The 72,089-nt window shown below is 44.1% G+C and overlaps 1 protein-coding gene, 1 long non-coding RNA gene, 4 other non-coding genes and 1 pseudogene across 6 annotated transcripts; 2 read left to right on the top strand and 5 right to left on the bottom strand.

The window, feature by feature from the left end:
• Window positions 1–8,770: 8,770 nt before the first annotated feature.
• Window positions 8,771–14,150, bottom strand: LOC148667311 (uncharacterized). The gene is made up of 2 exons (XR_015936979.1): window positions 13,687–14,150; window positions 8,771–11,166 (listed from the first exon to the last, which is right to left on the bottom strand). It is a non-coding gene; the product is annotated as an uncharacterized LOC148667311 (long non-coding RNA).
• A 26,911-nt stretch (window positions 14,151–41,061) lies between these two features.
• Window positions 41,062–41,132, bottom strand: trnaa-ugc (transfer RNA alanine (anticodon UGC)). Its single transcript has one exon. It is a non-coding gene; the product is annotated as a tRNA-Ala (tRNA).
• A 6,313-nt stretch (window positions 41,133–47,445) lies between these two features.
• LOC148667309 (histone H4-like) lies at window positions 47,446–47,751 on the top strand. Its single transcript, XM_088632664.1, has one exon. The coding sequence runs from the start codon at window positions 47,446–47,448 to the stop codon at window positions 47,749–47,751; it is 306 nt and encodes a 101-aa protein (XP_088488790.1).
• Window positions 47,752–48,051: 300 nt separating this feature from the next.
• LOC148667308 (U7 small nuclear RNA) lies at window positions 48,052–48,107 on the bottom strand. The gene has a single exon (XR_015938960.1). It is a non-coding gene; the product is annotated as a U7 small nuclear RNA (small nuclear RNA).
• Window positions 48,108–56,411: 8,304 nt separating this feature from the next.
• On the top strand, window positions 56,412–56,576 carry LOC148667307 (U1 spliceosomal RNA). Its single transcript, XR_015938784.1, has one exon. It is a non-coding gene; the product is annotated as a U1 spliceosomal RNA (small nuclear RNA).
• A 622-nt stretch (window positions 56,577–57,198) lies between these two features.
• On the bottom strand, window positions 57,199–57,328 carry LOC148667306 (5S ribosomal RNA; annotated as a pseudogene).
• Window positions 57,329–72,002: 14,674 nt separating this feature from the next.
• trnal-uag (transfer RNA leucine (anticodon UAG)) lies at window positions 72,003–72,084 on the bottom strand. Its single transcript has one exon. It is a non-coding gene; the product is annotated as a tRNA-Leu (tRNA).
• Window positions 72,085–72,089: the final 5 nt, after the last annotated feature.

Genomic DNA, 72,089 nt, shown 5'->3' with positions numbered 1-72,089 from the left:
TGCAAGCGAGAACAACTCGCAGTCCTCGGCTCCCGACCACCGCTGCCTTCCCGTGTCCAGAGACGCGCACTCGCCCTACTTCAACAAGGAGAAGATGAACCCCGAAGCCGGCAGCCGGCCCTTACCCGCCTACGTCAAGAGCGTCCTGTTCCCTCCCCAGCGAGGGCGGCAGGCGGCTCACCCGGCCATCGGGGGCACCCGAGGAGTGGCCGTGTGGTGCGACTCCAGCAGGATGTACGTGAGGGTCAGTGGGAGTGACAATGAGCTCAATCCAGCTCCCAACAGAATCCATTCTGGTTTGTTTACTGTCAGACTATGTGTCTAAGGCTCTTTGGATTCCAACGTGAACAAAAGAACAAAAACAACTGCTCACATCGTGTGATTTCTACTAGAGGAAGGGAAGATATCACCTTAGAAAAAATCAGAACTTAATATTTGGATCTGGAGCCCCAAACTTATCAAATTATTAAAATATCAGATTGTGTTTCTGTAACATTTCGTGCACAATACGCCATATTTAACAAGAAAGCAACAGTCACAACGAGGCCTTTACACGCAGCCTGGGGTATTTTCCCCTTTTATATTTTTGCCACTTTATATCGAACCTGTTATACTACCAGAAGTGCGCAGTAGCTTCTACTTAATACAAATATACAATTCACAGCTGTTGTAAACAGATGTGTGCTGTGTTTGCCTTTGTAAGCATTTGTTTCAAAAATAAGTTCACAATACGTTAAAAACACAAAAAGCACAAACTTAATAATACAACGATACAAAATCAAAACCAAATCATAAAGCCAATTAAGTACCTATCCTTTGAAAACAGAGAACACCTTTATATACAATATATACAATATATACATATATGTCAAGTTCTCCAACAAATCTGTGTTCTTATTTTAAAATATTTTTGATAAGGATACAATGGGTGTATAAATGAATTCTCCGGAGTGCCAATTGAAGATACAATTCCACATGTGAAAATGGTTTTCTTGGACATTGACTTAAGTACTTAATCGTTTACTTGTTGTAGTTCCACACGAGTAAACCACGCACATTTCCAACAAAGTTCAAGAGGGTTAAGGTTTTGCGTAGAAATCCCATCAATTTTTTTGCGGAGATAATCTGAAGCGCGTTCCTGAGTGTGCTTGAACCACCAGCCCTTTGTTTAACAGCTGCACAGAGACACACTCCCATTGCTTTTCACCATTCATGTGTTTGTAGTTAAAAGAAAATACTGGCATTTTCCTTCCAGCAGGGAGTATTTCTTCTGCACTGACCAGTGTAACCAAGAACTTCATTTAAACTTGCGCAGGCTGTAATCTACAGAAAAGGAAGTGAATACTTGTATTAAGCTAAATCAAGCCGACAGAGATGCACTGCCGTTGTTTTTCTCCACTTTTCGTTAAAAGGATAAAAAAATCACTGGCATTTACTTGCAGTATTTCTTCTGTCCTGCTAAGGAAGATTTGTATTTTATCTTGTAGAAATTTTATGAATTTCCTGAAGTTCGGAAACAGCTTGTTCCAGAAAGGAAATGAACACTTGTTTCAAAGTAAATCAAGACGTATATCTCTCTCGTTGCGTGTGCTCTTATCTGTCCATCTCTCTCCTCTTCTCTCTGGCAATCTGTGCAGAGTATCTGAAGGGGATGTAACACCACTTGGCAATGAAGAAAAATTCTCAGAGGCAGAATAAAAAATATTATTCTCTTCTCAGTCAGATTCACAGCTCAGACTCACACTTGGACAGAAGTTCATCTCCATACTGTTCTCTATCCTGACAACCCAGAACCAGAGTATATTCAGGCAATCAGTGCTGCTACATGAATAATATCAGACAGAACAGCCTAGACTCAGGTCTAATCTCTGGGCTCAGGGGGTCACTGATCTGGTAGCAGTGGGCTCTGTTCCAGGTCAGAAGCAAGAATATTCTATTAACCCTTTCCAGGACCTCAAGGCATTCGGTATTACTGTACTTTCTTTACTGTATATCAGCCTCCAAACACGTTTTACAAATGTTTTATAACACACGTGAGTGTGGAATTACCTTAGTTTTTATGTAATAAACACCAGTAGTGACACTCTGGTCAGTATATTGATTATTAGTAGTTGATGATCCGATGGTCATGTCTACAATAGTGACTAGTTGACCAGTCTGTAGCTCTGAGCAGTGGAACTCAGATCACACAGACGATTCCACACCAGCCCTGGGATTCAGCTGCTCTCACAAGTGTCTAACAGTCTTCTAAATTTACAATTAGATTAATTATTGTAACAGTTACACAGTTAATGTAAACCATCAGACTACCTGTGTAACTGAGAGCAGGCTGGAAATAAAACCAGGATACACATTTTAACCTCCAGGAACAGGAGTCTGTTCCTCCTGGCTCCTATACTCTAATGATTCGTTTAAAACATTAAAAAATTATTACAGGGACTTGTGCTCGTTCTCTACTGCTCCACACGGGTACGCTTTGTAACACATTAATCTGCGAAGTAAACTATTTTTTTTCCTGTTTAATGAATTTCATTCCTTGGTTTGTCGCTCTCCTTTTGCAACTTCTCTTCACAATCCGGTGCGTTCTTTTTTTTTTTGGGGGGGGGGGGGTGTTATATGTGTAAGAAAAGCCCCCCGGGCTCCGGACAGGAGTCTCCTCCGGCGGAGGCGCTCTGCTCCATCAGATGTCACAGAGCTCCGGGATCAGAGAGCGACCGCGGGAGGCGGGTGGGGTGCAGGGAGGAGAGTTATTGATCACTTATCTATCGACAACCAATTAATTCACCTGAAGAACCGTAGAATTAACGATTAACTTCACCGATTGGTGAGTACTGATTCTTTTTCCGTTCTTGACCATGTTTTAAATATCTAGAAAACAGTCAAAAAAGACTGTATCGATCAATTACCATAGTGCGTTTAGTATTAAAAATGTTCAAACTGAAATTAAACAATGATTATTCATATTATTATTTACGTAACTGTATCCTAAGTTGATAAATGTATGTAAGTAACAGTTTACATGCATTTTTTCCAGTGTTTATAAATCATAAATATGGTAACCACGCCGACAGGCGCCATGTCATTGTATGCATCTAGGTGTCTCGCTTTTGTCACAAAGAGTGATGTGACGTCATGGGTAGCAGCTAGTACTAATCCAAGTGTATTCATGTTAATATTAATGAGAGTACAACTGGTCGTTTTAATGCTAGTGTTCATGTGAGTATTAATGATGATAGCGCTACTGATAGTTTTAGTTTTAATGTTCATATTCATGTTAATATTAATTATAATTATATTGTTTGTGTTAAGAGTATTAACAGTAGTAGTACTGTTAGTTTTAATGATAGCATTACTGTTATTATAAGTAGTTTGTGTCAGTGGTAGTGATAATGATAGTGTATGTATTAGTGATAGTGTTACTGTTGTAATATGAGTAGTATTTGTGTTAATGTTAGTTATTGTGTATCTGTAGATACTGGACAGATAGCCCTCCTGCACATCAAACAGTCCGAGTGACTGTTAGTGTCAGTTAGTGTTTACTGACCATTGACAATATACAACTATTTCTTAGGGCCAAGTTAAGTAAGCGAAAGTGTTCAAAAATCCTTTTGCCCTGTTCTGAGGGCCTGTCCACATCCTATTCCATAATGTAATTATATATAATATAATACCTTACAACAGTGACCATTTCCTTACTAACTGCATGCGTTGTACATCAGCACATAGCAGCACATTGCCACAATGTATTATCAATTTTAAATTACAACCATAATATCGACAACATTAATAAACGCATATATTATTGAAATTGAAAACAAATCTAACACAGCATCTTTTCCAGTTATATACCAAAATGCATTGCTGATATTCATTGGTCGCCATTTTGGTTAAATACTGTCACGTTTTTCAACAAAGGAGAAATCTGCAAAAATCTCAGCAATCCTCTTTTCACGAGTAAGTATAAATAATAATCATACTATTTTAATGCATCAGGTCTTACTTAATATTACTTTGATGAAAAATAGTATGTTAATAAGCAATAAATGACACATAAAAATAGTGTGAAGGTGAAGATCACACAAAATCAACTACAAATGTGGGAATTTTAAATTTTTAAGATTATAAATTACATGTAGCACATCAGCAACACTACAGTAATGCTAATATAACAATAGCGTAAGAAAATCCTGACCTTATTCCTTTCAAATGCTGATACAAGATGTGAATGATTTCAGAGTTTCAGAAGCAGGTATTGAGTCTCCTGACAGAGATCAGAGATGAATTGAGGCGTGTGGGAAAGTGTACAGAATTGGTGAACTCCCAATTCCACATCAAAAGGCTGAGCATAATGGAAGAGTTCTGTACACGAGAGCGAGTCCTTGCTGCTGGTATGATACTATATTCTCTCTATGAGAAGATAAGTCCTTGAATCTGGCACCTTAGACCACTCGGCCATCCTGACAAGCGCCGCAAGTTGGTGTGTTGAAAGCACCAGTAGTTCACAAAACTGAGAAATGCTTTGCTGGAGAAGCGCCACGTTGCCTAATGTTGCCTAAACGGATCGCGGAAATCAAATATTCGGATCGATTTAGAGTGTGCTTTACAGCCTTTGTTTAATATTTTAAATTGTTTAAAGTGTGTACTGTGTACTACGTTAAGGACTAGCTATTGCGGTAGAATATGGAGGTCATCTCCAGCTCTGAGCTCAACTGCAACAACAAGTCCTGCTGAACAAAGTCAGAGTTCAGCTGAACGTGTGCTCAGTGTGGTGCTCAGGACTCAGGAGCATTGTTGTGGTTCTAATTAGCACGAACTGCAGGGGCTCTGAATCAGAACATTTTAATTTATCTGTTCAGTAAATTAAAATGCAGGACACTTTAAAATCGGATTATTACTGTGTCTCTGTCCCGTTTGTATATAACCGAATGTTTAAAAGATACCAGTAAGGACACACAACTACTAATGCGATACTCATTGGAAATAGTCCCAAAACAAGCACATCTGGCAGCTGGTAGACCCCTGTAATAATTTTGCAGTGACAGAACACTTTGAAGATTTGCAATCTATTTAAATATGAATTTACTAAATTTCAGTTCTCTTTACTCCCCGGCATAACTGAACTCTCACTGTCGCATACTAAAGGCTTTACTAGCTGTGATACTGTTTCTAATAAAGACAGAATGAAACTGTTTTTTATGTGTCTCATGGTGATCCTCTTCTCGATCCAAATGAAATGTTTAATATGATCCCCCAAGAAAAAAAAGGAGTCAATTTCCGCCTGGAATGATTGATGCTCCATCAAACATTTTGTAATATTCCCAGAAGTTTATACAGTAGAATCCTGGTTTGTGGCTTAAATTCAAGGTAAACAAGACTAAGGAAACGAGTTGGAAACTTGATGTCGAACTGGGATTTAAATCATCCGGAACATTTCACTACATTGGGAAATATGTGCCAGAGAGCAGCTCTTGACATCTGACAAGTTCAGTTGGTAGAGTGGAGGACTGTAGTAGAAACAAGAGGGAATCCTTAGGTCGCTGGTTCGACTCCAGCTTGAAGAAATGTGCTTTTTGTGTATTTCAATCAAACAGCTAAAATAGCCAATCTTTTTCACTCAGACTTTGATCAAAAGCTCAATAAACGACGAAGCAGAGGCTCTTGTTCCGAATTCAGCTCACGTCAGATTGTCTTGTTTTGGCCAAGATCTGATCTTTGAATTTAGGGACTTCTCTGTCTGATTTGTACAGTAATTCAAAAGTAGATACAAATGTCATGTTTGTATTGTAGACATAAAGGTGTTCTCTGTTTTCAAAGGATAGGTACTTAATTGGCTTTATGATTTGGTTTTGATTTTGATATCACTTTAAAAAATCAGAACTGAATATTTGGATCCGGGGCCTCATACTTATAATTAATAATTATTTAACTATTGACCTACATTAGTTTTAGTTTTACGATGTAGGTCAAACGTTGACATATGCACGAGTATAGGAAATGTCTCCCTCCTGATTCAGCTCATGCTCCATAGGAGAGAAGTGATTCCTCCTGCTTCTCGTACAACTATATCAGAACAGAAGCCCGTGTCACCCAGCTCTGATTCAAGAGCGACTCACATCTTTAGCCCCTTTTTTTATTCCTGATCCTAATTTTCTTTAGTTATGATCAATATTGAACTTTTTCTAAATAAAACGACAAAAATCAAACATGCAGGCAGACTTTTTAAAAAGTATTAGGAGTTGACAGGGTGCCCCTTTGGAATAGTTGTCAGAAAATGTGAGAAAAGGAAAGTTACATTACAAGCTCTCACACACAGCATTAGAGATTGGAATCTGATTGTAAAAAAAAAACTACCCGTCTCCCCAGCATTTAACGTTGCTGTTGTTTTTATTTTACATATTGTTAGCATTTTAATGAATTGTTAAAAGATTGATACACAAATCGCTAAATACGAAACATAAAAAACCCAACTGTAAGCAATTGACCATTCATATTCCTGAATTTTAAATCCCTGTGTTTATCTGTGTCCAAGTGCCTGGTGCAGCTATTTTGAAAGAAGAGTCTATGATTTATTGTGGAAGCGTATTGTTGCCACCAAGGAGTTTATAATTAAGAGTTCTCTTAATTAAGAAATACCAAATTATCTCCTAATTGCGAGATAGAAATGATATCATATGTGTGTATGAACAACCTGTTACATTTGCAATGGCAGTACCTACAGGCTATCGATAGGTTTGCTGTCACTGTGGGTTTAGTGTTCCTGACACTGCGCACGCTGAGAAATACGCACAGACTGACTTTCTTCTCGGAATGAAAAGGTTACCGTTTGTACCTCATGTAAACACAGTTTTAACCATTAGCACACTCATATATATCCTGAATAAAGAACTAATGTGTCCTGGAATCCATTGTACCACTTCAAACTGAATGTCCGATATTTAGAGTCTCAAAACTACATAACTCAGGATTTTTTTCCTTGATGGCAGCATTGGCTTCAGTAATTTAGATACTCAAACACGGAAAGACATTTGCTTTTAGGTTATGTTCAGATGGACCTTGATTATCGATTTGTGGTAGGTACCAATAAAATGTAAATTGGTCAAGGATGAAGGGGAGCTTTCTTTCACTCAGAAAATACACCTTGCCCAAGGTCAAGCTCCAACCCACGACCCTGAGATTTTTTATCTGGACTAGATACCATCTCCAGATTTATCAGTGCTGCCAGCGGAGCTGCCAGCACACTTACAAGTACCCTTGTGAAGCAGTCAGTGAATATGAGTCTGGTGTTAGCGTGCAGGGCCAACTCCTCATTTAACACTCAGTTCAGCAGTCACTGGTGATTAAACTGCTAGCACAACTGGTCTATACTTATATTGTTAATAATATAATCTTAATAATATTATTAACCTTAGCTTCCTTAGGGGTGCCTGTCTGGACTCAGAGGGAATCTTGCTGGCACAATATCGTCTCTTAGCTCACCTTGTTCCGTTTAGGGACTTTGCTTCACCCCAGGGGGAAAGCTCCCTGGTTTAGAGACCCGCCCAGAGCTCAGAGGAACCATGTCTTGTCTTGGTTTCAAAACCAAGCTCAGAGGAATTGTGTCTTGTCTCGGTTAAGGGATTTTTACCCTGAATCTCAGAGGCGTGTCCTTACTCTTTTCCCAATAAATGATTCTTTATATTCTCTGTATGTTTCAGGTCCTTCCTTTTCGGTAACCTAATTGTGTGGTAACATAAAAAATATACTCACCCTGTGTGCTGTCTGGGAATTACCGAAGACTTGGAGAATCCTGTCGACTACGCCAACTGTTGTGGGAAATTCTTCATCAGAGGAGCAGGACACGGTCTTGTGCAGATTCAGTTTTATTGAGCTCAATAAGTCTGACAATGCGTGCTGGGTCTGCCCCACAGAACAGACAAACCGCAAGGGTTTCTCAGTTCTTATATACAGTCAGAAGAAAGTTTGTTTCACCACCTGAGTGCTTCTCCTGTTCTTTGATACGTAATTACTTCTTGTCCTACTCTGTCTTGCTCTAGGTTCTGTCCTTTGATATGCAGCAGACATTGGTCTGGTTTATCCTGTTTGTGGGTGTTGTTCCTGTTTTTAATTATGTAGCATTAAGCCACTGGGGCTGCTAAAGCAGGTCAGCTTTATGGCATCTTAGTTTAACTTTTGTTTGAGGCTAGATTAACAGACCCCATCAACACCTCTCACAGTGTGCTTAAGTGGTGATACTGTGATGCTGGATAAGTGAGATATATACACATGTCCCACTTCAGTTACAATGGACTTCACGGGGCTCCTAGGAAGATTCAAAGCTTTGCCAATCTTTTTATAACCTTCTCCAGCTTTTCTCCTCCTAACAACTTTATCTCAAAGCTCCACAGGCAGCTCCTTGGTCCTCATGACAGCAGGACTGATCTGATCTGCTGTTTTAGTTGTGAGACCTCACAGTCAGTGATATTTATTGTGCAATTTATCAAGCAAGTGAACACCGGTGAACTTGAAAGGAACACAGGTGTACCTTGTTAACATAATTTAGTGTGACCTCTCAAGATAATTGACCCAAATTAGGTTGTTAAAACAAAAGGAATGAATACTTATAAATTAAGTAATTTTCCATTTTTATTTAATAGATGACTTAAGAACTATAAATATTTAATTTCATTTTAACATTATAAACAATGGGGCATGAATACTTTCTGAAGGCACTGTATATATTGCTTGTCTTGTTAAAAAAATAGTTGCATTGAAAAAAATGTCTATTATAGAATTATTGCTAATTCATACGATATCTTGTTCTTTATTATTTACCCTTTATTGTATAAATATTTCTTGTATTTGATATATATCCTCTCTGGGGAAAATACACTTTAGATTGTGCAACAAAGACTTTGAGCTTTTGTTTGTAGAATTTAATCAGCTGTGTGACTTTTTTTCCTTAAGAGTGACGGTTAAGGATCTTAATCTGTTTTATACACATTCTGTGTATAACATGGTAAGTTAAAAGCTGTAACACAATTACAAGCTTATCCAATGAGAACAGTCTTAATTGGAAAATTAAACAGGACTAAAATTAACATTCCAAGACTATAAGGAATTCAATTCAATTGACAATGAAATTTATTCAATTTAGACCTCATTCATTTTAAAATTGAATAAAACTAAAAACATTTTATTATACACATAAATTAAACTCTGTGACAAGAGCTATTTCTATTTTAGTCAATCATAAATAAGAGTATAGTCATAATTTAATTGACCAGATGAACTCAAAAGTGGGTGAGTACAAAGTGACTGTGACTAATAGATATTTTAGTAAAGTAAAGGTTTGTTCCATGCTGAAAAGAGAAGAAAATAAATGTTTCGGCTGTGGAGCCTTCTTCGGATGTCACATGCCTACTTGCACTGAAAGACATTTTAGTTTACTTGACTGATAACTGACCTGGTGACTAGATTGGTGTTTTTAAGTCACCCGACTGGAAAAAAAACCCACTCTTTACTGCAGCGGAATGGTTTCTCTCCTGTGTGAATGCGCTGGTGCATTTTTAAGTCATGTGATTGAATAAAACTCTTCCCACACTGACTGCACCTGAATGGTTACTCTCCTATGTGAATGTGCTGGTGAGATTGCAAGTGGCTTATCTGACTAAAACTCTTCCCTCGCTGACTTCAGCTGAATGGTCTCTCTCCTGTGTGAATGCGCTGGTGGGTTTTTAAGTGACCTGACCGAATAAAACTCTTCCCACACTGACTGCAGCTGAATGGTCTCTCTCCTGTGTGAATGCGCTGGTGGGCTATTAAGCTACTTGACCGACTAAAACTCTTCCCACACTGACTGCAGCTGAATGGTCTCTCTCCTGTGTGAATGCGCTGGTGGGTTTTTAAGTCACCTGACCGAATAAAACTCTTCCCACACTGACTGCAGCTGAATGGTCTCTCTCCTGTGTGAATGCGCTGGTGGGCTATTAAGCTACTTGACCGACTAAAACTCTTCCCACACTGACTGCAGCTGAAAGGTCTCTCTCCTGTGTGAATGCGCTGATGTCGTTTTAAGTGGTGCGAGTGACTAAAACTCTTCACACACTGACTGCAGCTGAACGGTCTCTCTCCCGTGTGAATGCGCTGGTGGTTTATTAAGTTACGTGACCGACTAAAACTCTTCCCACACTGACTGCAGCTGAAAGGTCTCTCTCCTGTGTGAAGGTGCTGGTAGGGTTTTGAAATGCTAGACTGACAGAAACGCTGCTCCTCCCTGTGCCATAATGGCAGTTTGTCCACTCCATCTGAGCAAGGCCTTGAGTGATTCTTCCTCATCCTTTGATCGTGCTGTGGTCTCTTATTCTGAAAATGCTCCATGGAATGATCTTGCTCTGTGTGGTGAAACTGAGATTTGTTTTCTCCACCTTGTCCCTCAGTGTGCTGCTCAGCAGTGTGAATCATCTGGGGCTCCTTCTCCAGCTCTCTGAGACTAAAACCATCCAGTTCATTCAGTTGTTCCTCTCTTTGCCGAAGAACAGACATACTCTCCAGTTCATTAAAACTTTCAACAATTTTCTCAGTAACCAGATCATTAAACCTGTGTGTAAAGTCATCAGATACTAAGGGATCATATGGTTGTTTGAGACTCTGCAATGACAGTCTCTCCACTTGAACAGAACAAGGCCTAATTATTATCAAGCCCTGTAGGAGCTGCTGTTGCTCCTCCCTGTACTGACTCTTCTCAGTGTGCTGTGACTCAGTATTGTTCTCTTCACCAGGTACATCAGTCTGCTGCTCTGCAGGGTCAATCAACTGGGGATTCATGTCCTGCTCTGTAAGATTAAACTCACCCAGTTCTTCTTTGTGCTCTTCTACAGAGAAACAGCCTAGTTCATTACAAACTTGCAAAAATATTTTTTGAGTACAGATTATTCATCTTCTCTGTAAAATCATCACATACTAAGAGTCCAGGTGTCTCACTCTCAGACTCCATTTTCATCATGGGCACAGAGTCCAGAACCTCAACAATCTGTCTGCTCTCTGTGTGCTGCTCACTGAGAGTCTTTTTCCCTTCTGGAGCAACGAGCTCTGTCTCCTGCATCAGACTGGAGCCCCACTCCTCCGCACTATGCTTCTGTTCAAGAGGAGCCCTTTCCCCAGCCTCAGAGAGAGCACTGGCCTCTGAGCCTGTAAACACAGAACAAGATAAAATCTTTATAATAATAATAAAAAACGTTATTTTATATAGCACCTTTAAAGGTGGCTTCTCAAAGCATTTTACAGAATGCCAACAACAAAAAATACACAAATAAGCACGATGAGAACACACAGTTAGAGGAGACAGTAGATGGTGGTACTAAATACAGTAGGAGCAGAGGGGTAAAGAACAGTTCAATGAAGGGTCTTCTAAAGAAGAAGGTTTTGAATCTGGATTTGAAGGAGTTTAGAGAAGGTGACTCTCTGATATCCTTAGGGAGAGAGTTCCAGAGCTAACAGGAGAAGGCCATGTCACCCATTGATTATAGACGGACTGGGGGACAGATAGGAGACCACAATTAGAAGAGTTGTGACGTGGGGAGTAGGGTGATAAACCAGACAGGTACTGAGGTGCCAAGCCATGGAGAGCCTTATAGGTGAGCAGGAGGATTGTTAAGTCGACATGCAACTTGACAGGAAGCCAGTGCAAGGACTCCAGGATAGGAATAATGTGAACACTTCTTCTAGACCTGGTCAGGATTCTGGCTGCCGAATTATGGACATACTGGAGTTTGTTCAATGTGGATTTAGAATCTCCAGAGAGTACAGCATTACAGTAGTTGATTCAAGATTAGACAACACTTTTCAGCCACAGTTAGTGATAACATAGGGCGTAGTGGAGCAATATTTTTGCTGCACATATGGGTCAAACGTCAAATAGCATCCCTAAGTTTTTCAATATAGACTGAAGCTCAAGTATAAGATTATCTACAGATAGAGTTACAGCATTGGTTTTATAAAGTTGATGGGTGGTGCCAATAAGCATGACTTCAGTTTTGTCACAGTTAAGATGAAGGACATTTTGAGTCATCCAAGATTTTATATGGGAGATGCAACTAAATAGAATAGAGACAGACACATCAGCGTCAGGTTTGGTATGAATGTATATTTGAGTATCATCAGCAAAGTAGTGATAGCTGAGGCCATGTGATCTAAAAAGCTTTAAACCACACACATGCGTACTAGTACACTGACAATCAATTTGGGTTGTTTAAACATAACGGAATAAGGGGGTGTTCTGATTTAGCTTTGTCAAAACCCTAACTACCATGTAAAAAGTAAGTCTACTGTAATAATATCACAATCACGTTACATTTACTTTAACAGTGCACTGAGAGAGAGGGGTTAATACAGACACATTGACTGGACACTACAGTACATTAACACTGCACTGAGAGAGAAAGGGGTTAATACAGACACACTGAATAACTGGACACTACAGTGCATTAACATTATACTGAGAGAGAGGGGTTAATACAGACACTGACTGGACACTACAGCACATTAACAATGCACTGAGAGAGAGAGGTAAATACAGACAATGATTGGACATAACAGTACATTAACACTGCACTGACAGAGAGGTGTTAATAGATACATACTGACTGGACACTGCAGCATATTAGCACTGCACTGCACTGAAAGGGGTTTATACAGACATGCTGACTTGACACTACAGTACATTAACACTACACTGAGACAGAGGCATTTATACAGACCGTACATTAACAGTGCTCAGAGAGAGGGGGATAAATACAAACACACTGACTGGACACTACAGTACATTAACACTGCACTGAGAAAGAGAGGAATTAATACAGACACACTGACCACACATTACAGTAGTTTAAAACTGCACAGAGAGAGGCAGGTTAATACATACATACAGACTTAACACTACAATGCATTAACACTGCACTGAGAGAGGGGTGAACACGGACACATTGACTGGACACTACAGCATATAAACACTGCAATGAGAGAGAGGTTAATACAGACACTTTCTGGACACTACAGTACATTAACACTGCACTGAGAGAGAGAGGGGTTGATTCACACACACTTACTGCACAGTACATAAACAATGCACTTAGAGAGAGAGAGAGAGGTTAATACAGACACACCGGATTAATATTCCAGAGGAGTTAATACAGACACAGACCCTGGAGGACGGTAATATCTAAACCAATCAAAATAATTTTTATTTACACAATCATTAGTTTAAATAAAAAAAATCTAGTCCGATACAACGTGAATACAATATTTATAAATGTTGTTTCCTAATGACGTTGGATTACAAATTGATTCAGTGGAACAATTGCTGAATGTGAACGAGGTGTTTTCAGCACCGTAACCGGACAAAACAGTTCAGTTTCCAATAAAGAATCCCGTTGCTACATCACACAAGTCTTTCCCACGTCACTCTGCATCTCTCCACTATACTCTCACCTCTTTCGGAAAGTTTATTTGATGACAGTTTGATACTTTGTTACTTTGTTAGATACTTTGTTAGAATGCGTACTGATAATGAGAATGAGAATGTTCACTATTGTGAGATGTTTTCTTTAAAATAAAGTTTGTTATTTAAAAAATCTCACCAGTGAGTCAGTTATATACACTGGTTTTTAACACACACACACACTCTGACTTCATACAAGTCACCACACTGACCTGACAACATTTCTTCTTTTATTTCTGCAGTGACTTCACAGAGAAGCGTGTGTCCAACACGATCTGTCTGTCCCTGATCTCCTCTTGCTCCCGAATCCTTCTCCCACAGCTGAAATCTCCACTTCAGGCTCTCGTTTTCCTTCTTCAGCTGCGCCATTTCACTCCCGACACTGTCCTCCACACACTGTGTGATTTTAAATACGGCCCGTCTCACCAGAATCTGGGAGACGCTGCGGAGTTTGTCTTGAAACTCGTCCTCAGAGTCAGAAATCCTGTTTCGGAAAACTTCTGAAACTTCATACACGATCGATTTGAGCAAAACCTGCATGAAAGAGTCAAGCTGGGTTTGCAGATTTAACAAGCACTCCGCCATCCTTCTTCAGAGTCGGTCAGAAACAAAGGCTCACTTCCGAAGTTTAAACAGAATAGCTTCTTTATTTTTATTCTTCACAGATCCTGTTCTGTTCAAGCACGAGACGTTACATATTCAGAACCTGAAGTCTTTAAAAAATAATAATGAATAATGATAAGAAAAAGATTCAGTCACCCACACGTGTGTGAAATACATGCTGTGTCGCGCAGTATGATGACGTCATTCTTTAGCGCGGATGCGGCTTCAAGACAACCGAGAAGCGGAGTTGAGAAAGAGGAGTTTCTGCAGCCGGATATAAACTTAACTGCACCTCCTAGCGCCACCTAGTCAAGAGGAGTGAATCACCTGCGACCTTCGCCGTTCGTAACGGAACAGATACATTTTTTTGCCCTTTCACAACCCTCCTCCCCAATGAAAACGTCTCAATCGGATTTTTGTTCTACATCTCCCTATGCAGGTTTTTGGTTAAAGAAAAAAAATGCTGTCGTTTTCTTGCCAACTGGCAGTATTTCTCCTGCACCGATAAGCAAGATTTCTATTTCATATTTCACAAATTGTTTGAATTTCTTGAAAAACAAGTGGTTCCAAGATAGGAAATAAATACTGTACTTGCATTTAACAAAATCAAGCCCTATGTGATTGTCCTTAATGATACATTCTGTATGACAAGACAGGAAGAAAGTCACCTCAGGATTTTGGACACAGGATGTCACTTTACTTTTTAACAGTTTCAATAAGACCGATGAAAATTGTTGCCCTGCTTTTTGTCGTAAATACACAAGCTCTTTACGTCATGGGTCGGAAATAAACTGCATGAAATTAGCTAAAGCAACAAAAAGCAAGCGCCAAAAGAGGACAAACATTTGAGTTTATGGTGCAATATTATCTCGTCTTTAAAATAACTTTAAACGCAGTTTTTTTTCCTCTGTGGCTCTAAGGCTTTCTTATTTAGCTGTACTGTTTTATTTTACATATTGTAAAAAAGTCGCTAAATCATACGAACCATAAAAATTCCAATTGTAAACAAATTACAAATTTGAAATTATTCATATTCCTGAATTTTAAACCCATGGAGTATTCATACCTTGTCTTAGTATTTGTGAATTTTACAGAGCTCCTTTTCAAAAACTGTCTGCAGTCTTGTTAACGTGTTTTTTTAAACATTTTGTTACATATTATTAGCATTTTAATGTATTTTTAAATTATTTGTAATCTCTAAACCGCCGGCACCCAGGCGAACTGGGTTCGACTTCGGGTATAGGAGCGCGTCTGTTGCCTTTTGGATTTCAAAGGAGCAGCTCAGCGCAGAAGAGAGCCCTGTAAAACAGCATGCGGAGTGCAAAAACGTGTAATAATAGTCATCGCTTTGGTGTGTTAAGAGAGGAGGGGAGGAGTGACTGGCAGAGAGTGCTGACCTTCAAAAAAAGGACTCGGTAAATATATTTCCACATCCTGAAGAGGAGGTTATCCCCATTTCTCTAGTCGGAACTCTATTGCTAGAGAGCTGTAGAATGTGGAGTCTCCAATCCTGCTCTGGGAGTAGGATGTACTGTCGTTTTCGTAGCGTGGTGGTTATCGCGTTCACCTTGTTTCTTTGGCCTTCTGACAGGCATGTTTTTTTTAAAGAAACTACTGTATAAAAAATAGAGAGGAACTAAGCTACCAATAATGGTTGCGATAATGAACAATGTTTTGCTCAAGCAATTTCATACTATAATGTGGCACGTATTAACTGCGTTCATCTGCCCAAGTGCCTGGTGAAAATACATTGAGAGCAGAGTCCTTGATTCATCTACTAAAGCAAGGAAAGAGATTTGCTTCTTGATAATCTTTAGCTGGACCAAATACATGCATTGCTATTTAGTGCTAGGTAACTTAAGGTGATTAAAGATGAGGGGAACCTTGTGTAAGAAAATGACATACACTGTGCCCAACAGGGGCTGGAAACCACGACGCTGGGATTAAGAGTCTCAGGCTCTACCGATTGAGTTAGTCAGACACCGACGCCTGATTGGTTCTGCTGTCGTCACTTTGAAGAGGTAGCTGGCTTATAATTATGTGGTGATCAGGATTCTAGTGTCTCTCACGGTGTGGTGTGTTGACTATTCAAAACAGAGCAAATGTCAGTAGTCATTGAAATTAATGGTTGTTATCAAAAGCGCTTAATTCTTTCACACAGTAACAGATACGCATATAACGTCGGAAGGTCCTCATTGTGTTTTCTGTGTCCGATACTGGCAAAATGCCAAGAGGCAGCAGGCAATACAAGAAATAAATTTCTTAAAGTATTACCCGGGTCACCCTGCTGAAATTGAAGAACACTAACCGCTAGACCATACGGGAGCATGCAGCCTCGTCATTTCGTGCATAACGCAGGCAAAGTGTAATTTCTGTCGCTACAGCGCGCTTGTTAGAGAGCTAGCTGGCACCCGGATCACTTACTGAGAGTCAGTTGAAGTACAATGTCAGGATTTTCCGGTTTTCTGAGATCACAGCCGTTTCTACGCAGGAATGAGATAGCATGTGTACAGTATGTTGGAAATCTTAGTAATGTGCAAAAATAATAAAACGGTTAATATTTTTGTACAACATACCTTTAAATAGGTGTAACTGAATATCAATGGTGTAGCGAAAGATTTAAAGCACACTTGATAAAAAGTGATATACTAACAGTATGTTAAAAAATCTTAGCATAATTTAATACGGTAAAAAAGTTTAAAATGAATGATCAATTATTAATTTCTTATCATGGGTGTTGTTTGTGTTTTATGCAATTTATATTAAAAACAATCATTTAGAAATACATTCAAAAGACAACAATATTTTTATAAAAATATATATTTTCAAAAGTCAGCAGAATGCACAAAACAATAAAGTGATGTAACAGAAAATGCTCACACAATTTGTTAAAACATTTTTTAAAAGCTCTAATATTCACAAATACTTATACAAAGTATAAATATTCCGTGGGTTTAAAATTCAGGATTATGAATGCTCAATTGCTTATAATGGGTGTTTGTGTTCTATACCTGAACCGATAGAAACACCTATTTCTCTACAAGACATAGAAATAATGACTTAGTAAAACAGAGCACTTTTGCTGGAACATCATTTAATCATAGGATTTGATTGCTTGAAGATGGGCACACTTTTCCAAGGCTTGTCACACTGTCATTCCATGAACCCATTCCAGCTTCTCATAGCAAAACGTCTACTTTTTACTACTATAAGAACAGTGATGCACAAGAAATATTTAGTTATCTAAAATATTGTAATAACAACAGGGAGCTATTGGCCACTCTGACACAGTATATCCAGGTGGATGCTGCACATTGGTGGTGGTGGAGGGGATCCCCATTACTTGTAAAGCGCTTTGAGTGGAGTGTCCAGAAAAAGCGCTATATAAGTGTAAGCAATTATTATTATTATTATTATTATTATTATTATTATTATTATTATAAACAGCACAAACCTTCTGCCATACAGTATGCACTTCTCCAGGACCAATTTCAGCACACGATGATCCTCGGTCAAATGAAAACTTTAATTTATATCACATTGGCTTCTGGAAAAGCAGTTGATCTGACATCACATTTACCGCAACACACTTCATCCTCACTTTGAGTGTAATCTTGGGATTTGAGCACAGAAGTGAGACACATCCCACCCCATAAAGGACTTGAGACCCAAATTCCTGTCTTAAAAGACTAATAAACTTCCACTCAGACACACTTTTTATATCTAAGTTCTCTGATTGACTATCTTCACCTGGGTATTGAGCCAATCATCTGGTCCTGAGACTTAATAGGCTGGATTTGAGTGTCTTTCCAAAAGATTATTTAAAAGCCTCACTTATGCAAATAGTGACACTCTATCTTTTCTTCACATATGAGATTTTAAATATTTTAGCACTTTCCTCTTCACCTGCAACACAATCATCTATCTATAGTAAGTGGTATCTTTGCATCATATTTCACCATGGAAAGAAAGATCAAAGGGTTTTGGCAGAAGAGAAGGAGCTCTCCTCGCCCGTATAGGAACAAGCAATCTTGGTGTTATTAGCACCACACTCTAACCAACTGAGCTAACTGGCCATACAGAAGAAAGTGCTCTCTGTGCAGCATAAAAATTTAATTTAGAGATTTTTTTTCCTACTCTGAATTGAAACCCTCCCAATTAAGTGTGTGGGCTCTCTGGAAGTGGACAAAATGGTTTTAGTAATTGATTTTCTATCTATTTTTCTATCCTCTTAGGAAGAGGGCATGATTGCTCACTGTGCGGCATAGAAGGTGTTTTAGAGCTTTTACTAAGAATTGAAACTCTTGCAAATACGTGTCCTTACTTCCTGGAAGCGGATACAAGTGGTCTGAGTTGCTTTATTGTGAAGTGACTGGAACAATAAAAGAAGAAATGGACACAAAACTGGAGATGTCAGGTCAGTGGGGTGACTTGTATGAAGCCAGTCTTTAACTTCCTCACTGGTGAGAATATAGTGGAGAGATGCAGATTGAAGTGGGAAAGACTGAACTGTTATTTTCTGGTTTTGGTGCTAAAAACATCTGTAAATAACAGTAACAGGACTGAAAACACCATTTCAAACACAATTACTGTATCAGTATTATAGAACTCAAATCATTCAATAATATTTTGCATATTTTATTATAGTGTTGATATGTAGAAATACATTCTGTTAATAATTGCTAATTTCATTTAATTTGGAAAATTCCCCAAAACCAGGCAACCTAACATAAAAGGTTTAATACATTGTTAAAGATCCAGAGTGAAAGTATATAGAATATTGTTTTACACAATCTCTTAGTGTTTCACAAATTATATTTATTTTACAGGTGGCACCATGGTTAACATTGCTACCATGCAGTGCTGGAGCTCTGTGTTTCATTCCTGACCTGTGCGCTATCTGTGTGGAGTTTGTAAGTTGTCCCCCATGTTTCCATAAGTTTCCTCCAGGTGCTCCAGTTTCCTCCTAAACTCCTAAAACATTCTGATATTATTTTAGGAAGTGAGCTTAAAAGGCTCGTTCTTTCATGATCATGAGTTTTGTAATGTCAGTTTGTCACACCTATCAAAGTGTGTATTGTTTGAGCAAACTTTTAACTCTCCTGTGTTCCTGTCATTTGAATCCAGATGCTTTAGTAGATGTCTGTAGTTATAACATTTCTGAAGTTTTAGATTTTGGGATTCTGTGCCTTCTTGTAGGGAAATTTTAATACCAGGTTGTCTCATGTTGTGTCTGGTTTTGTCTACAGTGTCCTTTGTGTAGATCAATTTATATGACTAAGTTGATAAACATTTACATTTCCTCTTTCCTGTGAGGTGGATATTATCATTGTGAGTGGCCAAGGGCTCCTTAATTTTTTATTGATACTTTTAATATCATACATTAAAAATAACACGCAGATAAAAATGGTTTTAAAAAGTTTATTGCAAAACATCTTTTTAATAACATTTATAAAAAAATGTTACCATCAAAAGTGGTACATTCAGAATTGAACATCAATGAATGGTTTTATTTCTAATTTCTAAAACATCAAAATATAAAAAAAGAAAGACTGAGCAGAAATGGGATGTTCAAGCCTCCCTTTTCTAAAACACAAGCTGCAGGTGCTGTAGACACAGACACCGAGTACAGTGTGGAAACAGTGGAGTGAAGTGAACTCAGGTCACAGACAGTGTCAGTGTGGAAACAGTGGAATGAAGTGGACTCAGGTCACAGACAGTGTCAGTGTGGAAACAGTGGAGTGAAGTGGACTCAGGTCACAGACAGTGTCAGACAGTCTCAGTGCTCAGAGCTGCTGTAAGACTGCGTGACTCTGTTGGTGGAGCTCTTCTGTGTCTAGACGTGCAGGAGGAGCTTCTCCCAGACAGCCCTGTCAGTCTCACAGCACCCATCCTCTCCCTGAGACTCGTCCCCAACATCATCGTAGTCAGCCCTGTCAGGGGCAGAGACTCAGAGGGCAGTGTGGGCAGGACCCTGTCCACTCCAGGGCCAGTGTGGGGGACACCTGAAACAGAGACACAGAGTCAGAGACAGGCAGTGGACAACTGATGGACAGGGACGACACTCTAAGCTGATATTTTTGGTTTAGCAAGTCATTAAAATTGGACCCATCAATTTTTAATCACGGGTACAGTATGCATTTTTTTAATTGTATATGTGCGATTTTAAAATCTATAGGAATTAATTGCCTATAAACAATGCTAGAAATAGAAAGTATCACAAAATTAATACTTGAAATACGGTTTGTCAAATGAATCAGGTATTGAAATAATATTACAAATTACAAATAGGGGTTATGAAAATGGTGAATATCAGAAATGACAGAGTAGATAAATTAATAATTAAAAAAATCATAGCCCCCACCTTGTAAAAATTGTTAAAATTTTGCTAAGAATATACCCAAGCTTTTGGTATAGTTAAAGGCAGATTAGTTCTTTGTTCTTTGGTACAGCTTTGGGAAAACAAGTAATATTTCAGACACAATGAGTTAAATATTTGTTAACAATGACAATACTCACACTAAACAACACACAGAAGAAATGTACAGCACACATGAATTGTACAAATTTAGGCAACTACTTCCTAACCACCCAGAGAAACTACAAAGTGTCACCAAGTATTTAACTTTTACAGAACACCTACACAGGCCAAAAGAAGAGATATACAGTAGCCGCTTTTTTAAAAATCAAAGAGAATACGACCTACAGTTAAATTTCTCTCTTTATGAACCTGGATGCTACAAAATCAATATACAGAACAGTTGTTACAATCATTTAGTCAAAAGCCTTGAATAGGACATTTTTTAAATCAAATTGTATTTTTTAGGAAGAGTTGATGGTTCAGTGCAGATTTCACTTATGCTTATGAAGTTCCAGTGCTCTAAAACCACAGTGAAGAAATACTTTGACAGTATTTTCTGGACTCATTCTTTTTGCAGTCAGAGAACAGAATTCCTGGTCTTGGGGAATCCAGAGCTTTGCTCTGCCCAGACCTCACTCTCTCATAATAGATCAGCAGCTGATCAACCTCAAACATCTGATTGGCTGGGTATGTCAGTATTTGGGTTTCAATGAGACTCTGATCTATGAAGTCTAACCTTGTACCAGTACAGTCTCTCAGCCTGTACTGGCGAATATTGATCCCAAAATGCCTGATGCCCCCTTATCTTGAATGAGAGTGGCACTGACATGGATTACTGGGAGTCACCTTCCCCATTACTGAACCACCTTGCCCACACTGAGCCCCCTGGCTGAAGCCCCCTTTACCTGAAGCGGGGTCTCCCTCACTGTCCCCCACATGACTGTACCCAGATTGTGTATCATCAAAGAGGAGTCTCCCTGTGAACAGAAGAGCAGGTCAGTAATGTCTCTGTCATTCTGACACAGACTGGCCTGTCAGAGATCTCTTCTCTTCCAGTTAGTATTTATTTGCAGATGTGAAATTAGGTCAAGACTAATTTCTAACGACAAAGGTTAAAGCAGGCTGGTACAGGGTGTACTCAATCTTATTAATAATAATTCACCTGACACAGTGTCTGGACTCTGGAGCACAGTGATGGCATCATCATAGTACTCTGGAGCCTCTTCTTTCACAGAAGACATTAGCTCTCCTAAAGCACACAGAGCACAATGTCACTATCAGTCATCAAAACACTGTTTCATCTAAAGCGCAGGACTGCTGGAGCTCATCATAACACACTGATTAACTAAACATCATGTTATGACTAAAACACCAGACTCTTAAGTACAGGTGATCAGGGAACCTGATTTCCTCTCCTATTCATTTCTGTCATAAATTTAAAATTAATCCTAGATTTTGTCGTATGAATATATTTGGACAGAGAGCAGTAATGTGAGCCCCAAAATCCAGACTCAGTGTGATGTACTGTGCAGTGCACAGTGAGAGGAGAGAGTCAGACTCACTGGGATTGGTACAGGGTTTCTCTATGGGACTGGACTGAAATAACTCACCTGACAAGGCATCTGGGCTCTGAGGTACAGTTACAGCATCATCATAGTACTCTGGGGCCTCTTCTGTCACAGGGGACATCTTCTCTCCTGAACCACAAAGAGCACAGATTCAGTGACACATATCAGAGCACTGAGCCATCTAGAGCACCGGACTGCTGGAGCTCCTCAGAACACACTGATTAACTTAATATCACAAAGGAACTAAAACTCCAGACAAGTACAGGAGATCAGGGAACCTGATTTCTAATCCTATTCACCTCAGTGATATATTTCAAACAATTCCTAAATGTTAAAATAAGATGTTGAAGGACATCAGGGGAGAGAAAGGTTGGTTGTATTTGGAGAGAGTGGTGATGTGGACACTATGAGCAACTGAAGAGGAGCAGACTGAGTGTGCAGGGCTGAGATCACAGAGAGAGAGTCAGACTCATGTGACTGGTGAAGGATAACACAGACTCCATATTCAGAGGCTGAGATCAAAGAGAGAGTCAGACTCACTGAGATTGGTGCAGAGTTTCCCCCGTTTGACTGGACTGAAGTAACCCACCTGACAATACATCTGGGCTCTGAGCTACAGTTACTGCATCATCATAGTACTCTGGGATCTCTTCTTTCAGAGAGGGTATCGAGTCTCCTGAACCACACAGAGAGACAGAGAATTTACACTTCCGGACTCAGACTTACTTTGACCATAGAGCTGCAAAGTTACTGTAGTGTGATTTTAAATGTTTTGTGGAGTATAGTTAAGCTATAACTCTAGGGTCGCTGATTTATCTGATCTGAAAGGCAGTTTTTACAGCATGCTGTTCCCCAGTCTCCTTTTCTATCAAAACCAATTAGAGCAGCACCTTGTTTACTACCCCAGTATTGACCAGCTATAGTTTTGCTCAGCATCTGTGATCTGCCGAGATAAGGCTAGTGTGAGGCAACACTGAAGAGCTGGCTTTATAACGTATCAAACACATGTGGTTCTATTTGTATAATTCAGGATTTTCTACATATGTTCTCTAAATGGCGTCCTGGTTTGAGGTGAGAGTGAGTACTGGACTGAAGACCTCCTCACTCCCACACTGAGCCCCCTGACTCCATCTTCCCTCACCTGGCACTGGGTCTCCCTCACTGTCCTCCACATCATCGTATCCAGAGGGCAGCTCATCAGAGAGGAATCTCCCTGTGAACAGGAGGACAGATCAATATTACCTGCAGTCAGACAGCAACCACACTGTCCTCTACTGGAAGAGAAGCCAGGATGTGAGTTTGTGTCTATAAGGCAGATCCAGAATCGTGCTGTGTTGATTTTCTTCACTTAGTTTGACACCAGTTGAGAAAGTAAACTCTACAGGTTTAAAACTAAAAAATACTTTTTTTATAAGGCAGCCAAGGGATAGTGATGTGATCATTTTCTTTATCTACCTTAACACACCTCTTGAGAAAACCAGTCAGAAACCAGGATGGTTAGATTTTCTACAATTTTTAAGTCCTCAGAGAGGGTGGAGATCAATCACACCTGAAGACTCTCTCCACTCACCTCTCCTGGGGGCACTGTAGGTTCCCTCTCTGGCCAGTTTGTACTCTATTTCCTCATAGATGGCATCATGATAAGGGGCGAGTGCTCCCTTAGATAGGGCTGTGTGAGGAAACAGACACTCAGGGTTAACATGCAGGGAGCAGAGTACAAGATCAAACATTGACTACTAAACCTTCTTTGGACATTTGAGCACATAAATGTTATGCTTCTGGATTTGCAAATTTCCTGATATCTCCATCTGTAATTGTTGATAATCTTTCTTAAACTTCAAATGGTTTTCTCTACCAGGTTTATTCCTAACGGTAATTATATAAATATCAGTTCCATGTGAGTGACAGAACTGACCACTAGAGGTCACTATGTGGATGGAGAGTTCCCTACCTACCTTTCCTCAGCTTCCTGTTCTGGATCAGCTGCCCCACTAACAGAGCCAGCACCACGAACAGCAGAGCCCCCAGCAGCAGGAGGACCAGGGGCGAGGCAGATAGACCTCCCAGCAGCTGTGTCTGGGGTGTTGTCCTGGTTCTGCCTGAGAAAGGGGGAGACAATGGATGAACAGGGACCAGGAGAGGTGCTCTTGGACTCATGTACGCTTTGACAGATGGAATGTTCTGTCCTCTGTAGTCCCTTTTTTCCTCCTGCCAGGGTGAGCTCACGGTTACCTCAGGTGGAGGTGGTGGTGGTAGGTCCCAGTTGTCGCCGCCGCTTTTCCGTTTCACTGTGTTGTGTTCAGGGCAGTCACGAGCCCAGTGTCCCGTCTGTCAGTCATATTCAGGCCTGAGGTGTGTGCCATGTCAGACAATGGCTGTGCTAGTTTTGCATACCCGGGTATCCACGCCCTACAGTAACCTGTGCAGCCTAAGAAGGACATCATCTCCTTCTTGGTGCGGGGTTTTGGAATTTTTTGGATACTGGAGCCACGCATTCGTTACTCAGAGATACCTAGGCATTGATTTAAAACAGCATTGTTCGTACCACCCTCAGAGTAGAGGAGCAGTGGAACGTATAAATGGGACCATAAAGAATAAACTAACAAAAATGATGGCTGAGACAGGAATGAATTGGTTGACGTGCCTCCCATTGGTCTTGATGTATTTAAGGGCCAGGCCACATTCCGCTGCCTGCACCAGACCAGGACCTCTGCCACACCCTCCAGCCAGGAGACTGGATTCTGGTGAAAGACTTCAGGAGAAAGAAGTGGTGTTCACTCAGGTGGAGGGGACCGTACCAGGTGCTGCTGACCACTGCCACTGCTGTGAAAGTCGCGGAAAGGGTTCCCTGGATTCATGCTTCCCACTGTAAAAAGGTCACAAACGAACTGAGCAAAGTGCAGGAGTGATGTCTCCACAAGGACAGATGGGGACCTGCTTGGGACTGATGTGCACAGCCTTTTTTCTTCTTATGTGGCCTGTCACCACCGAGAAAGAAGAGGAATCTAAACGCGAAGCCTCTTTGTATACAAACTGGCTGAATGAAACTGATAATGAGGGGGATATGAGTAATTTGTGGTACAAATTTATAAATCAAACTGTACAGTTAAAGAAATTTAATGCATCTTGTTATGTATGTGCTTTGATGCCTCATTCTACAGCCTCAGCCATGCAACTTTTCCCCCGACCAGTTGATAGTCACATTTCTGAATGCATAAGTCTAGTGGCAGGATTTCCAAAGCCAGATCCTAGATCTTTTCCCACCTTCACCATAACGTATTTGACCTACTCAAAGGGGCATCCATATGCAGCCGGCCTGAAGATAAATAAGTCTACTACAGTAGCATTAGGCTTTGTTTCTCCCAGAGACCCAGCAGTGCATTTTGCTATTCACTTCAATGTTACCAGTAAAAAAGCAGAATGTCCTCCTTTGTGGGATTACCTAAAAAATCACATTACCTGGACTGATTCTCCTGTTAAAGTAGCAGTTTACCTGCCTTCTAAGGTTAATCACTCTTATTGCTATGAGAATAAAGGTCGTGGCCCCTCAGTAGGAAGAACAGGAGGCTGTAGCACCACGGTTACTAACCATACTTTATCTGATGGAACTATGGTTTTGATGGATTGGTATTGGCAATGTGGTGCAGAAGTTTATGATAGCCTTCCTCCCCAGTGGAGAGGAGTGTGTGCTCTAGTCACGCTACACCACTCCATTCTCATTGTCCCAGTAAACTCTTACTTGTTAAATTCAATGAAGCCCCTTCAGAGGGAGTCAAGGGTTAAACGTGCTCTCAGTTGGGCTGACAGATATGGTCCAGATATTTCTAAAGTACCAGAAGACCATAGACTATTTACTGCAGCTGAAATGATTTTTTCCTCAGGACTGAGTATTCAGGCAGTAGCTAATGCCCGCTGGTTACAAATTACTCGCTATGAAATGTACTCGTTTATTAACATCACGTTAGAAGGCTTAGACGCTATCAAACAAGAATTAAGGGGAGTTAGATTAATGGCACTTCAGAACAGGTTCGTGCTGGACCTACAAAATGCAGCATCTGGAGGAGTCTGTGCTTTAATAGGAGACTCCTGTTGCACATTTATTCCAGCAAATGACAATGATTACGGAAATCTTACGCTTGCTATTCAACATTTGAAAGAACTGAGAGACAAGGTGGACAAAGAAAGAGGCATTAAAGATACACCTGCTTTTCTCTCTTGGTTAGAATCACTATTTGGGCCGGGGGGAATGTTTTTTTTCAAGTTACTAACACCGATTATAGTAGCTGTGATACTTGTCTTCCTGTTTTTGTGTTGCTGTTCGACTTGTATTATTCCAATGCTTCGAAATATGATAATGAATATGTTTGCGCATCAGTATGTTCTGATAAAAACGGAAGAATCTGAAGTATGGGAGCCTCCTGGGAGTCCATATGAAGAATCTAACTTTTAATCATTTTCAAGAATAAAAAGGAGGGAATTGTAGTGGAAATCTAATGAGTTAATTGATTCTTAAAAATGTAGAGAGCTTTGCAAAAAAATATATTGGTGCTTTTAGATAATATTTCAAGGATATAACTGCTATGCTACAGTACGTGCAGAATTTTAGAAAACAGTTCGTCAACAAAGTACACTGTTTAGGTTAGTTTAGAAGACAATGTACCAAAACAATATATGCTGTCTGGGTCATTAGAATTAGCTGAAAGTAACTGATAAACTTTCAATAACAAATCTAGTGTTTTTCTCTCGCTCTATGAGGTAATTTGTTTTCTTTTAGAGAAAGGGGAAGTTTTAGAAGGGACCAAGTGCTGAACTTTTTTTACAGCGCAACGTCTTATAAAAACCCTGTACTGCTTGTAACTAATTGAGTCTCTGATGCACTTTGCGAAGTGGCAGCAGGGCTCCCAATATTGCAATATTGAAATAAAGACCTTACTCAGGTGAGAACTCTCTCTTGTGGCTTCCTTGATAGTTAAATTTCCACGACACCTCCCCCATTTCCCACATGGGGCTATGATGGTTCAGGATCAGGTGCGTAGAGGAAAGAGAGGCACTAGATCTGCAATGGGAATCTGAAAACACTGATCTTCACCCTGAGAGAGGAGAGGAGACATTACAGCTACACTGGGAATCTGAAGAGACAGAAAGACAGGAGTTATCACTGACAAGGAGGATTTCTGTTCACCTGTACCTGTTGCTGGACTGGATGTTGGCTCTGACAAACCTGTAAAAGAGATACGAGAACTGTCATTATTTTGTCTTTGGTTTTATAGCAAGCTGAATCCAGAGTGGTCTTAATAAATTAAAAATCTTTACATGTGTTCCTTGAGGTCAAATGTAGGATTGCAGGATGAATGGTGTCTTGCTCAGAATTAAAGTCTAGTGCTGTTCACACACACAGGGCTACACAACATCCCGATCTTCTGACTGATGATCTTAAGATATTAAGCAGTGATAGAATATGTGTAACAGTGTATCTTCTCCATCAATCTCCCACTTTGTTCATCTACAGTTCTAAGACTCTCCTCACCTGTACAGGTAACCCCTGCATCCTCCTTGTGTCGACAGTCACTCTGATTCAGTCCAGAGTGACAGCAGTCCCACAGGTGAAGCTCACTGCCCCTGCAGTTCACCTCGTCCAGCCAGATGGCGCCACTCCCTGGTCCGAATGAGGCCTCTACTGCTGCACTCACTGCGTCCCCACAGCCCAGCTGTCTGCAGACCACCTGGGCATCCTGCAGGTCCCAGGGGCCCTCATACCGCAGCTCCACCCGGCCAGAGGAGTTAGTGTCGAACTCAACTTCCCAGAGAAATTTCAACCAAAGGAAACTACTGAACATCCCAGACACTGCTGGACCTCACTACACATTACTGAAATAAAAATACTATCTTTTTCACCATGTCTGTTCATTTTAATTAACAGAGGAGGATAGGCTCCCCCTTTCGAGCCTTGGTTCAGGCCGGGAAATCTGTAAAGCTGCTTTGTGACAATGTCCATTGAAAAAATACAAATAAAACTAAACTGTATTGCATTGAATTTTCCTCAATAGGATATATTTAAGCACTCCAAATGCAAACCATATCCACGTTGTGGAATTCGAGAATATGGATGATTTTTTTTTTCGTTCGTTTACCTGAACACAGGATTCTCACATCCTCCTTGTGTCCACAGTCATGCTGTCCCCACCCTACTGAAGGACACTCCCACAGAGACGACTCGTTCCCCATACAGCCCACCTCGTCCAGCCAGATGGGTCAAGTTCCCTGGCTGAAGGAGGCTGGCACTGGGGCACTGAGGGCCGTCCCACACCGGAGCTGCCTGCACACCACCTGAGAGTCTGCCAGGTCCCAGGAGTCATCGCAGACTGTCCCCCAGGAGCCATTGTGATAAACCTCCAGCCTCCCAGCACAATCGCCTCCTGCTCCAACCAGCCTTAAGGAGCGCTGGGCTAGGAGAGAGGCAGGACCAAATGATAAAGACACATTCGTATAAACATAGTAGTTCAGGTGGGTAGCTGCATCAGCATGCGTAGGCTGCAAAGGAACAATAGGTTTATTCCATGCTTATTCCATGCTGAAAAAAAGAAGAAAAAAAACACAACGTTTCGGCCGTGGAGCCTTCTTCAGGTGTGAATTTCTATAAACACTGCTGATACAATTACCTCCTACCTCATCTAGCCTGAGGGAGTGCTGGGCTAGGAAAGAGACATATATATCATTATGGCTGGAGTGGTGTCATTCAAGCTAACGTTGACTCTTAAAAAAAGTTAGGAGTCTCAAAAATATTAGTTTACATATCTGCAGAACTGGTAAGCACAGAGGAACAAAGTGAATCTTTTGGTTTACTCAAATTACCTCCTTATTAGAGTTGTCATCAGACTAAATTCACAGGATAAAATATAAACAAAGAGAAAGAAGAGAGAGGTAACTGAAGGAAGGAAGAGAGAGGAGGCATGTCAGACAAGAAGAACTGGAGATAAAATTCTAGTTAAATAATGTGAACCTTGTTTAAGAGACCTTGCAGTCTTGTAATTTAAGAACATTAAAACATTTTCAGGTTTCCTTTATTGTGCAATCCTCAGGGTAAAGGCATTCTCTCCTAGTTGGAGGTTTAGAATAGAAAGTAGATTTTCATTCACTTTTCGGCATTACAGTGCCTTGCGAAAGTATTCGGCCCCCTTGAACTTTTCAACCTTTTGCCACATTTCAGGCTTCAAACATAAAGATATAAATTTTTTATTTTATGTGAAGAATCACCAACAAGTGGGACACAATTGTGAAGTGGAACGAAATCTATTGGATTTTTGAAACTTTTTTAACTAATAAAAAAATGAAAAGTGGGGCGTGCAAAATTATTCGGCCCCCTTGCGTTAATACTTTGTAGAGCCACCTTTTGCTGCGATTACAGCTGCAAGTCGCTTGGGGTATGTCTCTATCAGTTTTGCACATCGAGAGACTGAAATTCTTGCCCATTCTTCTTTGCAAAACAGCTCGAGCTCAGTGAGGTTGGATGGAGAGCGTTTGTGAACAGCAGTTTTCAGCTCTTTCCACAGATTCTCGATTGGATTCAGGTCTGGACTTTGACTTGGCCATTCAAACACCTGGATACGTTTATTTGTGAACCATTCCTTTGTAGATTTTGCTGTATGTTTGGGATCATTGTCTTGTTGGAAGATAAATCTCCGTCCCAGTTTCAGGTCTTTTGCAGACTCCAACAGGTTTTCATCCAGAATGGTCCTGTATTTGGCTGCATCCATCTTCCCCTCAATTTTAACCATCTTCCCTGTCCCTGCTGAAGAAAAGCAGGCCCAAACCATGATGCTGCCACCACCATGTTTGACAGTGGGGATGGTGTGTTGAGGGTGATGAGCTGTGTTGCTTTTACGCCAAACATATCGTTTTGCATTGTGGCCAAAAAGTTCGATTTTGGTTTCATCTGACCAGAGCACCTTCTTCCACATGTTTGGGGTGTCTCCCAGGTGGCTTGTGGCAAACTTTAGACGAGACTTTTTATGGATATCTTTGAGAAATGGCTTTCTTCTTGCCACTCTTCCATAAAGGCCAGATTTGTGCAGTGTAAGACTGATTGTTGTCCTATGGACAGACTCTCCCACCTCAGCTGTAGTTCTCTGCAGTTCATCCAGAGTGATCATGGGCCTCTTGGCTGCATCTCTGATCAGTCTTCTCCTTGTCTGAGCTGAAAGTTTAGAGGGATGGCCAGGTCTTGGTAGATTTGCAGTGGTCTGATACTCCTTCCATTTCAAGATGATCGCTTGCACAGTGCTCCTTGGGATGTTTGAAGCTTGGGAAATCTTTTTGTATCCAAATCCGGCTTTAAACTTCTCCACAACAGTATTACGGACCTGCCTGGTGTGTTCCTTGGTCTTCATGATGCTCTCTGCGCTTTCAACAGAACCTTGAGACTATCACAGAGCAGGTGCATTTATACAGAGACTTGATTACACACAGGTGGATTCTATTTATCACCATCAGTCATTTAGGACAACATTGGATCATTCAGAGATCCTCGCTGAACTTCTGGAGTGAGTTTGCTGCACTGAAAGTAAAGGGGCCGAATAATTTTGCACGCCCCACTTTTCATTTTTTTATTAGTTAAAAAAGTTTCAAAAATCCAATAGATTTCGTTCCACTTCACAATTGTGTCCCACTTGTTGGTGATTCTTCACATAAAATAAAAAATTTATATCTTTATGTTTGAAGCCTGAAATGTGGCAAAAGGTTGAAAAGTTCAAGGGGGCCGAATACTTTCGCAAGGCACTGTATATTAGTGAGAACATATTCTGTTCATTTAGGATGCAGGGTAATTCTCTGGTTAGCCTGTTTATACATCATAGAGGATTTCAGATTATAGAGTTATAAGGGAAAAATGTTTTATATAACAAGGGGTAAACTATGGATTTTTACCCTGTCTTCAAACTAAGTGTCTGTAGAAAACCCGAATAGAAATAGCTATAAGTCCATTAATTCTGACCATTCTGAGGCTTAGAGAGATATCATTGCTGTTTGGGGCAATGCTGAGCAAAAAACAAGTTTTTGTTTAATCTTCATTGCCTGCATGTCAGTCAAGTGCAGATCAATCAGATTCTAGCAATCAGTTTGTAAGAAGTCTTCTTTTTTACTGCTTAAATCCTATATATAGCCTCTCTAGCACTGCCTATGTCACTAAGACATATGAGAAATATGATGATTCAGGTTTAATATCCAAGGGTTTAGCTTCAATTCAAGCCCTGGTCCAGGCCTCTACTGTCTATACTTCACAAGATATTGCACCCCAAGATGTTTAAGGGCACTTTCTTCCAGGCGGAAATTTCCCCTGGATTCTGTGACAACCTGAGACTCCATCTCCAATGGATTTGTTAAGATTATGTCACGAACACGGACTGAAATCCATGTCAAATCTTGTAGAAGACCCTATGCGATGCGGTAAGAGCTAGAGAAAACAGGAGGCGTGGTAAAAAGGAACACACAGGGGTTTAATAGTGCACAAAATAATAGTGACAGTCCGTGAGACAGTGTACGAATCCAAACGGGTCCAAAGGCAGGTCAAAGCACAGTCCGAGAGTCCATCAACTAGAAATCCATCCTGGGACGCAACAAAGTTAAAATCCCCGGGAGGGGGGAGCACACGGACAAACAAAACATGGAGGTCCAAGGGAGACGGGGCGAGATCCTCCAGATCCCGGGCCCAGGAAGCGGGAGGTGTCGGGGATGAGGCCTATGCCCTCAGGAGACGGACGTAGGGTTTCCTGGTGCTAGACGGGCCTCGCGACATCTTACCCTAATGATGAGCCCCGAGGACTGGAAGAGCTGGTCTTAAATAATAACACTAAAAGGGTACTGTCACGGACGTCCAAAGGGACTAACTGTGGGGAGCAGGAGAGCGGAAAAAGACCCATATGCGTAGCGGCGAGACGGGAAAAAGGCCCGGGCTCATTAGTGCAAAGAGTTCAGGAATGCTGTATAGAAACCTATGCCCTCAGGGAGCGGACGTGGGGCGCCCTGGTGCTAGGTGGGTCTCAGGACATCCGAACCTCAATGCTGAGCGAGGACAGAGTGCAAGACCCGGAAATATATAGCCCAAGGGAAAGAGAGGGACAGGAAGGACAGCAGACCGGAAACTAGGGACAGGACAGAGAAGGAGCGCCCTCTGGCTGCAGAGGGCGTGACAGTATCCCCCCTTCATGGGCGGCTCCCGACGCCCAAACAAATAAATAAGCTGCACAGCACTGGGGGGAGGAAAAACCTCATTTAACTGAAAGGAAACCTCCGGGAATCCACGGCTGAGAGCTACCCCTTCCTCCGGGGTAAAAACCTTTATTGGGTGGAGAAAGGGGGGGTAGAGAAGAGCTCTGGAGACTAAAACAAAAAAGTACACAAGCACAAACACAACAGGCAAAAACCTGGGAAAGACCAGGGAGACAAACCACACAAAACAGATAGGAACCAAAAACAGGTAGGAACCAAAGTTCCGAGACACAGAGAGCAGGGGGGACCAAAAAGGAGGGGAAACCAGGAAGAAAAAAAATCAAAACAAAAGGCAAAAAACAAGAAAAAAAACCCCGGGGGAAAATACCGCAGACTGGGCAAATGGCACGTTCACATTCTAACGCTGATATCGGAGTGGACAACCTGAGGAAAGCCAGACCGAAGTCCGCTCACAGACACAGATGCCCAGAGTGATATCTAGCAAAAAGAATGGAGGAATGGCAGAAAGCTTACCATTCTATCACTGATATCGGAGAGAGCAAGACCAGGAAGAGCCAGGCACGAGAACCCGCTCCAGACACAGAGGCTCGGAGTGATATCCAGCAATAAGAATAGGCCAGCCAGTTCAACATTCAATCACTGATAACGGAGTGATCTACCCGAGGGAAGCCAGGTACAGGACCCGCTCACAGGCACGGAAGATCGGAGTGATATCCAGTGATTAGAATAGAGGAACTGAAAAAAAAAACAGCCCAGAGAACAAGAAAAAAAAACTGCGGCAAGACAAAAAAAAACGCCGCTCGCGGGGTCAGTAGGGGGCTCAGCATTCTGTCACGGACGTCCAAAGGGACTAACCGTGGGGAGCAGGAGAGCGGAAAAAGACCCATATGCGTAGCGGCGAGACGGGAAAAAGGCCCGGGCTCATTAGTGCAAAGAGTTCAGGAATGCTGTATAGAAACCTATGCCCTCAGGGAGCGGACGTGGGGCGCCCTGGTGCTAGGCGGGTCTCAGGACATCCGAACGTCAATGCTGAGCCAGGACAGAGTGCAAGACCCGGAAATATATAGCCCAAGGGAAAGAGAGGGACAGGAAGGACAGCAGACTGGAAACTAGGGACAGGACAGAGAAGGAGCGCTGCAGAGGGCGTGATAGTATTAGAATTTGTAGTCATGGTCGAAGTAATAGCAGCAGCAGTAACAACAGTGGTAGTTGGATGATCCAAGCAGTTAATTCAGAAACTACAGTATTACACATTTATACCCTATTTTCTAGGTATGTTTTGTAAAGTGCTCTGGATTAAATGGCACATTATAAGAAAAAATGATTGATTGATTGACTGTGAGAGTGAAGTCTGGTCGAACTCGTTTGTCTAACAGAACTGTCCTGTCCACAGATGTCAACAGAGGTGAACAGAGAAGATGTCCAGACCCACCAGAGACTGGAGACAGGTTCGAGAGTCAGGCCCCAGACCCAGAGAGCTGTGAGTCCACTGCTGTTCTAGTTCATATTATGCTTCTTCCTCTTCCACCTCCTCCTAAAATTAAAACCCATTGCAGTAGCAGGGCTCTGCCATCCTCTCTTGGGGAAGAGAAGACTCTACATGACAGTATGTGCGTCTGCGTGTGTGTTTGTGTGTGGGAGTGTGTGTCTATGTGGTGTGTGTGCTTGTGAGTCTGGTCCAGCCATTGTCTGTAACAGAAGTGTGTCTGACAGATCAGGAAGGAGGTAACAGGAGACTCAACTGACACAGGATGTGGACCCCAAAAACAGTGAGTCTGCATTTTTATTATTATTATTATTATTATTATTATTATTATTATTATTGTTATTATTAGTATTGTTATTATTATTAGGATTGAGAGGGTGTGAGAGACAGGGGGTTTCAAACTCCATTCCTAGAGGGTCCGTCTCCTAGTTTTCTGTCCAGATCTCGGTTACAAAGTTTATCCATTTTTTTAATTAAACGAAAAATTATTCTAATTCCATTTTACAGGCCTAAAATATTTAACTGTGCCTTGAACGTTTTGAGTCTTCAACAGTGAGAGACACTAAAATATATTATTGAACACATTATTTCCACATCTTACTAAGAAAATAATTAGCTTAATTGTTTAATTGGCTAGCCCCAGTTCGAAAGAAAACCTGGAGATGCACTTAGCTCTCCAGTGACTGGAATGGGGCTTGAGACTCCTGGTCTAGGAGAACTGGCCCACCAACAGGCCACAGCAGGGATGCTGGGGATCATGAAGCTGGATAGCTGAAGGCTGGACACTGCTTCTGGTTCGAGGACGACAGAACACTGTGATTTAGGGTCATCTTGGCCCATGATGATGATGATGAAGGTGTGTTTGTGTGCCTGGCTGGAGAGGAAAGGACAAGCAGGGAGAGGGGCTTCACACCGATGCCTGGGGCAGATCCCAAAGAAACGTGAGTATTGGCTTCAACAACATGGTTGGGTAGCTTGTTCCACTCCCCCACCACCCTCTGTGTACAGTAGTGCCTCCTGTCCTGACTATAGACTCTCATCCAGCTGTCTCTTGAGATAAACCAGGGAATCTGCTTCAACAACATGACTAGACTGCTTCTTCCACACCCCCACACCATTCTATGTAAAGAAGTGCCTCCTGCTGTCCTGCTCAGTTTTAAATGCTGTTTTACTACTGTGTTTAATACTGTTTGACTAAGAAAAAGCCTGTCCCAACACACATAAACTTGGTCGGCTTCTACTGGTGAGACTAAAGCAGTCAACTTGCTGACAGGTCTCAACAGAGACAGCCGTGACCCTGAAAGGTCAAAGAGGGGCCACCGATACGCTGAGGTTCTGAGCAAAGAATCTTCCAGAGTAAGACAACCAGTGTGTTCTGCTCAGGATGATGATAGTGATACAGATGATAGTGAAGATAATGAAGGTGGTCTAGATGATGATTGTCTTGATGAAAAAGCTTTTGATGATGATGGTGGACATGACGAAGAAGGATACGGTAATGAAGATGGTGAAGTTGATCATTTATTAGAATGGTGATGAAGATGATCTTGATGAAGATAGTAGAGATTGTGGTGGTGGAGGTGATGATGAAGGTGACACAGTCATACCTGTGTGTGGGTGTGTGTGAAAGGGGAGGTGGGGTTGGGTCAGGTCTGCTGCTGTCATCTGATGGGACAGTATCTCTCCTCCTACAGATCATTAAGGAGACGATTGCAGACTGTCGGAGGAAGAGGGAGCAGACTCCCCCTGTGTCGCGCCTCAGGATGCTGAGAGCTGTAAGTCTGTGAGCCTGATGTGTCTGTGACATCTGTCAAAAGTTTGCTCACAGCAGGGGACTGTGATTGCTGGGAGACCAGAGGCAGGGCCTTGTCCTCCTAGAGAAGATCCTCTCAGTTTTCTGTCTGTGCATTCATGCAGTCTCTGTGCCCCTGTCTCCTCAGGCTAGCCAACAAATCACCAGGCAGGAGACCAAGACCCAGCCATGGGACAGCTCAAGGGCATGGAGAGGGACAGAGGGACAGGCCATTGACCTCCTCCTTGGACATACCAGTACTCCCTCATGTGCACCCTCTAGAGCACCCCCTCACCTACCTGCTGGCACGCCCACTCACCCCAGCCCGGCCCCGGCTGACCTGTGGCGGCTCAGGAAGGACCTGCGGGTTGAGCTGGAGGGGCTGCTCTAGGTGGAGGAGAGCCGGGTGTGGACCTGGGCTCAGAACACAATGTCCTCCATCCAGCTTGACTACCTGGAGCTGTACGATCAGGTCCTGGCCGAGTTTGGATTGGAGGCTGCTTAGTGGGATTGGTGAGTCCCTGAAACCCCTCCCCCTTGTCCAGCTCGCACTGCAGTACGCAGGGGCTGGGACGACTCTCCTGTCCCCCTCAACCTTCCAAGATACCTGTGTCACCCCACTCAACCTGGTCCCGAGAAAATCTTCCAGATCCAAGGGGAGAGAGACAGGAGCTGGGCTGGGACTCCAGCTTGCTGTTATATCAAGTGGGTGGGTGAAAGACACACTGCTTACAGATCAACACTAGGGGGCATCATAGAGTAGGTGGTGAGACTCTTGGTCATCGATGGCAACAGCGGGGCTCTATTAATAGTGGGGAGACTTCCCCATTCTCCATAGGCTCTATAAACAGTGGGGTGACCCACCTCCCCCCCTCTTTTGGCTTTAGAGACACCACAGTTCCACCCCTAGTTTACATCTCCTGTCTGGCGCTGTGGAGGTATGATGATGATGATTCACTGTCCTTGTTCTCCCTCTCTGGTACAGGAGTTGGTACTGAGTTAGTGGAGTTTCATGGAGGAGATGATAAGAAATTTGACCCAATCCCAAAATTAAAACAGTGAAGACAACAGGCAAAACGATGGGAGCTCTGATAATGGAGGTTTGGTTTGACAGCAGCAGACCTGGTCAGGACATCTTGCCTGTTTCTCCCTCCCCTTATTCCCAGGATTTTCCCTTCCAGAGCGCAGGAATCATGAAGCAGCATGACTACAAGGAGACACTGAAGTCCTACTTTGAAAACACAAAGGTCAGGTGTGACTTCTCCAAGGTGGACAAGTGCTTCCACCAGGTTGCAGCCAACATCGATGTCGACCTCATCCTGCAGAAGTACCCCGGGAGACGCTGTGGCCGAGGTCTGTGAAAAGCAGGTTAATTTTTTTTCTTTGTAGTAGTCTTAGGACAGTCTGACCTGCTGTGGGACTCAGCAGGAACAGAAAGGTCTTCTGTGTGTCTTCAGTCTCCACAGCCCAAGAAACGCACGATCCAGGTGGGCAAGGCTGTCGAGCTATCGATCCCTCCCTCTCCTGGACCTTGGTGCCTCTGGGCCCTCCCTCTTCGATCACCTGTGACCCTGCTCAGCCCTGCTCCATGCCGCCCCCATCAACACCCAGAAGAGCCCTCTCCTTCGAGGAACGTCAGAGCTCCTGAGATTCAGAAACAAGTGAGAAGTGAACAGAACCTCTGTCCTTGTGTAGAGTCAACTGGACACACAGTACAGACTCACCTGTACCTTATTACAGTCACAGTGCATATACTGAGGGTATATTAAGAATAAGAAGTCATCTTAGTGATAGTGTTACTGTTGCGATATAATTGGTATTTGTATTAGTGTTATTTATAGTGTATTTGTAGTTATGAGTGTATGTGTTTGTGAGTGTGTGGATGTGTGTCTATAAGTATTCGTAGTGTCTATGTGTGTGTCTGTGAGTCTGTGTAGTGTCTGTGTGTGAGTGTTTGGATGTGTGTCTGTCAGTGTGTGTGAGTGTGTGTGTAGGTGGACTTGTGCTCCACTGGTGTGTCTAACAGAAGTGATCCATCAACAGGTGTTGAGGTCCAGAGCTGTTTGCGAATGGAACCACTTTCTAGAGTCCAGACCCACATCCACAGATCTGTGAGTGCCCTGTTTTTATCACTATTACTAGTAATGACAGCAGTAGTAGTAGCAGGAGTATTAGTATCAGAATTAGTATTAGAATCTGAAGTCATGGTGGTAGTAGTAGTAACAGTAGTAGTATTAGCAGCAGAAGCAGTAACAACAGTGGCAGTTGGATTATCCAAGCAGTTACTTCAGAAACTACGGTTTTACACATTTATACTCTACTTTTCTATGCATGTTTTGTAAAGTGCCTTGATGCTCTGGATTAATTAAATTAAATTAAATTTATTTTTATATAGCGCCTTTCACACTAACTAGGTTGCCCCATGGCGCTTAACAAAGGAAGTGACTGTACAGTGGATATAAAAAGTCTACACACCCTTATTGAAATTGCAGGTTTTTGTGATGTTAACCCAGAAATCAAGATAAATCATGTCAGATGTCTTTCCATCCTTAATGTGACCTTGCAACCAACAAAATTCAAGAGAAAAATTTTGGAAAAATAATTGAAACTAATAAACCTACAACACCCTGGTGAACCCCCCCAACCAATACTTTGTGGAAGATCCTTTTGCATTTATTACAGCAGTAAGTGTTTGTGAATAAGTCTCCATGAGCTTTGCACACCTGGACTTTGCAATTTACTCTGTAGACAAGCAAATCTGTTCAAGGAAGAAACTCAGTTTAGTGAACTACTGGTGAATTCAGCACAGCTTTTGTCATCACTTGTCAGGATAGCTGAGTGGTCTAAGGTGTCAGACTTGAGAACTGATGTCTTTCATCGTGGTTGGGTGTTCTGGTCTCCAAATGGAAAAATGGGATTAAATCCCACTTCTAACAGCTACTTTTTTATTTTGTGTGTATTGTTCCTGTCTTATTGTGCTGACAATGACAATAGGAGGAAAACAGAGAAACCGCTTATCAAGAACATGATGGGCAGGAAAATGCTTCGTCAACACTTAAATGTGATTAGCAGAAAGGAACTTTTAGATGGGCTACAATTTCTGCCTTAAGAACTTTTTGAGCTGTCTGTAAGTAAAGAAAGATTTCCGGTAAGGTATGCATTCAAAAGTCAAAGACCGAAATATAAAAGCAGCAACACTGCGATTTGTGAGTGTTCTGTAGTGTTAAGATCCACAGGTTTCCATGCTTCTTGGATTTCTTAGCCCAAGAAGTGATTCCTGTTTCATTTTCTATTCACCAGTTCGATTTGCATTACGCTCCTCAAACCTCAAAACCGAATAACAAACGCTAATCAAAGTTGCACAAGGGCTACACTACTTTGCCCCGTCTAAATACCATAATGTGAAATTAAGAAACAGCAGTATTTTGACAAAGTGCGGTCTTCAAACAGTAAACGCTCAAGTGTTTATATTTACTTGTGAGCAGACCAACCTTGATTTAGGAAAGCCTTTGCTCGCCCCTTGCTTTAACAACGATATCTGAATTGAGCCCCAAAGTGGTAAGAAAGCTGAATTACACAAAGCACATAAGACATTGGGTTGTCACTGTATGCTATCACGTCCTGCTTGCACTGTCCTACTAAAAGATTAGAGGGATCAGAAAGGACACAAATGACCCTTGAATCCACAATTCTGAACTTAAGGGTAACCAGCTCTACCGACTGCACCTCTCTTGCTCCTACATTACAACAGTGATATTACTAGCGTTGGTTGAACATGGTATAGTAGGCTGACAGCTGAAACACATGGCTCACAAGCAGTGACAGAACCATTATCATATATCACTGCAGCATATTGGTTTGGGAACAGGAGTAACTATCCCATGTAAACATGTATGCCTCCATTAACATCGTATAGTAGGTGGACTTTTGGGCTATGAGGGTTCAAACCCTGTCCATGCTTCTTCATTCTGCGCCACGTTTCTTTATCTAGGTCTTCAAATTACTTTGCAAAACATTGGTTCTTGTTACTCTTTCTCTTAAGCGGAAGATTGGTAGTTCAAGCCAACCTAGAGGAGCTCGTCTTGTGATTCCCATGTAAGCATAATATCTGCTCAAACTCGATTATTGTTCTCAGTGACACCTTAAACATCTTGATATTTGCAAGAAATGCAAATATTGTGCACGTTTCAAGTTACAAGAAGTAATCAATTTAGTACTTAAGTGAATATGATCTAGAATGCTCAATAATGACCAACATCAGCAGCTTCCAAGAAATTAATTAAAATTTGATCTTCATACTCACCTTGCATTCTCAGCTATAATACTTCAAAATTACAGTGTAGATTTGGTGGAGAACTTCACAAGCATTATTAGGTTTGGACTGTACAATTGTATTTTAATATCTTGGTATATGTACCTTCATTTTAATATACATGTAACCATAAATGCTGTTTAGTATATTGTACTTTTGTTGTACTTTTTACAACATTTTACCTGTGGACCCAAGGGGACTGTTATATCTTGTGATACATGCAAGACATCTGTAAAAGAAGGTGAAATTTTAATAAAATTGGTGATTAAAAGAAAACCACAACTTGTATGATATTATCCCTCGATATCAAAGATCAATTGAAGGATTTGAAGAAACTATCAAAGAAACAACAGCAATACCAGATGATTTGGGTTTTGAACCAATGATTACACCTCAATAATCAATTCATCCTCAAAAAAAGAAGAGACAGGCATGTTTTGAGCCTCATAATGATCCTCTTCTGGATCCACAAGAAACGTGTTTTGGATGTACTTATAACTTCCATCAAAGAGAGATCTCATCAGTTGCATGCAATTGAAACTTTTGACTTTTTGGATGGTATTGAAAATATTTTTTAAAAATAAAATAAACAATTTTCCAAAGAAGATCTCATGAAGTATTGCCAGGATCTATTCTTAGCGTTTGGTAGTGATAACACTGCTGATATTGATGGGGTAGAAACGTACGATGCTTTGACAGGATTTCTGAAGCGAGAAGTCCTAGAACACCGCCTATAAATGAGCTAGGATTCATACCAAGAAATACTTTTTGTATATTGTTCACAAGAAAGTAAACATTATTTTATTTCATAAACTATAAAACATGAAGAGAGTTTACAGGTCATATCCTTCGCTTTGTCTTTTAACTTAAGCATTCAGGATCCAAGCCTCTGTGCGGATGGTTGTGTTTCTCTTGTAATATCTTGTAATCATCAAAAGTTGTTGTTTAGTCCTTTAGTCCTTCAAGAAATCCCGGGTGAGATTCAACAGGTGTCTTCTTCAACAGCCACGACAAGTGTGGAGACGTTCTCTGGATTTCCTGAAGATGATGTTAAATTAGTTCAAATCATTTGTTGTAGTTAACAGAACTAAATGCTTTGGAGGTACATTTAAAACAGCAGAGCAACACTGTAGCATTTCGTGTGTGACTGAACTTAATTGTGTAAACCTGGATCTCTATGAACATGAGCAAAGAGATCTCACTCAGCAGATTTCGATGTGAGCAAAGTAATATAAAGCACTTGGAGATGCCAGGGATTGAACCTGGGACCTCATACATGCAAAGCATGCACTCTACCACTGAGCTACATCACACACGCACACATTTTCTGTACAACTCCAGTGATAAAGCTCTGTAAATATTGTAGAAGAACCTAAAGGGGTGAAACAACGCTCCAACCACAGTAATGGTAACAGGAAGGATCGTGTTCTTATTTAATGTCCTTTTGAGATGCCTTGTCGATGCACACAGGCGTTAGAGCTGAATAATGTATTTTTAGTGATGTTTGTAAAGTAAGATGGAACATGTTATTTCTATACCAGGAAGAAAGGAGCAGACTCTTAAACTTTAAGAGACAGAAATGACACCTTATCATAGCTAACTAATTAAAACGACATCACAACAAAAGAGTCGAGCCTTGAATGAATCAAATTAGTTTTCATTGGATGTCTGTGTCTTCATAAGTTTGTAGGTGAGAGAGAGGTTTGCGAAAATGTGCAGGTGCTTCTTAGAAGTGTGTTGGTGGAACAGGGGCCTTCCAAATAATTGAGCTGGGTTTGATCAAGGCCAGTGCATCCCCAAATCTTTTCAAGATAATCTGTCATCCGGTAACATCTTTTGAAACTAGCATTCGAGGTAGGAAGCGTGTTCTTAAACACCAAAAAGTCCAATAAGGAAAAAGCAGACCTCTGGACACAAGATGGCAGTGCGATATTAGAATTCCTGTGTTCTTGACGGATTCAGACTCCTTCTCAGATGTCCTTGCTCGACAACTAACTTTGTAGTTGAGGAAGAGCAGCTCGGAAAATACCCACTCAACAAGTGAGTGCATTGGTTGCAAGGAGCTGTTTTTTTTTTCCTCGCAGTAATCATTATTAACCAGAAACAGCAGCACAGGAAGGTCACATTTGTGATTATGTCACTTCTCTGCTTCAGCAAGGTCAATAAAAGACTCTGAAAGTAGTAAAGCAAAACTGAACTCAAAATCATATTAGGAATTCTGAGCGATATCTCCATACAGGTAATCCAACAGAACGTTGAAATATTTGAATATCATCTCTCTGTATATTGCCCTGCTTTTAACCCAGAGTAAAACTATTGGATTGAAGGAATGCTAACCGCTGGGTTAAAATGTATAGTTGTTATTTGGAGAAATCTGTAAACTCGTGATCTTATATGTTTTAAAAGACAGCACAGGAAAAAACAGTCCTGATTATTTTCCGGAGACGGAGCACTGATGACCTATCCGAGCTAATTGATAAAACCCACCCAGTGGATACTCTAGCAGAACGTCAAAGAACATTCACCTTTGTATCCAAAGAAACCACAGGAACAACATCAGGAAGCACAATCAATTCCCCTTTTAAATCTTTCCTGTAAGGTATGCTATGTGAATTCATGAAGTTAATCCTCTGATCTCTTTTGATCATGAACAAAGTACTTCTAATGGAGCGCTATGTTCAAAAATTTAATAAGCTTTACCCCTGCCAACGATTCGGCGTGAAGACAGACAAAAGCAGCTCACCACCACAGCCAATATTAAATGTACTTGCCGGTACACTATCATGTGCACTGCCTCAAAAGTGATCTCGGCAGATGTTGTTCCCTACATAAAGCTGAACGTGCCAAAGAGAATTTCTGTTGAGAAAACAAAATATTTTTTCTGCCTTGATGTCAAGCCTGTCTTTTAGAAAGTCTATCTCTAAACACGTCCCGCAGCCTAACAAAAAGCGTTTTTACTGATCGTATTGCAGGTCTTAAAACATTAACATTTGGCAGCAGTGGGATTCAAACCCACGCCCCCAGAGAGACTGGAGCCCAAATTCCAGTGCCTTAGACTGCTCGGCTACACTACTGTACCTTCCTCCCTATCCATCTTCCTCACATTGCTGACTTGGACTGGGGGTCTTCAGCTCTTGTCGTCGGATCTAATGATATCATGTGGAAGTGACTGCACCTTCATCTTCCGAGATGCTTTCAATAGCACAAACGCTACTTTCACCGGCCCAAACATAGCAATAACGAAGGAGGTGGGTTTCATCCTTTGTGCTGTTTGTAGGGGCGCAACTCTACGGTGATCTACTGACTTGAAGAGCAAAAATCAAAATCCTCTGCTACTACTATTGCTTTTTTCATAGTTTCTTCAAATCTTTCATTTGAACGTAGATTTTGAAGGATATTGATGATAATACCACATAAATTGTGGTTTTCTTGTGATCGCCAATTTTATTCAAATACCAGCCTTTTTTACAGTTCCTTGCGTGTTTCACAAGGTATAATAGCCCTCCTCGCATCCTCAGCTAACATTTTAAAATTACAATAGATTATACAGCATGCATGTTTACATTTATATTAAAATTAAAGTAAATATACAAGAATACATACAGTGCTAACCCAATAATTCTTGTCAGGTTCTCCAACAAATCTGCGTTGTTACTTTAACATGTTTCAGCTGAGGGTGCAACAGGAGTATAAATGAATTTTCACACCAGCCATTCAAAGACCAAATTCCATGAGTGAACATTATTTTCTCAGAAGTTGCCGGCATTGGACTTTGCCGGTGGTATTGAATTATGTCCACAACTGTTGTAGTAGTTCCTTCTTGAAATTCGACACGTGCAAAGCACTCGTAATATCATAAGTGTTAAAGTTCACTGAGTCTATTCGAGTCATGGTGTGTATCCCTGCCTATCATTGGGAGACGGGTAGCTTTTTTACACTCAGATTCCAATCTTCAATGCTTTGTGTGAGAGCTTACATAACTTTCAGTTTCTCACATTTTCTGACGACTGTTCCAAAGGGGCACCCTGTCAATTCCGAATACTTTTCAAAAATCTGCCTACATGTTTGATTATTGTCATTTCATTTCGAAAAAGTTCAATATTGATCATAACTAAAGAAAATAATGATCACGAACAAAAAAGGGATAAAGATGCGAGTCGATCTTGAATCACAGCTGGGTGACACGGGCTTCTGTTCTGATATGGTTGTATGAGAAACAGGAGGAATCGCCAATCTCCTATAGAACATGAGTTGAATCAGGAGTGAGAAATTTCGTATACTCGTGCATATGTCAACGCCTGACCTACATCGTAAAACTAACATTAAGTTGTCAGAGACATTCATTTATATACAAACAAGAGACAGACCAAGTAATAATTCTACATTAGTTCAGGTGGGTAAACCTGAACTAACTAACTAATAAACCTATTAATAATTCTACATTAACGTGTCCTACACTGATCAGACTAATTGACATGGTCTGATTCAGAGCCTGTGCAGTTCGTGCTAATTACAACAAGGACAGTTCTGAACCCTCATCACCGAACTGAGCACAAGTTCAGCTGTTCTCCAGTTTTGTTACGCATGGTTTTTCATTGCAATTGAGTTCAGAGCTGGAGCTGAACTCCAGACAGTACAGTGTTTTGTGTAAGTTGTCGAAATTTCGAATGAGGCTGCAGACAACTTACCCAAAGTGTTTTCTATAGCTTTCAGGTGCAGTTCATTTATATAAAAGAATGTAAGTGGTATAAACTCAACAAGCCAGACGGCAGTCGAACCTATAATTTTCTGAGACGAGGCCTGACGCGTTATTCATTACGTCACTGACCCTGCTATTGCAGGGCTAAAAAAACACGTTTTCTACATTTTTGTCTGTTTAAAAATCACTCTAAAAAAGACAAAGGGTTTGTGTGTCGCGCTAAAATTCCGCTTCATTTCGAACGCAAATAAAAACCGTTTTGTTCCAAGAAATCATACATTTGTCACATCCTTCATACTATACTTCACTCTTGTATTTGTAAAGCATTTTGATTTAAACTGAACAATATATGAAAGGTTTCATCTATACACTTACACATAATAAGTATACGAATAAATACTCGGAAGAAGCTGCAGCTCAGGTATTAGAGAGATTTAAAATCAGATCGGAGGATTTAGAGTCCAGAGTGAAAACCAACAGCTGACACAGGTCTTTTATAGAACCGTTTTGATTTCCTCTACTTTGTCCCCGTGACGTCATTGTCCTGCTCGCAGCCGAGCCCGACACACATCTGGTTTTTGTCGCTGGGCGCACACCCTGCGGTCCATGCGGGTCCTAATACCCCAGTACAATGACAGGGACACTAAACTGTAAACAGGTGCCGTCCTTCGGCTGAGACGTAAAACCGAGGTCCTGACTCTCTGTGATCATTTAGGAGAATGGTGGTGGTGGAGGGGAGTCCCCATTACCTGTAAAGCGCATTGAGTGGAGTATCCAGAACAGCGCTATATAAGTGTAAGCAATAATGATTATTATAATTATAATGTAAAATGCAATAAGAAAAATCAAACTTTGATTCAAAATAGATTAATGTAAAAACTGATAAAGCTAAAGCTTTTTTCAGTGCTATATCTACTTTTTTTTAAAAAAGCGAAGTCTGTCGCGATTGTGAGAGTTAGAGAATGTGTTCCAGCGGGTGCCTTCATATCATGAGCGTCAGTCTCGCCCGTAGCTGCGAGAAGGTTAAAAGCGCACAAGTGATCTGTAGACGATGTTCGGGGAAGAAATAATTCTGTTTTCAGCACAGGGAGTGAGAATGAGCTCAGCCCGGCTCCCAGCAGAATCCATTCTGGTTTGGTTATTGTTAGACTGTGCGTCTGAGGCTCTTTGGATCGCAACGTAAAAAAAACAATTGCTCACATCGTGTGACTTCCACGACAGGAAGGAAAGATATCACTTTAAAAAATCAGAACTGAAGATTTGGATCCTGTGCCTCAACTTAAAAATAAACAGAGTTTAACGACAGGAAATTGATTCCAGTTGTCAGATCACGTATACGCATACCTTAGCTTTGTGCAACAACCTGAAACTTTCAGGTACCATAAATAATATTATTGCTAAACATATGCCATTCTAATCTGCAAGCGACCAGAATATAGAATACAAATTTTTGTATAAAAATGCATTAAGTCCTGTTCTACACCTGCATGCTTTGGAAGCACTGGCCTACCTATATCAAAATATCAGATTGTGTTTCTGCAACATTTCGTGCATAGTACGCCATTTTATCTAAAACAGTCACAACGAGGGCTTTACATGCAGTCTGGGGTATTTTCCCCTTTTATATTTTTGCCACTTTATATCAAACCTGTTATACTCCCAGAAGTGCACAGTAGCTTGTACTTAATAAAAATGTACAATTCACCGCTGGTATAAACAGATGTGTGCCGTGTTTGCCTTTGTAAGCATTTGTTTAAAAAATAAGTTCACAATACGATAAAAACACAGAAAGCACAAACTTTATAATACAACGATACAAAATCAATACCAAATCATTATGCCAATTAAGTAACTATCCTTTGAAAACAGAGAACACCTTTATATCTACAAAAAACTTGACATTTGTATGTATTTTTGAATTACAAAGCAGACAGTGTAGTCCCTTAATTCAAAGATCAGATCTTGGCCAAAACAAGACAATCAGACGTGGGCTGAATTTGGAACAGGAGCCTTTGCTTCGTCGATTATTGAGCTTTTGATCAATGTCTGAATAAAACAGATTTGCTTTTTTAACTCTTTGATTAAAGTACACGAAAAGCACCTTCCTTCAAACCAGCGACCTAAGGATTCCCTGCTGACTCCACTACAGTCCCCCGCTCTACCAACTGAGCTATCAAAGGGATGCTGCAGCATCGCTCTCTGGCACATACTGCCCAATGAAGTAAAATGTGAAATGGGTGATTTAAGTCCCACTTCGAAATCAAGTTTCCAACTCGTTTCCTTAGTCTCATTTACCTTGAATTTAAGCCACGAACCAGGATTCTACTGTATAAACTTCCAGGGATATTACAAAATGTTTGATGGGGCATCAATCATTCCAGGCGGAAATTGATTCCTTTTTTTTCTCGAGGGATCATATTAAACATTTCATTAGTATCGAGAGGAGGATCACCAGTAGACACAAAACAACCAGTTTCTTTCTGTCTTTATTAGAAAGTAGCGTTTGTGCTACATTAATAATATTTTCGTGGAAATAAAGAAGTTGTAAATTTTAAAAATTTATAATTGAATCGAAATGTGGTTTTGAGTTAAATATTAGCGTGTTCATGTAATTAGTTTGTGTTTGTCATTACTATATATATTGCCATGTTACTAGAATTTGTAACTGAAGTTTACTAGTTGTGTTTTTTATGATGATTAGACATTTGAATACAATATTGTATATAATGTATAATTTGAACTACATATTGTTCAGGTGTGAATAATTGTATATTTTAAGAATACATTTCTAAAACAAATCATTGGCTTTATTTACTAGTTTCTACACCTATAAAATTCTTTGATGTATAATAGACATCAAAGAAAGATGTCTATTATACATCAAAGATGAGCAGTGTGTGTCGTGTTCACAGCTGATAACTAGAAGATGTCTGGAAGAGGCAAAGGCGGAAAGGGACTCGGGAAAGGAGGTGCTAAGTGTCACCGTAAGGTTCTCCGCGACAACATCCAGGGAATCACCAAGCCCGCCATCCGCCGCCTGGCTCGCCGTGGGGGAGTGAAGCGGATCTCCAGGCTGAACTACGAGGAGACCCGCGGGGTGCTGAAGGTGTTCCTGGAGAATGTCACCTGCACCGAGCACGCCAAGCACGCCAAGAGGAAGACCGTCACCGCCATGGACGTGGTGTACGCACTGAAGCGCCAGGGACGCACCCTGTACGGCTTCGGAGGCTAAACAGGAGCGGAGCTTCACTACCGGACCCCGACTTATAAACCCAAGTGACCCAGTGACATTTGTCACTGCTGAGGTTGCTTTATGGGTCTATTTTCTATACTGTGCTGATCAATTGGAAATCAAATGGCAAAAAAGACCCGTTCCCACACCTAAGGTCAAATATTAGGAATCAAAACTGCTCGAGTGTATGGAAGCACACAGCTTTATCAAGATTTCCAAGTGCAAGATCTTTTTATTCATAAAAGACCCTATTTATGTTGTATGAGAAATATTAATACAGAATCTTTTTTCACCAAATAAATGGGCTTCCTGACTTCAGAAAGCCTTCTAGACAAATACTAAAAGAGCAAAAATTCAATTTGGTAAATGAAATGAAAACACATACCCTACCAAAACTTGAGTATAGGCCATTCAGGATGATAATCCAAAACCATTTATAATTCAACAAATAAAACCTGTAAACTGGTAATCACCACTTATCATAAAAAAATAAGTAGCAATACACAGTAGGGGACTCTTGGGTGCAAGTTAAATCCATGCAAGAAGGGGTTTAGTGTTATATTTCCAAATCAGATATGCAAATGAGAGATCTGGCCCAGCCAATCTCAAAGCTCCCTTGGTCTGGAATGGAGCTGCTCCCCTCTTCTAGTTATTCACACTGGAGTTAGGTTACATATTAGCACATTTCATCTAACAGTTGCTCCAGAAACAAAAAACGTAAACAAATGACCTGGAATGTGACCACACCTATGAGAATGTAGTTCAACAGATAACTTGTAAACCTCATCATAAGATTTTTTTGTTCTACAAAATATACTTTATTCCGCAAAAAAACACCTCAAAAGGAACATCTCACACATATTAACACTCCATGTAATAAAAAACAACGGCGGAGCGGAGATTGATTGTCCGTTATCAATCTTTGCAAGTGGGGGCGGATTTGTGCAATTAAGAGAGTCCCTCCAAACCTACCACTCGCTATTGTCCTTTAATCCCTGTATAGGGCCCAAAGTTCTTTCCAGCGCTCCCTCACCGTGGGGAAACCCCATTTGCCGACGTTGCGCTTCGTCTTCCTCCTGAGGTCCACCAGGATCCTCTCCTGCATCTCCCTCGCCCCCCACTTTATGTTGTGCCAGATGAGAGTGTTCCTCGCCTTCCACAGTCCTTGTTTTGTGAGGGACAGCAGCAGCCCCCGCAGGTCCTGTGTCCCCTTGTCCAGTCCGGTGGGTGCCAGCCCCCAGCAGAATGTACTGGTAACTGAGCACCGCACCTGTTCCCAGGAGTTGCATAATGCTGTCCATTCTGCCCCACACCGCCTTGGCGAAGGGGCAGCTCCAGAACACGTGCTCCTGAGTCTCCTCGACAAAACACGTGTTCCGGGGGCAATGCGGATTCCTGGAGATCGAGTGTCTGTAGAGGACCTTTCTGGTAGCCAGTCTCTTGTGTACAGCCATCCAGTTGAGGTCCTTCAGTTGGTTGTCAAGTTCTTTGGGCTGTGTCCTTTCCCAGACTTGTCTGGGAACCTGCAGCCTTTCGTCAGTGACCAAATGCCCCCTCACCTCTTTGTACAGGGCTCTGTGGTTGGTGCAGAGCTCTGGCTGTCTCGTGGCCTCGTACCTCCTGCTCCACTTGACAGCGTGGATGTAGAACTCCGGTTGCATCTCTGCCTTGGGCCCAGTGTTTGACCACTGGACCAAGTGCCTCATTGGGACGGAGAGCCACAGCCTGACAAAGTACTGGTACTTGTGGCCGATGGGCTCCCACAGCGCCCGACAGAGCTTGCAGTAGACGATGCAGTCGAGTTTCAGGGGGAAATGTGGGACATCTCGACCCCCTTCCTCGACCGGCAGAAACATCCGGTTTCTCGTGATGTACTCGTACTTGCCGCCCCAGACGAAGCCAAAGATCATCCCTTGCAGCGCTTGTCTGAGTCTGGCCGGCAGAGGGTACACCACCGCCAGGTAAACCAAAGCCGGCAGGACGTCTGCTTTCAACACCATCACTTTCCCTGTGTAGGACAGCGACCGCGTTTTCCACAGACCCAGCTTCGCCTTCACCTTGGCGATCCTCTTGGTCCAGTGTTTGGTCTCGTTGTCCTGGCTCTGGAAGGAAACCCCCAGTATTTTGAGGGGCTCCGTGCAGAGCTCGAGACCCTCCGGCGCCGTCGTCCTATGCTTCCAGGGCCCTAAGAACTTCAGTTTGCTCTTTCGGTGGTTGGTTTCGACCCCGAGGCTCTGGAGTATTGCTCCATGACCTGCAGGGCCCTCCTCAACCCCCTGTCCGACCTCAGGAACAGCGTCGTGTCGTCGGCTTACTGGGAGATCTTCAGGGTTTCCCCCGCGCCTCCCGGTATCTCCAAGTTCTCGTCACACCGTCTCTGCTAAGGGCTCTTGAAGAGCAGGGAGATGATGCCCTCCCTCATGGTGTCTCTGAGTTTCCCCGGGGGAAGATCTCCTGCGCCACTTCCACCAGATCTGCCGCCAGGGTGTCCCAGAAGCAGGTGTAGAATTCCTTGGGGAGTCCATCCGGCCCTGGCACCTTGCCATTCTCCATGGACAAGAGTGCCGCCTTCAGCTCCTCGGCCGCGATCGGACCCTCCAAGTCCTCCCTCACCTCCTCCGGTACTCGTGCCTTCAGCTCCTCCAGAAAAGCATCACCTGTCTCCACCTCCGTCTGCTTTTCTGAAAAGAGCTCCGTGTAGAAAGCGGTGGCCGCTTCTACCATGTCGCTCTCGTCCAGCATTTCCTCTCCATCTCCCCGTCTCAGGCCGTGGATCACCCTCTTTATCTGGGCTCCTCGGACCTGATTGAGTTTGCGGAGCCTCTCCTTCAGGTCCTGTGCCCGGGCTGAATTGAAGGCTCCTCCCCCGTTAGCCGAGCTGTACTCCTCCTCTAGTTGTCTCTGGAGTCGTGCAGCTTCCTTCCTCTCCCTGGCCGCCTTCCGTCTGCAGTACGTCTGCGCCAGGGTTCGGGTCCTGTCTTTCACTGACTCCCACCATTCCACCATGGAGCTGTAGCCGTCTCTCAGATCGACCCAGCTCGCGTAGTCTTTACGGAACAGTGCCTTGAAGTCGTCTTCCTCCAGTATCTCCCGGTTCAGCTTCCAGTACCCACGACCGAATGCCGGCAGGTTGGTGTCAGCCACCACCGTCAAGCGCTCGTGGTTGGAATACCACGCCGGGGACACCGTCGCCGACTCCAGGGAGCAGGTTGTGTGCAGAAAGATGTAGTCCAGGCGGCTGCACACTCCCCGGGAGTTTTTCCATGTCGTTCCGGCGTCGTTAGGGCGGCACCGTCTGAAGCCGTCTACTAGGGAGAACTGCTTGAGTAGTGACCCCAGCTCTGCCGAGCTAGCGTCGCTCCCCTTCTCCCGGTCGACGTTGTAGTCCCCGCAAAGCACCACCTGTCTGTTGGTGGTGCAGCAGCTGGCCAGGTCAGCAAACACTTCCTTCCGGATAGAGGGTTCTGTTGGAGCATAGATGTTAATTGCTCTCAACTTCTGCCCCCTCCAGTCGATGTCTGCGACCAGGATCCGGCCCTGCACCACCGAGAAGGAGGAAACCAGCGTCATCTCTGGGTTTCCGAGGAGGATTCCCACTCCGGGAGAGTGGACCCCTCCTACGCTCCAGCATGATTCTCCCTTCGTCCATTCCCTGGTGAATGTCAGCTTGTCTCTTTCATCCTTCAGGTGGACCTCCTGTAAGAAACAAATTGAGAAAAACTTTGAGGACAGATCATGAAAGACTCCCCGTCTTTTCAACGGGTCTATTAGCCCTCTCACGTTAGTTGTTAGAAAGGTAAGTTTCACAATCATGATTAAACAAGTGAAAGTTGAACCTCCTCTCTTTGTGCTTACAGTGGAAAACTTGGGAGTCTACATCTGGGCACTGTTTAGCCTAGATGTAACTCCTCTCGTTCGGGTCCTGGGGGGAATATGCTGGGCTCCCTCCAGGTCTCGCTGGGGACTGAAAGGTAAACATGCTGGACAGGTCCAGCCCTACCATCAGTCCCGGCTCCAGGGCGGCTTCAAAGTAATCCTCGTCTTCCTTGAGGATACTCTCCACCACCGCTTCGGGAAGGCTTTTTTCTTCCCCTTCTTTAGGAGTTTCGGGGACCTCCAGTTGCTCCTGGCATTGGGGGAGGGGGGCTCCACTTCCTGGGCTGTCTCTTCGTGTTGTTCATGGGCCTCGGGGGAGGGGGTTACCTCTTCCTGGGCTGCCTCCTCCTGTTGTCCATGGGACTCGGTGGAGGGGGGTTCTGTTTCCTGGGCTGTCACTTCCTGTCATCTTTGGGCCTCGGGGGGGAGGGTTTCCATTTCCTGGGCTGCCTCCTCCGGTTGTTCCTGGGCCTCGGGGGAAGAAAGTTTCGTTTCCTCTAGGACGAGGAAATGGTTCTCCCTTACCACTCTTTTCTTTTGTCCTTCCGAAGGTGGATCCGCCCTGCATCTCTTCTCCCGCTTTCTCTTTCCCTTCTTGCTGGGAGTTATTAGTGCCCTTTCTCCGGTCAGCCATTTTGTCCGTCGTCCTGGCAGCCATCTTGTGGCACTGGTGCGGCTGGGGGTGTGGCCTCGGCAGTTTCGGTTCTCTGCGGGGGAGGTGCGGGTTCTTTGTTCTCACCTCTCTCCCTTTGTCTTGAGACCAGGTTCTGCCAGCCGGCTTACCTTACCTTACCTTGGATTGGTGAAGGAGGTGTCCTTCGGCGCCGCATCCGTTGCACTTTTTGGCTGCCCGGCAGGTTTTTGCCAGGTGCCCCTCTTTGTTACAGTTGTGACATCTGACGATGTCACACGTGTTCTCCTTGTGGCATCCTGGGGTAGTAAAGGTACCCCCTGTCGGCTCCGATGTTGAAGCGGGCCGGGGGGTGCTGGAAACCGTCGACGCCTTCTGGGTCCTCTTTCAGGAGGACTCGGTACTGGCGTTTGCCATACCAGACGCCGCAACTGTCCCTGATCTCTTCCGAGTCTCAAGGAAGAAAGCAAGCACTGCGGGCAGGCCACGAGTACCTACTCCCAGCCAAGAGGCCAAGGAGGCGGAGCAAGAGAAAGGGGGAGGGGAGAGGAGAGAGCAGAGAGAGAGAACGTTGCTGCCGGATCCCACCCAGCTCAGCTGCTGCTTGGCCTTAACCCCCTAGGCTCAACCTAGGGCGATACCAGCTCAAGCACTCTTCAGAATCTTCGATCGCCTTCTAGAACTTTGGAAAGACAGGAACTGCGGGCATGCCATTTGAACTTGATCTTAGCCAAAAGGCCGATAAATTGGATTCCAGCTCACTGGCCCTGCAAAACTTAGTTCAAGACTTTAAACTCTCAGACACATATAGATGTATATATTCCACAACAGCAGGATATACGTGGTCAGGAAGGAATAGCAGCTCCAGAATTGACTATTGCTTTGTCTCAGAGAGCGTGAAAGTTGTTGGGGTCACTCTTCAGCCTGTCTTCTTCTCAGATCACCAAGCTTTAGGGTGTAGAGTGGAACTCCAGGGCGGGACTATCTTTGGCCCAGGCCTCTGGAAACTCAACACAAAGCTGCTAGAGAACGACGGGGTAGTATCCCGCTACAAGTAGTGCTAGCCAGGAAACAGAGGCAGCTGCAGCGTCTCTACACGATGCTGCACAGTGGCTTCAATGTGCTCGAGGATATCACCCTTTTAAAAAAGGACGTCCGGAGCATAGCCGAAGAAAGTAGTCGAGGAGTGCTGTTAAGAAGCAGAGTGCAGTTCTTGGAAGAAAATGAGAAGTGTACTTTTTTCAGGAAAGTGGTAGGCTCCAAGTCTGTCATGGAAAGTGTAGTTGATGAGGAGGGAAGAGAGAGAACAGAGCCGAGTGCTATCCTCTCCTGCATCGAGGCCTTCTACTCAAGACTGTACAGAGGTAAAGGATGAAGAAATTCATTTTTTTACCTCAAAGCTAGAAAACGTTTTGAGTGAAGAAGATAGGGAAGTACTTGAGAGGGATTTGACAGTAGAAGAGCTGAGACAGGCTATGGAGAGCTTACAGAAGGGGAAAACTCCGGGTGCTGACGGGCTCCCTAAGGAATTTTATTGCACCTTTTGGGATCTGCTTCAGGATCCGCTAATGCTCCTTTTCGAGGAAAGCTATAAGACAGAATTCCTGCCTGACTCCTTAAGAGAAGGCATTATCTCTCTCTTGTTTAAGAAAGGAGCAAAGAATGACATAAAGAACTGGAGACCCCTCAGCCTGTTAGGCGTGGACACTGAGATCCTGTCCAAAGCCCTTTTCCTGTGCCTACAAAATGTAGTGACCTCACTGGTAGGGAAAGACAGACTTGTGGGATAGCAGGACACCTGATGAGCGACAACCTGGCCTTGTTGAGGGATGTCTGTCTGTACTCAGAGGATCGCTCCCTCCCTCTGTGCATTTTAGGTGTAGACCTAGAAAAGGCCCTTGACCGCCTAAACCGGCAGTACTTAACATCGGTACTTGAGCACATGAAGTTTGGCCCCATCATGAGAAAGTGGATTAACCTGCTGTACACAGGTAGCAACAGCAGAGTAATGGTTAATGGCAATAGATCACGCCCCTTTGAAGTCTGTTCAGGGGTGATGCAGGGCTGCCCATTATCCCCCTTGTTATTCGTTTTGGCTATGGAGCCCTTAGCCTGTGCCTTGTGCCAGGATCAGGCCATTAATGGGATACCAGTGCCTGGAAGTGGGGGGGGAGAGGTAAAGACATCTCTATAAATGGATGACCTCACCCTGCTCCTCTCTGACAATGTCTCAATTAGCAGAGCTCTGCAGTGCTGTGATCGTTTCTCTTTGGCTTCCTCTGCAAAAATTAACAAATCTAAGAGTGAGATTTTTTATCAGAACTGGAGGGAGCCAAAAGAAGGGCATGATCTCAGGCTGCAAGAGAAGAGAATTAAGGTCCTGGGAGTGTATTTTGGAGAAAAGATGGGAACAGTAAATTGGCAGAACAAATTGCTAATCTTAAACAAAAAACTGATGCAATGGAAGGACCGAGACCTCACCATGACAGGGAAGGTGCTGGTCATCAAAACCCAGCTCTTGCCTATCTTGAATTTTCTGGCTTCTACCTTCCCAATCCCACACCGTGTTGCGGCGGTGCTGAGGAGATGGATGTTTCATTTTCTATGGGGTGGGAAGCAGGAAAGACTCAGAAGGGAAATAATATACAGGCCGCTACTCTCAGGGGGGAAGTCTGTCCCAGATATTACTACGAAGCTGCTGTGCATTTTCCTGGCCTTTGTGCTGAGAGGGTAGAGAGGCGTTCAGAGTGTGGGGTGTCAGACCCAAGCTGGATGTCCCACTCTCTGACACATGCCCTGCAATTTATGGGACAGTAAAAAGTTTTCTAAGATCTCACCCAATTGGCCATATTCCCCTCCGAGTTGTCAGCGTCCAAAAACTGGAAGATTTCGTTGCACCGCAGAAGAATAGGCAGACCCCTGTGGGCATTTTAACATCAGCCCAAACAAAGAAGGTGTGGAAACACACATCCTCTAAGTTTCTGTGCAACATTCACAGAGATTTAGCCTGGAGTGTCGTCCACCAGTGCTTACCGGTCCGAACTTTCTTGTACCGTAGGGGCCTCACCCACAGCCCTCTCTGCGTTAGGGTGGGCTGCGGCGAGGAGGAAACTGTGACCCATCTCCTGTGGTCCTGCTTTTTTGGTAAGGCCTTCTGGGCACAGTTTGAAGATTGGTTGCAAGCTCTCTCGCTCCAATTTACCCTGACCGCTGCTTTCGTCATATACGGCATCTCTCCTGTCAAACTTCCTCCTGACGTGTTTGACAGGATCTGGGCCGTGGTGAACAGTGGGAAAGACGCCCTGTGGAGAGTGAGGAACATGGGGCTGTTCAAAGGCATCGAGGTCCCAGTCAAGGCAGCAGGTAGCCTGGCCCTGTTCATCACCCGAAAGAACTATTACCTCAGAGATCTGTGGAGAGAAGGGAGGGAGGAAGCAAAAAATCTGTGGGAAATAGAGAGCATAGGTCAATATCTCAAGAAACTGTGAAAAACATTATCATGTTTAAGTAAAGAATGTGATTTGCACCAGAAAAAAAGAAAATTGTTGCCATGTTACTGTTACCGTGTCAAAATGTAATGAGATGTGATCATATATACTGTTTTAAGTATGTATATTAATGTAAAGCTTTCTGATTTGTGATGTCCTGAATTTTTTTTTTGAAAAGAAAATAAAGTTCTTAAAAATCGAAAATTGTAGGTGGAGTTGTTGAATTGTTTTCTTGTTTTGTGGAAGCAGTGTTTGTTTTGCAGTACACAACATGGCAACTTTTGGATCCCGCAAGAATGCTGTGCGTTTTGAGCTTTTGGATGATCTCTTCATGGATCGTCTGCAGTTCAGCAGAAAAGTGTTGCAGAAGGAACTTGGCTTTGAACCTCGGCACTTGGATTTCATCTTTGCTCTCCCAGGTCAGAAAGCATTTGAGGCTGTTTTTGCTACCTATTCTCTGTTTGAACAATGTGTGGATGTGTTTGAGGCAAAAAGAGGGGAAGTTCCTGCCCATGAGAAGATCAACTTGCAGCCCGACACAGAGAGAGAGGAAAACGGTGCATGTTATTATGTTCTCGGAACTGGCAAAGACGGAGGACATTCACACCTGGCTTAACCAGTACTGCACCGTCCACCATGGAACTGAGGTTAGAGATGTTGACGGTATAAAAACAGGAGCAGGGGAAATACCTTGATCAAGAAGGAGGTTCACCCAGAGCGAGGCTCGGCCATTGCACTCCGGCTGTGCTGACCCCTGTGAATTCCCCAAATGTGGGAATCTCGACTGCATAATTTCTGGTAGTGGGGGACTGCGTTCGCGCTCTCCCCTGATGTGCTTGGTCCAATATCAGATACGGAAGAGTTACGACACCACGAGCTGCGATAGGATCCCAGTTCGAAAGGAGTCAATGCCACTGCTGGTTCCCGGTTTCTTTTAGTTAGAGGTCCGGAGAAGCATTTCAAGCTGGTTACACTACTCCTTCCGGACATTCATTCCCTTTTCAAAGTCAGTCATTTTGCTGTAGTCTGCATTATTTAGGCTGATTATCGAGGTTAGCCTTTATTTGGTCATGGGGGCCTCGGTACTGTATGCTAATTCTCAAGACAGTTTCACCCGTTTTCTGATTGCTAGGTTCTGTACCAGTGCAGACATGTCAAACAGTGAATGGCTGTACCTCTATTGTATCCGTGCTCAATGAATGAAATCAGTAATAAATGAATATATGTATAGTTAAACGAAAAACAAGTGGTTTATCGACTCATCTTCATTTGCAGATTTAGAGGCAGCTTCGATATTCGTTTTACAAACGGGTTTTTTTTATATGGGTCACACACATGCCATAGCAACAAAACATCTCTAGAGATGAGGCTAAAGATCACCTTTCCATCCTCCAGGTTTTCCTCCCAAAGCCTACGGTACCAACGGCGACCCCTGCTGGCCAAGAGAGCAAAAGCTTGCAGCACCTGGTATTCCCAGGCGGTCTCCCATCCAAGTACCATCCAAGTACCAACCAGGCCCAACCCTGCTTAGCTTCTGAGATCAAACAAGATCGGGCACATTCAGGGTGGTGTGGCCGCAAGCAAAAGCCATGGTGCCTGACTCGCTACTTGAAGCTGTGTGTGGCTGGGGCTCCGTGCCCCCCAAGCGGGACTGAAGGATCGTTCGTGTGCAACTCTTTGGAAAGGAGCTTCTTTCCAAATCGCATTGCGTACCTGGATGTTGGCGAATGTGCTCCCTTGTGTTGGCTTGTCCCGCACTGGAGGAGAACAAACAAACTGCTCGGAGGAGCACAAGCCAAGTCTTCACAAGACAAAAACCTCCAGTGCACAGCACTCAAAACATTTCTGGGCTGTCGCGTGTTTATTTCAGCACAGAAAGCGCACCAGTCCAACACGTCGGCCGGGCGCGCGGCGCCTCCGCCCTCTTGTGGCCTTGCGGCGTCAGAGCAAGAGGCTCCTTCTCGCTGCCTTTCCGCTGTTGCAGAGCCCCGAGAGGGAACCTGGAGTGCACACTTTGTGGGGGGCGGGGGATCGCGTTCGCGCTCTGCCCCCAGTCTCTTGCGCGAGTACTAAATCTCACGGCGCCAGCCAGCGGCCAGGAGACAAGTACAATATCGAGGGACAGGGGGGCCTCGTCATTGATTGTTACATATGAGACGGGGATTAGGAGGAGACCCAGACTGATTGGTAAAGGGGAACACTAACACCAGAGTGACACCCCCGGCGTCTCTTTTTGAGAGACGCCCTGGGATTTCTGAATGGCCAAGGAGGGTTGGGACCTCGGTTTTACGCCTGCCCCGAAGGACGGCACCTGTTTGTGCAGAAGAGTGTCGCCATAAGGATGCTGGGGCATAAGAAAGCCACACAGACCGCAGGGTGAGCGCTCCCTACTGGTCCCAGTCACACCTCTTGCAGGAGCAGCAGCAACCTGAGCTTTTCCGGGGGGAATCTCCCATCCGGGTGCCGGCTAGGCTCACACCTGCTGGGCTGCCGTGGGTGAGCCCAGTCGAGAGTCGCAGGGTGAGATCTAGTCACCGGGGAGAAACGATACAAGCGACGGATTACTCTGCTCCCAGCACTTGAAAAGACAGACAAATGACTCATTCCCGTCGGAGCTGAATGAACCTGAATTCCCCCGCCCCGCTATGTTTGCTGTATTGTCTTTGAAGCCGGCCCCCGAGACGAGACGGGCTGTTCCTGTGCCCCAATTAACACTTTACAGGTGCCATTCCCTGGCATTGTGGCCATTGTCGGTGGTCACACGCGATAAGATAAGGTGGAGGAGAGCGGGGCATGCCCAGCGCCAGACATTCAAGGAGGGGGCTGTGCGAGGTGAGGTGAGGTGCGACACGCCGGAGCCCCGACGCTGCTAATGCGGAGCTCAGGGACTGCATCCCTCAGTCAGGAAAATGATTGTAATGCACACTGATGCAAAAGCGATGAAAATGGCTGACATTAGAAGGTTGGCTCAAAAAGCCTGGGGAGCTGAAGTCTCTGCTTCCTTAGAGCGAATACCTGCTAAAACGGCCGTGTTCGCCACTAAAGCCAGCAGGGTTGACGACTCGCCTCAGCTCGAGGGAGCTGAGGTTCCTGAGCTCGCTAAGCCCCGGCGCAAAATAGGCAGGCAGGACCGCACTAAGCGTTAGAGCCGCCGTGAGCACTACGGGGAAGGCAAGGGCTCAGGCAGAGCCTATCATAAGACTGGACGAAGGGAGTCAACTGCAGCCCGCCTGGCCAGGCTTGAACAAGCCCTGCCTGAGAGATCAGGACAGGGTAAACCTTCCGCACCGAATGCCGGAAGCGTGAATGAGCTTAGGGGGACCACGCCCCTTCTCACTGGAGGAGGCGGGGATCCGTCCCAAGCCCCTCCCTCAGTCTATCTGATTGGGTGGGAGGGTTCCTGCCTGGAAGAAGGCTGTGACTCTGAGTTGGGCGCTGACCACGCCCCTGAAGTCAAAGAAAAGGCAGGCTTCCAACAATTCTTAGGGAATCTCAGCCAGAAAGGCAAAGCAAGGCGTATTTATATCAAGGTTTCTCTTGAAAACGTCTTAGATAGAGAAGCACTGATTGACACTGGGGCTGAAATTAGTTTGATGTCAGCCGATCTACTCAGCGAGCTCAAACGAGTAGCGAAAGGAAAAGGCATCAGACTTAAGGTAGAACTGTGTAAGATAGATATTTCCAGCTATACCCAGGATCATGCCAGGATCACACACCGAGTGTGGGTGGCACTTAGGTTCGGGCCAATGAACGTGGTGCATCCTGTTTACATCTCTAGGTTTAAAACAGAGCCACTACTCATTGGCCAAGACCTGCTTGACAGGCTGGAGCCTCTGGTGGACTGCCAGCGTGGAAAATTGTGGGTTCAGGTAAAAAACCCTAATCCTGTCGCACAGGAAAAAGGGGAGTTCAGTGGTTATGCTGTGCTCACACAGTGCCCACTGAACACTGTAGCTGAGTTGGAGGTTCCTCTGGACGAGAAATAAATGTCTCTTCTTGCTTTCCAAAACTACAGGGAAGTCCTGCCCAGGCCAGCACTCCCACGGTCTCCCCACTACAGGAGCAGTGCTCTGAGCAGCTGCTTGACCCGCCAGGTAAAGCACACCCCTTTTTCATCCCTGAAGAAGAGTGGATCTCCCTGTCCGGTAATGAATGGGAGTCCTTTCTGTGCACCCTGGTACCTCAGGGGGTCCAGGACTACCACCCCATGGTGGTGGGAGGGGGTCCAGGTGGCAGAAGTGCAGGTTGATGATGTAATTCTTAGCCTCAGCTCTGAGAAGTCCATAATCAGTGAAGGTCTGTTCAAGGACCTGTCGCGAAGCCGTCAGGTGACCCTGGTGACGCAGTCACAGGTTCTGTGGTGGGCACCCCCACCTCATAGGTCCATTTGGAGCAAAGGAAGCTGTGTAGCTTCCATCTCCATTGGAAAAAGGAAGTTTGCTCACTACTTCCAGGTAGCACCTCAGCTGACCCATTCGGTCTGTATTGGTGCAGTCCTGTTGGTTCGACTGGGCGCCCAGCTGGACACAGTAAACAGTGTGCTGTGGAACGGGCGAACCCAGATGCCTACTCTCTAAGCGGCGACCCCGAGAACATTCGGTCAGGTCAAACGATTCCTCAGGCCTGCCAGGTAGTAAACGAATCGGACCTGATCGTTCCTGCGTCAACAGCAGGGTTTCCGGTACGCCTTGTCCTAAAGAGGGGACAGAGAATGGACGCTGAGATGGTTTTCTTCCAACCATCAGCTCAGTTTATCAGACTGAACCTAGCAGTCTGTGGTACCCCCAGACTGGAACGGAATGGCCGAGCCACCTGCCTGTTGGTGCAGAACATAGCAAAACAAGATGTCAAAATCCCTGCTCGCACTGACATGGCACTGGTAATTTACAATGGTTTCTATGATTTCAAACTGGCCATCCCAGTACTGGGGCAGCTCCCTGGTCCCTTGGCCAGGGAGGGGGGAACCGAGCAGGTGTACTACACCTACCCCTGGCGGATGATTGCAATTATGCCAATAGAGGGATTCTGCAACCAGGAGGTGTGCAGGGTGGACCTTAGCGATAAGGATGAGATGGTTGTGTACACAGTACGCGCAAGTGTTCCGACGGACCACTCAGCCGAGAGTGCGACCCGGGATACCGCCATGCCGTCAAAAGCGGGGTTGCTAGAGCAGGTACAGGAACAGGTTGGTAAGGCAGATGCCCTGGAAACGGAAAGCCAGCATCAGCAGCTACGTCAGATCTTCCAGGATTTCCAGGAAGTGTTTGCACGGGACGCCTATGACTGCGGGGTGACGGATTTGCACACAGTGCGCATTCCCACGGCCCCTGGCGCCCGCCCAACCTATGTCAGGCAGTATCGCATTCCCCTCACGGCATTCGAGTCCATAAAGCAGACGTTGGATGCTCTACTAGAGCGTCAGATCATAAGGGAGTGTAACTCCACTTATAACTCCCCACTGTGCCCGGTGCTGAAACCCAATGGTAAGTGGCGTCTGACCATTGACTACCAGCAGCTGAATAAACAGGTTCCTTTGTCACGATGGCCAATGATCTACCTAGATCAGGAGTTAGCCAAGGTGACAACAGCGAAATATTTCACCACAGTGGATGTGGCCAATGGGTTCTGGACCCTTAAGATAGAACCGACAGACCAGTACAAACTGGCCTTTTCCTTTGGAAACAGGCAGTTCACCTGGAATCGATAAGAAAATAAGGTCTTCTCCCTTGAAGCAGGGTTCTCAGAGCACTGCCTTGGGGCTGCTCTGAGTCAGGAATATGACCAAGAGCGAAGGGTGGTGGCGTATGCCAGTCGAGCCCTGAGCCCAGTGGAGCAAAAGTTCTTGGACTGCGAGAAGGCCCTGTTGTCTACGGTCTGGTCGGTAGAACACTTCCATAGTTATGTTGGGGGACAAAAGATCATCATCGAAACCTGCCACCAACCTGTGACATTCCTGCATAGCCAGAGACTGAAAGTGGGCAGGGTGTCAAATAGCAGGATTGTGGCATGGATGATGGCCCTACAAGGCTATGAGATAGAGGTACGTTATGCACAGAGCAAGAAAATGTACCTGGGACAGGGCCTGGCTTTGGGCCAAGTGTGTCACGGCTGTGACACTGACATGGAAGCTCCAGAAATGATTCCCGCTGCTGAGCTACCGAACAATCATCGGTACTACGATGAGAACATGGGCCAGGGCTTATCCATGGCCTATGTTGACGGTTGCTCTTTTCGCCACGAACAGCAGGTGCTAGCAGGGGTAGGAGTAGTCTGGCAAGACAATACTCCCTGTGGGCCGACCCGCTATAAGCTAGGACCAAAGACTAGTCAGTAGCTGGGGTGCTGATCACCCTCCAGCAGGCCCTGACAAATGGCCTTAAACAGTTTGTCATCTGTAGTGACTCGAACTACGCCCGACATAGCTTCGTGTCCCATCTTCCGTATTGGAAGGGTAACGGCATGAAAAATGCCCGGGGCAAGGAAGTAAAGAACAAAGAGTTGTTCCTGGCCAGTGACAAGCTCACGACCGAGGCTGGAATGATGGTTTACTGGAGGAAGGTGAAGGGACACTCCCAGGTGAAGGGACCCGACAAAGACGGGAATGATGAGGCCGACCGGCTGGCCAAATCTGGCGCCTTAGACGGTGAACCCTGGCAGTTCCAGCAGGAATGGCTACCCCCAGAAACCATGGCTGAGGTCAAGGCGGTCACCCGAAGCAGGGCTAGACAGGATGTCAGAGCTGACCCTCAATCTGTAGTGCTTGGGTCACAGGGTTTTAACACCGATCTTGCGGAAATGCAGAAACAGGACCCAGCAATTGGGCAAATGTATCAGCATATCGCTGACCCAGTGAGTCAACCTCTTTCCGAGCAGGTGCTGAGCCAGTCTCCGGAGCTGAAGGAGCTGGCAGAGGTGAAAGACAATCTAAAAATTATAAAGGGGTTGTTGGTTTGTATACCAGTTGCACAAGGTGTCCCAAAGTGGGTAGTTCCCCGCTGCCATCGGGGGGTCATGATCCAACACGCTCATGACGAGCCCTGTGGGGGTCACCGGGGAATCAAGGCCACATACGACACTATCCAGCAGGTGGCATTCTGGCCTCATGGGCCAAGACATCGCCGCGTATGTAAAGGGGTGTCTGACGTGTAGCCAGTTCCAACCATCACGGCCCTTGCACCGGGCACCACTCCAGAAAAAGGGCATGACATTCCCCTGGTCCATGGATTGGGTGGGGCCGCTGGTGAGGTCATCCAGAGGGAACAAATATTTCCTCACTTTTACGTGTGCATTCACAAAATGGATTGAGTGCCTCCCAGCACCCAACGACACGGCAGAGACAACTGCAGTGCTGTTGGTGAACCATGTGTTCAGTCGATGGGGACTCCCCCTGACCGTGGACTCGGATCGGGGAACCCATTTCACAGCTACAGTAATGGCAACCCTGTGGAATATGCTTGGGGTCAAGGCCCAGTTGCATATCTCCTACCACCCTCAATCCTCGGGCCAGGCAGAAAGGGCAAACCGAACGGTGGTTAGTATGCTCAAAAAGTTTGTCTCCACCAGCAGTAGGGACTGGGACATTAAACTGCCCCTGGTTCTGATGGCCATCCGAGCCACGCCCCATTGCTCTACGGGGGTCCCACCTTTTGAGATGATGACAGGTCGGAAGATGACTCTTCCCCTACACTGTCTTTATGGGGTGGAGGACCTGAGCACGACGGGGGCTGCTACGGCCCATCAGTATGTGTCAGACCTGCGAGCACATCTGCAGGCAACCTTTGCTTTTGCCCAGAACAATCTGGGAAGGAGTGCAGAGGGTAGGAAAGCATACTATGACCGAAAGGCAGTTAACCAGGAACTCCAAGTAGGAGACAAGGTCCTGTACTTCCAATTTGCCAAACTCACAGGGGTGGCCCGGAAGTTCTTACCCAGTTGGACAGGACCCCAGGAGATTGTCGATAAGGTATCACCGGTAGCTTATCGAATTCGGATTGAAAAGGGAAGGCAATCTCTGGTCTACAAGTGGGTGCATCGCAACCACCTCCGGTTGTATCGCCCACCTCAAATGGTGCTGGAGGACACAGAATAGGGTTAAAAGTCCAAACCCGATCAAAGAGGGGGGTGCCCCTTTGTAGCTGCAGGTAGTTGGGTACTGTAGTGTAGGTCCTGCTAGGAAAATATATTCAAAATTATAGTGGAACTGTACCATGTGCCTCATCTGTGTTCCAGAATGGGAATCCTAAAACTGCCACGGCTGGTCCTGAAAGTACTGTGGATCGCCTCGACACAGCCCCTTGAAGTTGTGGAACCCGGTCCTCCTACCGGCATAGTCCTGCAGGACGCTCCCGGATTGTTGTTAACAAATTGCAGAACATATACTCAGCGAGTGTATGTACGGCTGGACCCACATGATGTGTTTCGGAAGCACATCAACATGAACAGTAGGGTGTCCTATCATGGTAGGCAGTGGGCTGGGGATACTATATGGCATGCCCAGCTAGACACTATACACATGCTCCGCCAGCTGAGGAAGGCAACAGTCACCCAGGAGGAGATGACAAGCCTCAGCCGCCCCAAAAGGTTCTTGGGGGGTCTGATTGCTGCGGCCTCTGCCGTGGGTTCACTATTTTCAGCTGGTCTGTTTGCTGCTAACACTGTCACCCTGACCACCCTGAGTAGGCAGGTGTCTGGGTTACGTAAGGAAATGCCAGAAATTTATGACAGGCTGTATCAACAGCAGCAGCGGCTGAAAAGCCTAGGGAAAACCTTACAGGGCACAATTTTAGCAGTAAACCTTCATGCAGCAGTGTTAAATAACACCCTCCACACCGTGGGCAGGATTGTCGACGTGTTACAGTGGGACTATGCTTATGTGCAACAGGTCAGAATGCTGATGCAGGATCTGCTTAGGGAGCTTAGTGCCACGGTAACTAGCCTAGCCATGGGACAGATTCCAACCTACTTGGTTCCACTGTCCTTAGTAGAAGAAGTACGGAGGACAACCACTTCCGAGATGGTGCAGCCAGTGCAAGTACATCTTGCATACAGTCTAGGCAGTGCCATTCCCATACATGTCAACCCCGAAGCCAAGGAACCCCGAAGCCAAGGAAATAGGTTTCCTGTTGAACCTTCCCATCGTGAGTAGCAAGGATATCTATAGACTCAAGTCTATATCGAACGTTGGCTTCTGGAGGGGGGACATGCATGTGAAGTTGACCACCCCACCGCTCGTAGCTTACCAGGAGGATGATCCGAATTTGTACCTTGTTCCAAACCTTGAACTGTGTATATCAACCAAGGATATCCACTGGGTATGCCCAAGTAAGCCATTCCTTAGGGACACAACTCAGAGGTTATGTGGTATCAGAAAGGGGGCTGCCACTGAAAAGTGTAAAGCCACAGTGACGAGCCAAAGTGAGGTTAAGGAACTCCAGGTTGAGCAGGTGGGAAAGATTTGGCTGGTCAGCACACCACAGTTACCTGTTACAATAACCTATGACAGACATGATACAGCTACCGAAGTGCAGCTACCCAACCAAAAAGTTTTTCTACAAGTTCCTGAAGGAGCTTGTAATGTTGCCATAGCCAAAATGTAAATGTAGTGGCTCTCTGAAGGCACCAGTTCTGTAGGGTTTGGGCATTTACTGGAATAATTATTAATTGTAGCAGTAAATCACAAAGTTGATTCTTTTGATGGCTTTAGAATCCAACCATGCGACATAACTCAAACAACGCACACACACAGGTACTAATACACGAGGATACATTTATTAATACATAGAATACGCATGTAAACCTAACAGATCTTATCGAGAGGGTTATCAGAATACAAAAGATATATATTCAGTCAGTTACGAAGTGTTACACATATCAAGAGGACATACGTTCAGTATATCATTCATTAAGACCGTTTCGTAAATGAACTTGGTTATATCTTCTACATTAGATACTCAAAACAAGTACATAACTCTTAGGAATTAAATTGATATCAACTGGTTGGGATAACAATTAAATTCTCGCGCTGTAATGCATTGAAATTAAATACTCATCCAATCTCTGGGGATTCAGATCTCCTGCGGGCACAAAGAAACAGTTGCAGGCTGTTGCTGTCCAAGCCGCGCTCTCTGGCTCGGTGCCAGGCTGTGCTGTGCGGCTTGCGACGGTGCGCTGCTGATGCTCACTGACCGGCTAGTTAGTGTTGGCTTTAACTAGCAAAGTTTGTGCACAGGAGAAAAGATGACTGTGGGTCCCAGCAAGTCAGGAAGAGGACCGGTTCGTTCCTGATGAAGCGTTAGTTCTGAATAGTGATTCAGCTGTCCACAGTTCCGACCTGTTCACGAGGCCTGCTGCTGGTGCTAACGTCGGGTGGATCCTCTGCTTACTCTCTGGCAACCTCCGCTCTAGACTCTTAGAACAAAGGAAAGTTCTGGCACTCGGACACACTGGCCGTTCCGTAGTTGTCCGGGCTGAGTCTCAGGATGGTCAGGAGGCGCGCTGCGAGAATGTCCTACCCTTGGGAGCCTTCTGCTCCTGGGCCGTCCTGGCCTGGAATTCTCCTTTGAATTCCCTTTAGAAAAGTCCACAGAATTCTCCTGAATCCCTTCTGAATCTTACTGAATCTCTGTGTTGCCTGTTTTTACCTGGAGGAACTTCAGCTCATTGATTGGCTGAAAGTTCCATGGGCATCAGAGTCCCATGTGGGTTACTCGGCCCTACCAGTCCCTGATTGGTTGATCAAGGTGAGATATGAGTCACTTACTCCTGACACTTAGGAATGCAGTCCAGATGTCCAACTGGCACTCCCTAGACAGATAGGCACCAATGGATGACCATTGATCATGATAGCCAGGCTTAGCTAAGTGCATCCCCATTTGGGAGCTGTCCCTTATCAAAAGAAAACATCTTAAATCAGCCTGCATGAATAGTTTCTCTGTGGCTGCACCACAGAGATGAACAGAGAAATGAGGCCTAATTTGGGAAAGCTCAGGAACACTTAATTCTGCCTTAATAATAAGCCTCGTCGCTACACTTTCAATACTAATAATACAGTGTGTCATTTCCTGCCCCAGTCAGAGGAACAGACAGTGAGCCTGTCTCTCAATAATAATAATACAGTGTGTGATCTCCTTTCCCAACATGAGGAACAGACAGGAGTGAGCCAGGCTCTCAATAATAATAAAGCAGATTATGATCTGCTGTCCCAGCCTAAGGAACAGTCAGGAAAGAGCAGGTCTCTCTATAATAATAATACAGTTTGTGATCTCCTGTCCCAGCCTGAGGAACAGACAGTGAGCCTGTCTCTCAATAATAATAATACAGAGTGTGTCCTCCTGTCCCAGCCTGGGGAACAGTGAGCCAAACTCTCAATAATAATAATACAGTGTGATCTACTGTCCCAGCCTGAGGAACAGTGAGCTTGTCTCTCAATAATAATAATACAGTGTGTCATCTCCTGTCCCAGCCTGAGGAACAGTGAGGTTGTCTCTCAATGATAATAATAATACAGTTTGAACTCCTGTCCCAGCCTGAGGAACAGTGAGCCTGTCTCTCAATAATAAAAATACAGTGTGTGATCTCCTGTCCCAGCCTGAGGAACAGACAGTGAGCCTGTCTCTAAATAATAATAATACTGTGTGAGCTCCTGACCCAGCCTGAGGAACAGTGAGCCTGTCAATCAATAATAATACAGTATGTGATGTCCTGTCTCAGCTTGAGGAACAGAGAGTAAGCCTGTCTCTCAATAATAATAATTCAGTGTGGGATCTCCTGTCCCAGTCTGAGGAACAGTGAGCCAGACTCTCAATAATATTAATAATAATAATACAGTGTGATCTACTGTCCCAGCCTGAGGTACAGACAGTGAGCCTGTCTCTCAATAATAATATAGTGTGTGACCACCTGTCCCAGACTGAGGAAAAGACAGTGAGTCTGTCTCTCAATAAGTATAATACAGTGTGTGACGTCCTGTCCCAGACTGAGGAAAAGTCAGTGAGTCTGTCTATAAATAATAATGATACAGTGTGGGATCTCCTGTCCCAGCCTCGGGAACAGTGAGCCAGACTCTCAATAATAATAATACAGTGTGATCTACTGTCCCAGCCCAAACGAAGACACAGTGAGCCTGTCTCTCAATAATAATAATACAGTGTGTGATCTCCTGTTCCAGTCTGGGGAACAGAAAGTGAGCCTGTCTCTCAGTAATAATAATATAGTGTGTGATCCACTGTCCCAGCCTGAGGAACAGACAGTGAGCCTGTCTCTCAATAATAATAATACAGTGTGTGACCTCCTGTCCCAGCCTGAGGAACAGACAGTGAGCCTGTCTCTCAATAATAATAATACAGTGTGTGACCTCCTGTCCCAGCCTGAGGAACAGTGAGCAGTCCTGATAGTTACCGCTTTCCTGATTTAGCTCAGCAGCTTTTATTTCGCCTGAAGCGCAGGCAACTTGTGAGAACAGGTTGGGTTTGCTGTGCTCAACTGGCTCGGCGTCTTCGTGTCGTAGCGCCGCAACGGTGTGTTTTCTTTCCTTCTCTTTTCAGCCCGGAAGAAACATTTTACTTGTTCCTTTTGTAGCCCACGCATGCCGACGCCTGTGTTGTGTTGTGGATTTTCTCCTTCTTGAATTTGTACTCCTCCTCCCTCTCTCTCCCTACCTCTACCTTTCCCTCTCTCTACCTCTCCCTTTTCCCCTCCCTATCTCTACCTCTCCCTCTCTCTACCTCTCCCTCTCTCCCTAACCCCCTCTCTCTCCACCTCTCTCCCTCTCCCTCACCCTCCACCTCTCTCCCTCTCTCTACCTCTCTACAGCACTACCTCTCTCTAACTCTCCCTACCCCTCTCTGCTCTCTCTCTCTCTCACTCTGGAGTTTATTTTCCAGACAGAAATCCAGCTCCGTCCCTCCTGTGGAAGATTGGTGATGCAGGATGAGAGCCCCTAACCGAGAGCACTGCAGCGGCAGGTTCTGTGGTCTGTTTCAAATCCGCCCGCGATGAGACACAGAGGAGAAATGAAGAGCCCCAGTTGCGCTAGAAAATCACCCGGGAAAGAGACTTTCAATGTAAGAAAAAAAAGTCGTTAGTAACAGACATAATATGTTTGTTTTGTTTTTTAATCGCTGCGATGTGTGACTAAGCTCATACGACTAAGAGTTGCCCCCTTTGTCTAGATCTGGTAACCTGCTCATCGCTGGTGGGCCAGATCGTGTCCCCCGTCACTATACTGGTGCATTAGGACCCACGCAGACCGCAGGGTGAGCACCCCCTACTGGCCCCACAGAGAGGGAGAGGTAGAGGTAGGGAGAGAGGTAGGGAGGGGAAAAGGGAGAGGTAGGGAGAGAGGTATAGAGAGGGAGAGGTAGAGGTAGGGAGAGAGAGGAGGAGTACAAATTCAAGCAGAGGCCTGAGTGGAGCACTGTCGTATGGCCCTGACATCAATCCCTCAACTCTCTGCATAAAGCAGTGTCTTATGGCCATGACATCCCACCCCCACCACTCTCAATGGAAAGCACTGTCATTTAACCATGACATCCCACCTCCACCGCTCTCTACGTAAAGAAATGTCGTATGGCCCTGACACCCACCCCTCCACTCTCTGCGTAAAGCAGTATCGTCAGGTCTCTGACATCCCACCCCCGCCACTCTCTGCATAAAGAAGTGTCATATGGCCCTGACACCCATCCCTCCACTCTCTGCGTTAAGCTGTGTTGTCAGGCCCTGACATCCCACCCCCGCCACTCTCTGTGTAATGCAGTGTCATATGGCCTGACACCAATCCCTCCACTCTCTGCATAAAGCAGTGTCTTATGGCCCTGAAACCCTCCCCTCCACTCTCTGCATAAAGCAGTGTCATCAAACCCTGACATCCCACCCCCGCCACTCTCTACGTAAAGAAGTGTCGTATGGCCCTGACACCCACTCCTCCACTCTCTGTGTAAAGCACTGTTGTATGGCCCTGACATCACACCCCCACCACTCTCTACGGAAAGCACAGTCATATAGCCCTGACACCCACCCCTCCATTCTTTGCATAAAGCAGTGACGTCAAGCCCTGACATCCCACCCCCGCCACTCTCTATGTTAACCCCTGTTAACTCTTTTGCTGAATGATCTCTGGTGAGATTCAAGAGGTGTTTTCTTCAACAGCCACTAAAAGTCTGATGACCTTCTCTGGATTTCCTGAATATGACGTAAAATTAGTTCAAATCATTTGGTAGTTAACAGAACAAAATGCTTTGGAGGTACATTTAAAACAGCAGAGCAACACTGTAGCACTTCGTGTGTGACTGAATTTAATTGTGTAAACCTGGCTCTCTATGAACACGAGCAAAGAGTTCTCACTCAACAGAAGACTGCGATGTGAGCACAATAATATAAGACATCTGGAGACACCAGAGATTGAACTCAGGACTTCATACATGAAAAGCATGCACTCTACCACTGAACTACATCCCCTATGGCACAGATGGTGGAACTGACTTAAAGATGTGCATATGTTTACTGACCACAATCCACCCTTCATGAATAATTGAAATGAATAATTTATTTTTATATCCAGTCACATGGGCGACGGTGGTTGATTCTTCAACGGGGGAGTGCGTTTTCCTACCTCCTTACTCGACTGTCTTTCAATTATGTTTTCTTTGAAACCTTTTTGCATCTTTTAAGTGCTTGCGATTAAATTACTCATAGAAAAACAGCAGTACAGTTGATGTTCATGGACCGATGCACACAACTCCAGTAATAAAGCCCTGTCTGTAAATATTGTAGAAGAACATTAAAGGGCGAAACAACGCTCCAACCACGGGAATGGTAACAAGAAGGATCGTGTTCTTATTTAATATGTGCTTTTGAATTGCCTTGTCAATACACACAGGCTTTAGAGATTGACCAATTATTTACAGTGGTGTTTGTAAACAAAGATGGAACATGTTATTTCTATACCAGGAAGAAAGGAGCAGACTCTTAAACTTTAAGAGACAGAAACAACACCTCATCACAGCTAACATTAATTAAAACAACATCGTAACAGAAGAGTGAAGCCTTGAGTGAATCAAATTAGTTTTTGTTGGTCGTCTGTGTCTTCATAACTTTGTAGGTGAGAGAGAGGATTGCGAAAATGTGCAGGTGGTTCTCAGAAGTGCGTTGGTGGTATAGGTTCCTTCAAATAACTGAGCCAGTGCATCCCCAAATCTTTTCAAGATGATCTGTGATTTCTGAGTTCTTGACGGATTCAGGCTCCTTCTCAGAGGTCCTTGCTCGCCAAATAACTTTGCATCTGAGGAAGAGCACCACGGAAAAAACCCAACTCAACAAGCGAGTGCGTTGGTTGCTCTTGCTCTTCATGCAAGGAGCTGTTTTTTTTTCCTCGCAATAATCATTATTAACCAGAAACAGCAGCACAGGTAGGTCGCATTTGTGATTATGTCACTTCTCTGCTTCAGCAAGGTCAATAAAAGACTCTGAAAGTAGTAAAGCAAAACTGAACTCAAAATCATATTAGGAATTCTGAGCGATATCTCCATACAGGTAATCCAATAAGAACGTTGAAATATTTGAATATCATCTATCTGTAGATTGCGCTGCTTTTTACCCAGAGTAAAACTATTGGATTGAAGGAATGCTAACCACTGGGTTTAAATGTATAGTTGTTATTTGGAGAAATCTGTAAACTCGTGATCGACAGTGCTGATTATTTTCCGGAGACGGAGCACTGATGACCTATCCGAGCTAATTGATAAAGCTCACCCAGTGGATACTCTAGCAGAACGTCAAAGAACATTCACCTTTGTACCCAAAGAAACCACAGGAACAACATCAGGAAGCACAATCAATTCCCCTTTTAAATCTTTCCTGTAAGGTATGCTATGTGAATTCATGAAGTTAATCCTCTGATCTCTTTTGATCACGAACAAAGTACTTCTGATGGAGAGCTATGTTCAAAAATTTAATAAGCTTTACCCCTGCCAACGATTCGGCGTGAAGACAGACAAAAGCAGCTCACCACCACAGCCAATATTAAATGTACTGTACTTGCCGGTACACTATCATGTGCACTGCCTCAAAAGTGATCTTGGCAGATGTTGTTCCCTACATAAAGCTGAACTTGCCAAAGAGAATTTCTGTTGAGAAAACAAAATATTTTTTCTGCCTTGATGTTAAGCCTGTCTTTTAGAAAGTCTATCTCTAAACACCTCCTGCAGCCTAACAAAAAGCACTTTTACTGATCGTATTACAGGTCTTAAAATATTAACATTTGGCAGCGGTGGGATTCGAACCCACGCCCCCAGAGAGACTGGAGCCTAAATCCAGCGCCTTAGACCGCTCGGCCACGCTACCTTCCT

Source organism: Lepisosteus platostomus, chromosome 5 (genome assembly GCF_059453375.1).
Source record: "Lepisosteus platostomus isolate fLepPlt1 chromosome 5, fLepPlt1.hap1, whole genome shotgun sequence".
Lineage (NCBI taxonomy): Eukaryota > Metazoa > Chordata > Actinopteri > Semionotiformes > Lepisosteidae > Lepisosteus > Lepisosteus platostomus.
The sequence above is the reverse complement of the archived record's forward strand: the minus strand, read 5'-3'. Positions and strand labels throughout refer to the sequence as shown.

Excerpts from the sequence above, each read along its gene's own strand:
- LOC148667309 (XM_088632664.1), top strand. The coding sequence starts at position 47,446 with ATGTCTGGAAGAGGCAAAGGCGGAAAGGGACTCGGGAAAGGAGGTGCT.